The following is a 71,588-nucleotide window of genomic DNA, read 5'->3' as shown; positions in this document are numbered from 1 at the left end:
ACCAGCATGGTTCAGGTGAACAGAGACTGTAGAGCTGCGAGGAATGTGGAGAAATGACTTTGCACAGTGTTTGGAGCTCCGTTCAATTTTTTACACCTGCTCAGTCGGTGTTGACAGCAGGTGTGACTGTCAGATTGTCAGTTTGGAAAGTTACGAAAATTGGGCGACACATCGTCCCCGTCTGAGACACCTGAGATGAGCTTTTCATTGCTTTCAGACAGTCTGAGCAGCACTCCTCAAAGAGCATGTAATCAGTCTCAGACACACATTTACCTTGAGTGATGTTTCATTTACATAAAAGTGTCAGACAAGTCTTTTCACCACTCAAACAAAGCCTCACCTACTGTGATGTAAAGCACTTACTAACAATGTGCTGCAAAGTAAGCTGTACTAAAGTATTATACTGAAGTAGTATTATTCTCATTTTATTCTTCATTTGTTCACCACTTTAGTATATTTTAGAGAGACATACTCCACTACATTTAGTTGACAGCTGCAGAAATGACTTTATATAGTATTTCCTCTCTACATGTTCTTTCTGGTGTGACCTGTGCTTCTGCTGTTCAGCCACGTCAGCACTGACTCTCCTGCATTCTGCCTCACAGGTTATTTGTTTCTCCAAACTTCATATTCAAAATTTGCCCTGAGTTTCAAATCAATTCAACACACACACACACACACACACACACACACACACACACACACACACACACACACTCCAAGACTTTCATAAACACACCAACAATCTTATCACTTGTGCACATACACCCGCTGACAATATACAAATGTAAGTCCCTCCGCCCCATGTATCACTCCATGTAAGCCCTGGAGCTTTGCTACAACTGAATCACTATCCAAACTATCAGGAGGCACTGTGTGTGTGTGTGTGTGTGTGTGTGTGTGTGGGTGTGTTTGTGTGTGTGTGTGTGTGTGTGTGTGTGTGTGCGTGTGTGTGTGTGTGTGTGCGTGTGTGCGTGTGTGTATGTGTGTGCGTGTGTGCGTGTGTGTGTGTGTCTGTGTGTGTGTGTATTTCAGGGCTTGAGGGGGTCATTCAATTTTAATTTGAAATGGGATTTCTCTCTGTCTCTGTCTGCTCAGCAAAACAAAAGCAACAGACGAGAAGAAAAAAAAAGACTTCAACTCAATTATGCTTTTATGGTCTTTACGGGGGGAAGGGTGAAACATTTCTTTGTCTGGATTTCATGTTGTCTTTGACTACAGACTTTATTAATGTCTCACAACAAGGTGAAAGCATTGTTACTGCAGTGTAAATGGTTACTTCAGTGGGAAAAACTGATTTCTTTCATTGAGAATTTGGTACTTTTTACACACCAAAAAACTAGTGGGTTAAATATAGCAGCAACATGATACTGGATTAATGTTACGTGGAAAGCCACTCAAGACAGAGGGTTGTTTTGAGCAAGTTTTATTTTTATTGTGTTATTTTACTGTTGGCTTATTTACCCAGTGAAGTGTAATTTAATAGGTAGATTCTTGATGTGCTGATGAAGAAGGAAACCACCACTGACACGTCTCACTTGTATATTTTAAAGGTTTTATTACAAAGAGATCAGTGTCACATATCCAATCTGAGGGAGTCCTGGCCTGGAACTTCTCTCCCCCTACAATACTTGCAACACTATATATATAGTACCCAAAAAAAAAACTCCACCTTCTAAACAAATGGTCAGTCTGGGAAAACAGCTTCTGACCCCTCATTTATGACTAGTTTTAACAAATGGTCAGTCTGGAGAACTAGCCTCTGGTCCATCTTTTATGGCTAACCCTTTTAACCTTTAACCTAAGTAAACATTTGCTTTTGGAAGATATACAAGACAAAGACATGACGTCTCAAGTTATCACAGGATAAGGGCAATCGAGACACTACACCAGGACACTGGTTAGTCAGTAGATTTTAACATACATGATGTTCACTCAATGTTCAATGGTGTTCACTCAATCAGCATTTCATGTAACATAAGTGGTGTCATGGTCAGCAGATTATGACACACACACACATACACCTAATCATATGACATAGTTATTCATTTGTATCAGAGAAGATGAATAATAAGACTTCCCATTAAACCATTGACATGACATGGAAAATGTCATACCATGTGAAGAATGAATGGTTGCTGGTGTTTAATGTAACATTACCAAAAGTGCATCATATTTCCCTCTTAAGTTGCTACCATTGTTACCATAAAAGTTATCCTAAATTATGATTCAGCTAGTTTGAACCTGTTCAGATGAGATCTTACTGGAGCCTGTGGACTATGTATAAAATATTAGATACATAAATAAGTAACCCACTATGAAATAATCCTATGAATAAGAGTGAATCAGTACATTTCAAAATGATTTCATAAAATGAAAAGTTGTTATTATGAAATTGTATCTCATTATTATTGTTTTATTCATTATGTCTTTTAATTTCATTAGCATATCATAATATTTATCCCAATAACACTGCAGGTAGAGCCCATTATAGTGGACCAGTGACTGCACCCTCATCCTTTAATCATATTCATAACAATATGAAGGATGAACTGCATGAAAAAAAAAAAAAGTTGAAATAATATTCTAATGTTTTATTCATTTTAATTCATTTATGTGACATTTACTTAAGTCTTTTTAAAATGGTACACATAATTGACTTTTTAAATGTATTATCTGCTGTTTATAACCTGAGTCCTTTATTCTGAATCTAGTCTGGTAACTGGACATTATGTGGACTATGAGTTGTCTAGAAGTGAAGCAGGCAACTATATAATGATGGCTGTTACACTCAACAGTAACAGTAATATACACTGACAAAGACTGTGTTGTGTTTTAACTTCCTGAGACCTGACCTTTAGTTTTTTTCTATGTATGCAGGTTTGTATGTATGTATGAAGTTCTCCTTTATATTTGGGATTAGTAGGACCTCATAATACAAAAACTAAGCATTGTCTTTGAACAGGAAATAGTCTTTGAAAATAAAAGACCTCATATGGGGGACAGTGGGTTTATTTTACTGTAAAATAATTAATTAACTAGTGTATAAAGCTATATATTTATTTTACACCTTCTCTTTGCATGAATAATAATAAAGTCCCTATGTCCTCAAACAAGTACTTCCTGATTAGCAGTGTCGTAGCTTGTTGCTATTGCTAAAATTAGTCAAATCTGTATATCATATCAAACTACAAACATTATTAAGCATAAATAAACTTGTTTCAACCATAACATTTGATCAGGTTTTGTACCTGGTCCACTTTTGTCTGAGGATCAGCTGTTGATCGACTTTGCTAAGATGCCTGCTGTCTCGTTTTTACACCGATTAACGTATTGTGCTTTTACTACCACAAAAAATGTCCACATATGAGGATGAAGGGGAAAAGACGCAAATCTATGACTTATTTAAAAAGCATCCACAACATACAATCCCTTCTCCTGCTCCATTGATCTGTGATGGAAGAAATTAGGGATTGGTGTATAAAATGTACATTGAAGTAACTCAAGTCATCAACTGTTTGTTTGTTTGTTTATTTGTTTATTTGGTGTTTTTCTTCTTTCTTTTTTTTACATATATCAAATCATTTCTTACAACAAAATGAGTTTCGGGGATGATTTTACTTCAGCAATGTTTCCAACTTTACCCACAAGGAGATGTTAAGTGATCCCTCCAAATACAACTGATAGCTTTGTGGTGCCACAGCACACATTCATTTCACTATGATCCAATATAAAGCACTATTTCAGTTATTACACCTTACACTATGCCTTTAAGACCATCATGATATATGATGAATACATGACTAGCTGTTAGTACAGTGTGTGACACAGCCCTACATCCTGGCTGTACCTTATGAAGACGTATGACCATCCTGTCACATGGTGACACAAACAGGACACTCTCAGCCATTGTAGGGCTCATAACTTAACAAGCCATCTTATGATACTATCATAACAAGAAAAAGAAAATGGATCTCCCAGTGAACACAATAAATAAAGGTTTATGGGCATATAAAGGGTCAGTTCACCTATTCATCCAAATGGACTGTCACCCTCAGTGGCTTTTGATTTGCCTGTGAGCAGTGTTTTCTGGAGTGTGAGCCACTGTTAGGGCGGCCTCCCTGAGAGTCAATACCAGCAGGGAGAAGATGAAGGGTCTGGTGTGATGTCATGAGGAGCTGGCCTCTGGCACCCCAGTCCTGAGCCTCCCTGTGGAGGTATTCAGGACATGTCCAACTGGGAGGAGAGCAGGAGGAAGACCCAGAGCATGCTGGAGGGATTGAATATCCCATATGGTCTACATGAACTGACACTTTAGCGGGCCTAATATTCCAAAACACTGTTTTCCATGTTTTTTTCTCAGTTTTTCTCTTCCTCCACACTTTCATCCACAGACAGCACAGACTGCAGGGTGGACTAAAATATTTTTAAAATCTGCTTTTATACAATATTCACATAGCAGTTGTTGAAAGTGTTAGAGCTTTAATAGTAATTCTTAACAATACGGACATTGAAATGACAGTTTCCCAACATGATTACACTGTGAAATGGGGGTCAAAATCCAAAGTCCTTATTCTGTGCAAAAATACATTGCGAAGTGGAGCTGAGTTTACTAAGAGGCTTGTAGAACCTGATAATGTAATAATTTCCCAATAATGTAATGACTCCCAATAATGTAATAAAAAAAAACCTCATAACTCAATAAAAAATGTAAGAATGTTATTACAATATTGGGAAATTATTACATTATTAGGTTCTGCAAAAATAAGGTTAACCCAATAATGTAATAACCTCCCATTAATGTAATATTTTATTACATCATCGCTACAGAGTTTGTTACATTATTAGGAAATGCATTTTATTACATTATCAGGTTTTATAACATTTTTTATTGAGTTATGGAGGGGTTTTATTACATTATTGGGAGTTATTACATTATCGGGATATTATTACATTATCAGATTTTACAAAGCTACAGTAGTCTCAGTTAGACAAAGCATGTGACTATCTCCCAGATTTCTAATCCTATTTTTTAAAAATGTGTTTTTACAGACAGTGTTTCCTTTTCAGTGGTAAAGAGAGACATACAAAATACATTTCTTTCAAAACATGGAACTTTGGAGGATGCCGTCTTGATCTGACCAAGTTTGACTGCTGAAACCCTGCTAGTGCAAAAAACTAAGGCAGAAACTGTAAGACTAAAGCTGGACTTACTGGAAGCAAGGGTTTAACAAGAGTCCTGCTTAAGATACCTACTTGAATTTTTATCTAGAAGGGCTTAGTCAATGGCAACTGGAAATATTTTTATGCCAGGTTCAGACTACATAATATCAGCCCAATAATAGACTGACCTGCCTGATATAGACAGTAGGTGATTTTTGAGGGGGGATTAGAGGGGATACCACTGCCCTTGTTATCAAAATGCATCCCCTTTGTTAACCTGTCATCCCCCCCTTTCTCAATGTCCTTGTAGCAGAGACAGTGCAAAGGCAGAGGGGTTGTTTAGTTGAATATGTAAGTCTAGTCTGCCTGACGTATTGATCCTTTATCTGACTGAGGTTTGTGCAAGTTAGAATCTATGGCCCCAACCATGGCTCTGAAATATCAGCACCCTAACTGAGCTGTGTATTGATAAATCCATGACACTGTCCATGGTGCTGAAATAGCAGACAGATTTTTAATTGCACCGTTTTCCATCAGTCCTGCACTTCTGTCAGTCAGTCTTGGATCTATAATATTCACTAAACTATAAATACTCAATTCTGTACTATATTGAAGCCTATATACTTTATAAAGTAGTGTCACCTTCATGGTCAAAGTGACAAGTAGCAATGTGTGGTCGCAGAAGAGACATACTGCTGCCTGTAGTATTCCTATAATATTTATCTAATATTTATATGATCATTCAGTAGCATCTGTGCTGCCTAAAAAATATATTCATCCCCGGACCAAGACCTCTGTAAAAATATTTTAGGGGAGACATGACTACAGATATAGTTTTTACTATATATGTTTAGTGTAACCTGGGAGTGGAGCAGGTAATGTGACTGAAGAAATTAACCTGCCCTGACATCAGCTGCTACAATTACATCATTTGAGGTAAAGTTGATACCATATACCACATCCAGTAAAAGAATAGTCCTGCAAAAAATATGTATTTAACCTCGAAGTGATTCCATTAAATTGAAATTATAATATCAAGAATAGGCTTGTATAATAGTCCTGCAGTCCTATAAGGTATCCCTTCCATTGGTCCATTCCCACTGTTACAAATTAACAAATCACCTACTGGACATATGCTGTCGGGACTGAAAATGGACATTGGGCGCAACAATAGATCATTCTATCCCATGTTTACAGTTCTGCACCGAAGAGTTGTACACATGCCATAGAGAAAGAGGAATGATGTTGTTGGTGCTGTAATGTGTGAACTGTGAAACAGAGGAAAGGTTTGTGGCGCTATGGCAACCAGACAGCCAGTATCATACACACTGCTTCAGATTGCTCCTGATTGTCAGTCACTGGCACTTTCATCTGATAACATCACACAGGTTGTAAAAGACAGCAAGTAATGATTGGTTGCTCACCAACATTTGGTCTGTTGCGTCTCTCGGTCAAGTCATGCAAAGAATTTATGAAGCTATAATCAGCTAATTTGAAAACTAATCATACAAAATATTATGTAGTCTGAACTTGACATTACATTCTGAAAGAAGAGTGAAGGAGTGAAGGTTAAACTCTTTGGTGTCCCCACTAGTCAGTTAGAAATGAAGAAGCCTTTTGGTGAGGTAAAAACAATCAAATAGTATTCATAAAGAAATGCTAAGTAGTGAAGAGAAGAAATAATTCAAAGGTTAAGAAAAGATAGAGAGACACACAGAGACAGAAAGAAAGAAGGAGAGATGAATGCATGTGTTGCAGAGACTCCTCATATTCAAGAAAGAATTAATTTTACTACATTGAGGAGTCAAGAATGAAGCAGAGAGGAGGCGATGCTTCAAGCTACAGAAGTGTGGGAGCTACATACAGTATGTAGAGCTTTGCAGCTTAGCTCATGGCTACAGGCGAGTTGTGGAGGAGGTCTTGGCTTCCACCAATGCAGATTTATCTTTAGACCAATGCTTTAACAGTCGTTGCCCACATTGTTTCTCCACTGATCTGGAGAGCTTTTGCACCGTCAAGGATTTTGCAGCATTCATCTCTGTGAATCAACATTTTCAAATGCTTATGCACCTGACATTAAACTACTATAAGCTACAACCAGAAATGACAGGTGTGGAGCGGTGTGCCTGTATGACACATGTCATTATTGTGGATAGGATTCCAAACAGAGAAGGACCAAGCATGCAAAGGTATTTGTCCAAAACAGTTCCATCTCACAGTATTCCTTATTATACAGTCAAATGTAGGTTTGTATGTAATTGTATACACCATATAATCTCTTGTTTTTTGCAGTTAACATACAAGCTATCAATATACTATATTGTTTATAACAGCAGAAAATGCAAATGTTCTGCCTGAAAAATCTTGCTTCAGTGAAAGTACAGTAAAGTATGTATTATGAGCTTGAAATAGTATGCAGTATTACAGTAAAAGTACTGCAGTATTATGAGTGATGTAGTATGCAGTATTACAGTCAAAGTACTGCAGTATTATTACCAATGGTGTCAAATCTTCATCTGAAAAGTAACTAAAGCTGTCAAATAAATGGAGTGGAGTAGAAAGTACAATATTTCCCTCTGAGATGTAGAAAGTAGCATCACATGGAAATACTATAGTAAAGTACAAGTAGGTCAAACTGTACTTGAGTAAATGTACTTAGTTACTTTCCACCACTAGACATTACTTCTTGTATGTACTGTGAAGCAACATAAAAACCTTGGACATGAGATTCACACATCACTGTGTTTCCAGGTGTTGGGGATTACTATTGCATATGTGAGAAAAGTAGTGTAAAGCCTTTTGTGTCCTTAGAGACAGCTGTGTGAAATCTGATAAAATGCCTCAAGTGGTGTTACTTGAATCAGGGTCAGTTGGGACTGAAGACTACAAGTATGAAAATGAAAAAAAATCTGAAAGAAGTGAGGTTTAAGTTGCATCATGGGTAATGTATTCTTTTTTGTTTTGACAAGGAAGAACAATGCATGGGACAGAATGAACCATATTTCTATTTCTGCTGTATCTAAGTTTTTACATAAATGTAGTTTAGTCTTTAACCAGCCTGCCACTGCAGACAGAACTGCTCATCATTACATTAATTCCACAGGTGAAACACTTGTCAATCATTTTAATGAAACCTGTCAAACAAAGTGTGATTTACACTCAAACCACAGCACAGTGCAGCATTTAAATACTGCATTCATATGTTTTCATTCCAGAAACATGGCTTTCACAGCAAATTCTTCTCTATCCAGAATGATAATTACAAAGTGCAGAAGTAATGGGTAGCTCTAACTTAAGAAAACAATACTGAGTTCAAGTGCTTACATTTCTGCTAAATCTGGGACACTTTGGGCTTACTATAAAGATCTCTCGTGAGTTTGCAGATAAAGAAAAAAGCTGCAAGATGACACGAAAAATACATTCACTGTGGAGTAACTGAGCTAATGCTGATCAGTGCTAGTACATGTGTGTGTTGCTGCTGCCACAGTGTGGATGAAGAAAGAACTGCTGCTGCTCCTGCTGATGACGATGAAGGTCAATGGTGATAATTATTGTGTTTATGCCTCATGATTAAATTGATAGGGATGATAGGGGTCGTTGTTGTTGACTTGATGATGATGATGATGATGATGATGATATTGAAGCTAATGACACTGATCAACAACATCAACACTTCTCTGTGTGTGTTTGCCATCATTCATCACAGGACTGGCCTCCTCCATGTAGAAAGTCCAGACATTCACAGGTTGAGGTGAGTTGGAGAGTTGAAATAGAGCCTGTGAGTGGCATACTGTAACTGTGGTGGTGGTCAGGTCCCTGCTCTTACCCAACATGAGCTGGGAAATGGATTGATGGATTACATGCTAATATAAACCAGAGATGTCACTAAAAGTAAAAGAAAAGATAGAATGTGTCAGATCAAGAGATTTTCTGTTTGGATCTCATGTAGTAAGACATTATACTCTTCTATATTTTTCTCCTCAATGTAGTGATTTTTTTTCTGTGTGGTTTACTCATACGATTGAAGAAGCTCGCTGAAATGCCAAAATGTGTCATCTGTTCATGAGGAGGTACATATTCATAAGATTTGATCATTACTGTAATCTACACCCCTAAAATTGCCTCTGGATTTAGTCCTCCATCACTTCCATTGTAAGTGTATTATGAAGGGATCTTCTAATGGTCAGTATGAACAGGAGGAATAATTACAGTAAGAAAAACACACGCTAAGTTTCTTTTAGGCTCCTGACTGTTGTTTTAAGACAGAACCCATCCTTTAAGATGATATGATTTCATGTTAAACAAGTATTTTCCCTTGTGAAGATTCACATTTCTGGACCTTTTGAGAATATGAATCATACCTCAGAGACAATTCTAAGAAAATGAATAAAAAAATGAATTAAAAAAAGATGTAATTTAAGAACAAATCTTTTTTATATTAATGGTTCTGCATGTATCAGTTCTTCCTGAACTTTGTCATCAAAAGACAAATGAACACATTCATGATAGAATTACTGGTTAATGGGAGATAAACTGACCAGCAGATGTCGCCAGAGAAATCCGAAGCCACTGACATGGTTTTCTCTTCTGTCCTGCAAAGATTTTAAAGACAGATTTTCAAGTCTGATGAAATCTGGGTCAGTTTGAATTATTGAGAAACAAGTAATAGTTTGACAAAAGTGCAGAGGATTGAACTGTAGAAGTAATATGACCCTTTAACATCATGGTGGCACTGTTTATCCGCATCGTAGACAGACTGAAGCAACATGTTTTATTAATTCTCAAATCTGTAATTCTTCACATACACACATTCATATTACAGAAATATTTGTTTGTTTATTCATATGTCCATTTTTTAACATGGAAAGATGTGAATATCACTGCTGGGTGAGAAGGACTTTCATTTACTCCAACCCTGTAGCACTTCAGTGTTGTCAGGTATATATATATATATATATATATATATATATATATATATATATATATATATATATATATATATATATATATATATATATATATATATATATATATATATATATATATATCAGTTATTTGTTTTACAATATTTAACATTTATTTCTTCCTTTCTGAAAATTGCAAAAATGACAAAAAAACAATGAAACTTTCAAAAGTAGAAAAAAAAACCCTCCACATTATATATTTTGAAGCAGGAGTATGTGCAGACCTTGTGAGAGTTCCCAAACAAAGCTGAACACAAAGGGCTTATCAAAAGTAGAACAGACACAACAAGACTGTTTGACTGAAGAGGAAATAACAGAAATAGAAACTAAATGATTAAAATGAAAAGTTCTGGGTCCAGCAGATTGTTGTTCAACTGATTCATCGTATTCTATGAGTGTTATTGTTGTTTAGACTAAGTCACAAAGACATAGGGGGGAAAAATGTAATCATAAATGCATTAAAGTCAAGTTTACTTATTAATGTTGGGGGTTTTTTGTACAATTTACCAGCTGAAATAAATTCCTATATATTAAAGTCAGCTTCATATAGAATCAGTATATTGTGTGAATGTATGAAAAATGCTTTTCATGAGCCTGAACCCTTTTGTCCTGTTGTCAGTGAGTCATGTTGGGTAAGAGGGGGGGGGGCTCCTAGTTTGGGCTTCAGGGTGTCACATTAAACTGAGCTGAGTCTCTGTGTGTTTGGTGCTCTGTGTTCTTAGAGTTGGTACAGTGTGTGGTCCTATTGTGGTACATGGGTCAGTGCTCTGTGTGGCTTCTCCTTAGGTGACTTTGTTTCAGTTCATTTTCCTCTGAGATACTTTTAGTGGGACTGTTAGTGTTCATACTGTGTGTGTGTTTCAGTCATCTTTATGGTTGTTAATAGTAGCTGTTTCATAGCTTGTGGTACACTCATGTTCTTTATTCTATTTGTCATACTACTTGTAGTGATCTTTCATGGTGCTTTTGTTGATGGTGTGTTATTAGTTATGTGGTTTGTGACAGTGTGAGGGCTGTTTGCAGGAGGTGGAGGGAGGTCTGTGTGCCTTGGGAGACTGAAAGTCAGACAAGCTCACCAACATTCCAGACTCCTGTTTTGACTGAAAGGAATGTATCTGGATAACGTGAGCAGCTGGTGTTCTCAGGTGTAAACTGTAAACTGATTTATCTCAATACTACTGCACTATAAAAACTGTGTGGGGGTTTTTTTTCAGCTCGTATTTCCTCATCTTTGTCTTTAGCTTTTCATCTTTCTTTCCTTCATTTTTGTTGCTATGCTGAAGCAGGTTGAAGGTGAGGTGCAGATTATACACATGGGTTTTCAATGTCAGAGGTCAGTTTGCATTTGAAGATTTTAAACATTGGAGTTAACTGTGCCTAACAAAAACAAATAAATAAAAACCAGCACAGGCGTTTCACCTGAAGTCTCGATAGGTTTGTGCTGCTCTCACCATGTGCTCTATATGACATATGTGCTTTTATATTTGATGTTGTTGTTGTCATTTTTTTGTCATCATTCTTATTTCTTTTTTATTGTGTTTTTATTTTGTGTGTTTTTCCTCTGTGTGAAGCACTCTGGATCAACTATGCTGTATTTAAAGTGCTACATAAATAAAGTTGAAGTTGAAGTTAACTGGTCACAATCAAAAAATCAATCGTTCCATTATCTGCTTTCTGTGGTCCAAACACAGGTGAAACAATATGAAGGGAGTAACGCTCATGTAACACTGGCTGAGATTTACATGTTAAAATGAAAAGACAGACAAATAATAGCAGAACATGCAGATTCAATGTGGAAAAAATATGGTTCACAAGGTAATTATAACAGAACAAATGATATGTGGAGTAAACCCAACATCTGTGCTTGAATTGAATTATAACTATTTAACTGAAAGTGATGATTTCTACCAAAATAAGAGCTGGTGTTCTGCCTCCTCATATGAAAACAACTTGCTACACTGTTTGAGAAGACAAGAAATGTGTGTTCATTCTGGGCAAAATACAAAATTAGCATCATAATGGGGTTTTTTTTTGGTCATTTGTTGTTTTATAACATACTGTAAAGGATATATGTAAGCTGATATATTTTAATGACTTACAGTAACAAAGTAAAGGCTTAAAGTCGCTTTGTGTATCTTGTTTTGTGAAGAAGAAAAAAAATCATGAATGTTTGATAAATTGTATAAAAATAATATGTCACACTGATGAAGGGTAGATAGCTGAAAATGTTGGGTGTGCATGATGTCAGCTATTGGAGAAAAGTTACGTGACACGTTACATTTTGATTGACTGAAGCTTAAACTGCTCTGCACCTCAGTGTTTGTCCTCCAGATTAAAAGAGTGCAGATTCTACGCGTGAGTTTAAAATGTATTTTTAGGCTGTCACTGGAGAGACAGTTCCTTTAAACAAGCAATAAAGCAATCATTCAATCATCTATGGTGCAGGCAGACACACTGGTATGCAGATCATGCTGTGACAAGCTGGCAACAGGCCTGATTCACTTGCTATTGTATGTCTGTACGTGTGCGTGTGTGTGTGTGTGTGTCTGTGTGTCTGTGGGCGAGAGAGAGAGATAGAGAGAGATCCACCCTGTATTGTTAAACCGGAGGCCAGCCAGGAATGAATGAAGCCACCTGACACAGATAAAAACCTGTCCTTCAGCATCGACACCTGTCACGCCCCGACATGCAAAACAAACCTACCCACACTGGAGGCTTGGACATACCACACATAACACACATACATGAGCTGGACTGGATTTAACGCACCTTGCAGAGTGAGGCATGTGACTCATAGGACTAAATAAAGTCCTCATTGTCATACTCATAGTCTCACCTCACTCAAGTATGTAAGATAATGTCTTTGGAATAGAATAGTGGTTTTCATGAGCAGTGACTGATATCAGCTTCACAAGACTGGGTTGACTGGAATAACAATAAGACAGGTTAAAGGGAACAAAAACATATCACGGGGGAAAAAACCTAAGTTTCCTTTAAGATGCCTTCAAGACCTCAGAGTCCTACTGAGTTTATATTCTATCAACATGTCATTAACATATTCTGGACCTAAACCATTCAGTGATTTGTAGTATAATTGTCCTCCAGGGTTAACCTAACTGTATCAAATTAATACAGTCTATATACAATTTCCCAATTCAATTCTATTTAAATGTCATTATTTATTGAGAACATTTTGTTGTAACACACCACACAAAATAAAAGGAGAGTTGAATCTCACTCAATTGTCCTTCGAGGCTCCTTTACAGTCAAGATGGTTGTGAAGCCAACAAAACCAGGGATTTATTCATCTTGTCTTGTTCATGGAATTAATCTGTTTATGCTCAAGTTCAAGATGAGACCACATTTTTCTTTGGTTGTCATTTTTTGAGCCACAAAAAAGGTTAAAATGTGACCTGCAACAGATTCATTATTAGCCTAGCCTAGACACTGTGCTAGTTACGCACACGGACGCACAGCAGCACACAAACATGCAAAACATCACAAATAAAACGACTACAATGTGAATTCATATTATGATGTACATCAACATTTTTAAAATACAAGTCATATTAGTTAGTCATAATATTTATCAGATTTAATTAATTGTAAAAAAAAGAAAAAAAGAAAGGAGAGTGCCGCTGCGGTCAGTCCTAACAACCTCTGTAGCCTCTGAGATGCTTCACAGAGCGCAGTGCCATCACGCACAGCCACTCACTGTTTATTAAATCAGCTGATGACACCAGACTGCTACAGTATAACCACACACACCTCTACACTCATCAGACTGCTACAGTATAGCCACACACACCTCTACACTCATCAGACTGGTTGGTTATATCTCCATATTCTTCCTTTTTATGAATTAAATGTGAGGTTAGCAGCTCATCAGTCAAATTTCTTTTCAGCAAAAGTAACTCATGTTTTATTATTGAAACGCAATGCTGGGTAAATGCGCTGTTATAATAGCAAAGTGACAGCGTGCCTGGATATTAAAGGGAATGGGAGATGACACTCTGATTGGTTTACCGCGTGTAACGCCCAAATCCCACCTATGATTAATGAGGGGACTTAAGTCCATCTCTTTTGGACCATGTGACTGGCGCATTGACCAGTTTTTCCGGCGTTAAAATAGCAAAAGTGGATTTGGACACGCCCCAAAGGCACATGCGCCACACGCTTCATGCCATGCGCTATAGATTGTTAAAATGGGACCCCTAGTCATCATATCTTGTTTTATGAAGAAAAAGATAGATAGATAGCTGAAAATGTTTGGTGTGCATGATGTCAGCTATTGGAGAAACGTTACGTGACACGTTACATTTTGATTGACTGAAGAGGAATGAAGAGTCAGCAGTTAATGGTGTTATAGGATAGGGTTTTCAACTATTGTGAATCACTGCAACCACGAGAGGTGTTTGAGCATACAGTCATTAATGTGCACAAAATATTAGGCTGATGGGTACAGTATTACACACACACACACACACACACACACACACACACACACACACACACACACACACACACACACACACACATCTACCAGAGATAATAAGAAAAGGAGAGAAGAAATGAGATATGAAAATAAACGAAGAAATAAGAGACATGAAAAAAGAGAGGAAATGAAAGAGAATCTAATAGATGAAGAAAAAGAATAAGAAATTCGACATGAAAAAGAGATGAAATAAGAAAGATGGAAAAGAGAAGAGAAGAAAAGAGAAGAAAAGAGAAGAGAAGTATTAAATTAAAAGCAGTAAAAGGTCGGCTCAATAACTTGACTAGTTCACATAGCTGACATTCCTGCTCACATACACACTTCTCTCTATCTCTGTCTCACACGCTTGCTCACACGCTCACACGCACACACACACACACACACACACACACACACACTGAGCTGGAAAACAGAGCTGGAAAACAGAGGGATTGAGTTATGAGTCAGGTTTGAATTCATTAAGCTTGAGTTATCTGGTTTCCTGGGTGTGGCTGCAGGTCAGTAGAGTCACACACAGTACCTCTCCATCTCATCATGTGCACGATTTGATGACACTGTGTTGGTGTGGTCCTATGACAGGACCATCATTGCAACTTGGGGAAAAAGACTGGAGAATACATATTATTTTGTCCACCTCCTCAGGGTGAAAATAACAGTCAATACTTTGATGGGATATAAGGCTTAATGTTGTTTCCAAAACTCTGTTTTGTTTTGCATAATCCTGAATGCAATGTCACTCAGTGTGAGTACTTACTGCATACTTACAGGATTACTCATTTAGGTGAAAGGTGTTTGTATTGATAATGTCAGATATGTTATGAAGTGAACTAGTAATACCAGCATTCTTATCCTGATTGTTCAAGATTCATTACAGTAAGATGTTTTGGTAAAAGGTTAAGGCTGACAATATTTCATTTATTGGAAGAAAATGATGTGGCCAAATTCAGACTTGCTTAACCCTATCTGGGCTTCACCAGACTACATATATATAATGTCAAGAGAAACACCCGTTCAGATGAAAGGGGGAACTGGCATTTTCTCCACACCGCCTGATTTGGTCTGAATACAGCCTAACCCTAATCAATCTTAGCCAACCCACGCAACAAAAGCAACAAGTATTAGCCAATCACAGGCAGAGTATAGGGCGGGTCCTGCCGAGAAAAGTCGTGAGATCCATCATAACGCGGCTGTGAGGAATGAATCAGTGACAAACACAGTGGGCTTATTTGGAAGGGGGCCTTAAAGAGCTAAAATGGCCCGTTTCAGACAGGCTGTGTAAAGGGTCAGTATGAGTTAAATGATGAGTTTTTAACTGTAAATCATGCAAAGACATTACAGTAGACCTCCAGTTTAAAAATACAGACCTGGGGGAAAAAAATAATTTTGTCATACAGGACAATTCATGATAATATTTTTTAAACCACTTCTTGTCTCAACCAATATCTTTCTTCGGTGACATTAAAACAACCAACAGCGGTGAGTCTTTCCCTGTTATTGTAGATGATCCACAGAATACACTGAAGATAGTTTTCTGTAGGAAAGTAGTCTCTTTGAAACCTGCTTCCTGTGTGTTATGTGTATATTTCATGGTAACAGGGACACTGTTTCTGGAAAGTGATGTTTTCAAAGGTCATGTATGTTTTAGTGCACAAACACAATCATATTCACCTCCATTGTATTGAAAGGAGGCAGGAATCTCTGAGACAGATGTCAGAAAAATGTATATATATATATACATTTGAAAATGTATATATATATATATATATATATTTCTAAATTATGGCTATATATATATATATATATATATATATATATATATATATATAATTAAGAAATAAGTGTTCCCTAGTTAACCATATAAGTACTAATATATATACATACATACACAATAAATATACATATGTACACCCATACTTACACTTACAAACACACACATTTGTACATACACATGTATACACATACATTCAAATATACATCCAGAATTAAAACTAAAAACATGCAGATAGATTTTTTTTAAATACAGTAATAGGAAGAAAATAAACAATAATTATTATTATTATACTAATAAAATAATAATGATGTATATGTATGTATTTATTTTAACATATAGAGAACATATATAGAACATAATACCATATATTAACATGGTGATGACATCAGTCAGCTGGTCTGTCCATTCAACACTTTGGTCCAAAGCACGACATCATTAAAAACTGTCCTGAATGTGGCTTTAGATATTCACGATCCCCACGAGATGCTTCCTCCTAGTGACCCTCTGACATTTCTTCCAACACCAACAAAATGCACTCTTCTACAAAATGTGCCTGAATGTACTCTTCTACACAAGAAATATTGCCAACATGCAGCTTCCCATGAAATTTACTGAAAACATCTGTGCTGAACATTTTCCATTGTTGTGCCCTCAATGATCTCTCCTCTCTGGCCACCCTTTACATCTCATAATCTAAAGGGCAGACTGATATGAAATTTGTCGAGCACACTCTTGCTCTCAAGAGGATAAACCATACACATCATCATCCTCCGATTATCAAACTTTACAGCCCAACTACTGCTGAGCTTCTATGTGTTCAGTATCACCTTTATTCCATTCAACACTTTAATATTCAATCCATTCGATATTAATGTCAATGTCAAGATGAGTAATGAGCAACCTCTGTACAGTTTATACACATTATGTTCAAAAAGTACAAATGTCCAAACAAGGAGAAACATTTCCTCTAGATGGGTGCTGTCAGATGTGTCTTGAGGCATCACAGCAAAACAGAAATGATTCAATACCCAGGCTGAATCATCACTGTCATGTCTACTTTTACACGTACCCCCCCCATCCACACACACACACACACACACACACACACACACACACACACACACACACACACACACACACACACACACACACACACACACACACACACACACACACACACACACACAAGTCCTCCCCTTTCCAACTCTCCTTGCATTCCTACATTCCATCATCACTGAAGGAGGAGGAGGAAGATGGGAGAGGGGTGGCAGGGACAAAAGAGCAATGGAGGTAGAGAAAGGAAGAGGAGATCGAAGTGGGAAAGATAGGACAGAGTGCCATGGCAAGGAGACAAGAGAGGAAGGAGAGAAGAGGTGAGGACAGACCAAGAAAGACTGATTCTTGATGTAACTCAACAGAAGATGAAGATAACCTGCAAGAAAGTGAAAAACAGAAAGTGTGTCTTGTGTTCTTTCTTCTCTTTGGAATGCGTTCTTATCTGGAAAGGTTATATGTTAGAGCTTCTTACATAAGAAAGTAAGGGTCCTGCCATGCACGCACACACAAACACACACAGACACACACACACACACACACACACACACACACACACACACACACACACACACACACACACACACACTGACCCCAGTACCGGCTGGTACTGAGAGCGATTAGGATGGGTTAGCACACAGTATAAACCTGGAGGAGGAGAAACTGAGCAGGACGAAGCTGCTTTCAGTGTATATGTTCCACATCTTACCCAATCATGCTAACTGTGCTCCAACCTGAATGTCTTTTAAAACTTCACTCAGTAGTCTAGACTGTTATTCTTAATATATATATTTTAAAATGATATTATTTTAGCTTTTAATGTTTTTTTTTACACTCACGTATCTTAGTATGTATTCATTCGCCTGTTATAACTGTTTTGACTATTTACATTGTTTTTTGGCTGCAGCTTCCTTGCTATTTCACACTTTGTGAGGCACATTCTGTTTCCACTTGAATGAAGTTTTGCTTTGCTTTAAAAGAACAAAAACATCACATGAACCAAAGGTCACAGGCAGACGCTTGTACCATAACCCTACATGCATTAGAAAGACCTTCAACTGCCTTGTTATCCCTTGTATCCTTGTTATTAGCATTTATGTGACTAAAGGTTAGTATAAAAGGCTACTTGAGCTGAGCCCTGTTCTCAGTGGAATAGTATTAGCTCAGCTCCTGTGATTTGCAATAAATGAAGAGGTCATCTGAGGTTCTGTGCATGACTGTAATCTTTCAAGCAAAAGCTCTTTGAGAGGACTAAAAATGTCGTCATCATCATTAAAGCGAGGTGGTCAGGTAGGTTGGGGGAGGGGTCATAGGATGGAGGTGACAGCAGGATCTATGTACATAATGGCTACAATGCTTATACCGCCTTTGCACTTGCTTTACTATTATTGTCCTACTCATACTGTCCTACCGTTACAACCACAAACTGCTGCTTTAATGTGCAAGTCTCAGACCGTATCTATTCTCAAATTCAATATTGAAATACAAATTGATTTTTTACCTCAAGGTTGTGTGCAGTTCATCTGTAATTCTTCTCGTGAATTTGAAACTGCACACACTATAGACAGGATCTATGAAACTCCACTTTTTGCTTTTTGCTTGACTGTGCTTTCATTCCATTCTCTTCATAACTGAACTGTGTGTGAACTTTACAGGATTAAGTACTACAATGAGGAGGGACAACCGTATGTAGGTGTAGTGGGTTGCTTAGTCAATGTGACAATGACACACATACACACTCTCACTCTCTCACACACACACACACACACACACACACACAAACACACACACACTGGGGAATTCATGGATTTTGGTTTGTGGGCTAATAAAATGCATGTTTTGTTACATAAAGTCATATATGGATTATGGTGGGTGTTTTTGTTCAGTGATGGTCACTGGTTAATTTCTTGGACCTCAACAGGCAGAGACATCCTGGCTAGAAGCAGCAGCTAGTCGATTAATCAGTTGTCAACAATTAAATTAATCTCCAACTCATTTGATACATGATTCATTCGTCTGGAGTCCTTTTTGAAGATGAAATATCCAAATTCTCTAAATCCATCTTCTCCAATTCAAATGTTTGTTACATGTTTCACCATTTTCGGACACTATAGAACAAACAAGAAGACAATTAATCAAAAGATTGTCAATTGCAGCCTTAGTAAAGACTCTTGGCAGGGGTTAATATGAAGTAGCTATTCAGTTGCTTTTTGAAGCCAGCAGTTGTGGCAGCAGCAAAAACAAGCAGCATATATCAGGAGCGATTCTAGGATCAGACCTTTAGGAGGGCTCAGCTCCTAATGACAATTTAACATACAATGCCCTGCAAGTGTTCAAATGTGGATGACGTAAATTACAAGAAATATTAATACATAGTAGAGTGGTCTACTACAGTGTATAATAATACTGGTTCAGAATAAACATTCATAGATTTCTACAGAGAGGACTCTAAGATAGTTAATGAACCCTGAGGGAAAGACAATATTAATGACAGAACTATCCAAAGTACATTAGACCTGTTAAAATAAAACCATTTGAAGTTTTAGGGGGACAAAACCATGATAATTTATTTATTTCTAGGGGTGCTGAGATCATATTTAGGGGTACTTGAGCACCCCTGAAAAGGGTCTTAAATCGCCCCTGGCATATATTATAGCTGCTGTGCTGCTGATATAAACAGTAGCTCTAATATTAGAGTATTAACCAGGGGCGATTTTAGACCCTTTTTCAGGGGTGCTCAAGTACCCCTAAAAATAAATAAATTATCATTGTATTTTTCCCCAGATGGTTTTATTAACAGGTTTAATTTACTTTAGATAATTATTTCATTAATATTGTCTTTCCCTCAGGGTTTGTTAACTATTTCAGGCTCCTCTCTGTAGAAATCTGTGATTGTTTATTCTAAACCAGTATTATTATACATTATAGTAGACCACTCTACTATGTATTCATATTTATTGTTGTAATTTATGTTATCCAGTAAATTGAGTAATTTAGCAGGGGGTTTGAACACTTGCAGGGCATTGTATGTTAAATTGTCATTAGGAGCTGAGCCCCCCTAAAGGTCTGATCCTAGAGTCGCCCCTGGCATTAACACACGCTACCAGTGGGGACAATATGAGCTATTAGAGAGCATAGTAGTATGGTGGTGTTATTCCTCCAGCGTCATGTCCCGCCCCCCCCTGCAGTGTGAGTAGGCTGGAGCAGGTTTCGGAGGAGGAGGGCGAGTCATACTGGATTCCTCACACCTCTCATCCCACACTGGATTTACCGGACTCCACCTGATACAAGTGCTGTGTGGCGTTTGTGTGCGTGTCGTAAGCGCGCGCTGACACAGGACGGCGCGAGACGAGGCTCGTGTTGTTGTTTTTTTTTTTTTCTCTCCCTCGGCTAGTGTCGTAGTAGTAAACATTAACAAAGACAGGTGAACGCACCGCTCACCGCCTGCTCTCTCTCTCTCTCTCTCTCTCTATTGTTTTTTTTTTATTATTTATTTTCTTCCCGAGGACAGCGGAGGAAACAACCAGCGGTATTGCTGTGGATGGTTTTATCCGCAGTGCCTCAGACAAGCAGCCAACCGGGGAGCAGAATGTCAAGACAGCAGCAGCAGCACCGGACGCCGTTAAAACTCACCGACAACGTGGTTGAGGTCAAGAGCAAAGTAAGTAAGCGTTGTAACGAGCTTCTCTTGACAGGTATTTAAACGGTTACGAGAGGAGACAACGTCTTGCTTTCTGCTGACAACAGCGACATTACCTTCTCCTGTCGTTCAGAGAAGATACGTGATGTGTCTCCATGACGCTTATGTTTTACTGTCCAACGGTGGTCGTGTTGGTACATTCTTCTGTGTGACGGAGGGAAAAAAAAAAGGTTGGAGTGCAGCTCACAGCGGCCTGGGTTACTGTCAGCAGGCAGACCTATCGTACTCTGCTCCGTTTCATTCCGCATTTATTCCGCCGCCGCCGCCGCCGCCTTCCCCCTCTGTGTTCAAACACACATCCTGCTACTCCATCTCCGCAGGATCTCCTCTCCTCTCTGCTAGCGTCTCTGTAGCGTTTCATTCAATGACATGCGTCAGGACTCTACTCTGCGTGCTAGTGGCAGTATAATCAAATATGTAACAGCAGGTGTTAATGCCATATTTACTGTAACTAACCACTCAGTTTTAAAGTGGGCTAATAGCTACTTTATCTGAGTGTTTAGTGTTTTTTTTGTGCCTCTAATAATAATCATAATCATAATCATAGTCATAATAAACTTTATTTCTATAGCACCTTTCAAAACCGAAGTTACCAGGTGCTTCACACAATGCAATGTTAAGAGAATAATATACACAAAACACAATAAAACCAACAATCAAGCATAAATAGATGACATATTACACAATCAATACAATAAATTAGAGCATATTATACAAAATATTATCTGATGGTCGTATATAGTTAGTTTAACAGTTAAAACTCATCAGGTGTGCTACTAATATAAGATAAAATGCATTCTATTGGAAATTTAGCCTTCTGATTGTTTATCATCATGCTCATGATATATGATATATCATGTGCTTATTATTCCTTGGAGTTCACTTTCAAAATATAGGCTACACTAAGTGTTTCATGTGTCCTCCTTACACTAAAACACTTCAGGTCATTGCAGCGGTACAGTATCATTGTGAAACCTCTTCATAGTTAATATTAAAAAAAGAACATTTCAGGCATTTATAAAGTGTGAAGTTTGGTTTATAACAAATTTGCCATTTCTGTGATGTGACAGAGGTTCCTTATTTAAACCCACAATAGTAATCAAACAAACATACACATCATTTGCAGCTTTAGGGCATTCATACAGTACTGCAGCCATATTGTTAGTTATGTAAAGCTGCACTTGCATGTAAGCTTTGTGTAGCTGCTTTATCCTAAATGAGAAACAATAGTGTCCAGAAACAATCTGCATGACAGGCATCATGATTCAAATAGCTGCCACACGTGATGCTGTAATATAGTAAGTCATATACATGCACAGTATGAAATATTACCACTGCCATTACCACTACTGTATGAGTACTTTTTTTTTTTAGAATAAACACATGCAGGGCAAATGGACAGTGAGGAAGAAGAGCCATTCACACTGAAACCGAAAGTGGCAATTGCCCCTCCCCCCTGACCCCTTACCCCCAGCCCCCACCCTCAATTCTCACATGTCCTGTTCTAAACGCAAACCACTGTAGTTGTATTCACTGTCACTGTACAGCTGTTGATGTTGAATCCTTTTTTTTTGTTGACATCATGCAAATGACAGGAAGTATTCAAATGAGATAATGATGACTCAGCGCGTCACCTTTCAGCACTTAGATTGCAATCGAGGGCAAGGTTTTCAGGATTTGGAAGGGATGTTGTGATCAATACTCATCTCACTAAGTTTAGAATAATGAGAACCAGTGGTACCAAGAATTAACAAGCAGATTATTTTTTCAGCCTAATCTGAATTATAAAGATTGCAACTGTTCCAATATAGTATAGATAATGGTTCTATTTACATGCACACTTTCACGCATACCTACACTGTGAGTTCAGCCTGTTAAGCCTTTCACATATTTACAGAAAGCTGCCTTTACTTGTCTATTTAATGGAGCAGTGTGCAGAATTTAGTGGCACGTGGTGCAACAGATTTATCAGATATGGAATATAATGTTCATAAGTATGCTTTAATTAGTGTATGATCACCTGACAGTAAGAATTTTTGTGTTTCTACAGAAGCCCTGTGTGGACAAATTAAACAACAGCTTTTTAGCTTTTTCTGTGTGTTTCGCATCTACTGTTGGTTCCCTTGGGAGGGAGGGTGAGGGTGACGGGTTACAATCTGTAACTTCACTGCTAGATGTCACTAAATCATCTTTTAACTAGATAGACATTTTTTCATGAAGGATTTTAACACCCGCCAAGCACCAAATGCAAGTAGATTTTCAGTTTGGAAGACTATCAGCCACAGTGGTGGGGAAATGTTTTTACCAAAATAGTCATGGAATAAAATATCTGGCATGATATCTAGATGAAATTACTCATGTTTTTCCCTTTACAATGTAGACACATGCACCATGTGTTTTTCAAGCGTGTGTAAACAGTGTTGTGAAACTGTAGGGCTCGAGATGTTCTGAGGGACGGAACGCCAACCACAGACCATCTGTAGTGCTTTCAGTTTCACAGCTCTGTTTGCTGTACAGGACATCAGCTAATCCACATCACAGCTCTACACTAAACTGTCACTTGCTGCCAAGTGTCTGCTGTTAACTACAGTATTCAACTTGATATCTCATTATCTGAAACAAATATATATGTGATTCAATAAAAACATGCTGTGCCAGTGGATATATTCATCTAGCAGTCCTCTTGGCAGGTGAGTCAAGAAATGAATTTCGGACACTGCCAGAAAGCATCTCCCCACCCAAATTAACTTCCTGTTCTGGCTGTAGTAAAGGTCATAAATCTCGCCGGCGGCAGGAATTTTACAAGAACGTCCTCTCACTCGGTCCTCTCAGCTGTTATGTCTCCATTGCAGAGTAGGACCTTGATAGGACCCACCTAAGTCTGGAGGTGACCTAATCATTCTGCTACACTTTCCATCGCCGCGTAATGATTGTGCGACAGTTTTGACCGTGACGTCACCGAGGCGACGCACCAAAAGCATAACAACTCAACAAAGAAAACAACAACGAGGATGTCAACATACGTCTTTTTGTCCATCTCCATCTTCTACTACTACTTTTCTGCTACTGGGTTTTAAAAACGCTTATTTTGGCGCTTTTGTGTTGACGTCACATCCCGCTTTGAATATACCCAATCAGTACCGTGTCAACCTCAAGCCCCACCCAGGAATTTTCCGTACCTACCCCGAGGCAAGGACTTGTTTTTGCCCCCGTAAAAGTTTCAGGAGATTGTCCTTCAGAGGCGGTTCCTGCTATGGAGACAAGAGCCAACGGTCACAACCCCGTAAAATTACCCCAAAGTTCCTGCAGTGGAAACGGCCCTATTGTTAGTGGATGGGACATGAGCCAAACTAAAATATCAAAGTACACTTCAAATAATGTTTTCCCATAGATGGTTTCTGTTATTTTAGGTCATTGTTATCACGCTGCTATTTTTCTTATACGTTTGTTTTTACTTAGTTATTTATAGATATAAAAAGGGAGCGTGACATCATGATTGACAGCTGTGACAGCCACTCTCAAACTTCTATCAGGTGGCAGGACAGCTAAAGTGGTGAGTCCCGCTGCTCAATTCTACTGTGCAGGCTCTGGCTCCAAATGACATCACAGCAAGATGGAAGCTTTTGGAGAGTAGATATTTTGTCTCCACTTCCTACTTAGCGAATTGAATTGAGTTGAAGTCACGTCGTCCATGTTTATATGCAGTCAATGTGCATACTACTCCACTTTGAAGGAGAGCAGTGGAAATGAAATAATTGATGTAACTGATACATTCCCAGCATTCAATCCTCAGAGAGTTCAGTGATGGAGAGTGAATGTAGCTGTGTGGATGAGCATATCCAGTGTATACCTTTGTGTACCTTTAAGAAGGCTATGCAAGAATGAATCAATAAAGAGGTATGTGAAATAGTGACACATGCACACTGTATCCTGTAGCACAAATGCTTTACCTGTCCTGGCAGCTCCAGAGAACAATAGAGACACTGAGCTGTTGATGAGAGAAGCTTTTTTAGATTCCACAAGATGAGTTGAGAACATGCCCAACTTGACCACAGTGGAAAAGAACAAAGGTAGAGATACAGAATGCTTGAGAGTTTTAAGAATTGGAGCATTTTGTTAAATCAGGCAGAGCACATTCTCACCCTTTATATACTCCTGCATTTATCTCTGGAAGAAATATGTTTAAAATCTAAAAAATGTTGGCTGTGGTACAATTATGCTTTAGGCTCTGATGTCATGTGTTCTCAACAAACTGGATGTTGGATCCAGCATAACTGCATTCACATTAGGTATTCAACCATGTAGAAACAAGGGTTCACTGAAACATGTACAATTGAACCGGAAAAGTGAAATGCCTAGGAGCTTACTGCAGTGAGTATGTGATAGCTACACCTACACCTATACCTGGTGCTGATGGAAGACCTCATTGAAAGCTAGCAGGTCTGGTGAGAGTCAGAGTTGAGGGTGAAAAACAAAGTGTTTGCAAATCTCCTCTCATCAGTAGGAATGTGAAGCTTGGTACAAAGTTCTCCTGAGATTACTTGATGTTGTGAGTGAAAGCTTTGTTTGTATTACCACGAGCATGCACACTTTTTTTTTTCCTGCTTGATATCCATGACAATCTGTTTGGTTATGTAGACTGATTGACTAGTCATAATAATCACGTGATGGTTGAAGTGATGCAGGCAGGGTCTACGTGTATCCTTAAAAAAGTCTTAAATGTTTTAAATGTAGGTATCGATACTCAAGGTCTAAAAATGTCTTAAAATGTTTGGAATTGTAGGAGTTAAGGTATTACATTTGATCTGGTTTGGAGCAGAGTGAATAAGCCTAATAATATTTATTCAGTTTATTTTTTTACGTAACCAACAAATCAACTTATCAATAATAATCGTTATAATGAAACTAATCATTAGTTAAAGTCCTATACAAATGACTTCAAAATGAGCTCCATTTCAACCCACTACAACAGTAACATCCTGCTTTTGCATTATTATAAGTCTCAGCAATGGTATTAAGGTTTTAAAAAGGTCTTAAAAGTTATTACATTTGTACTTAAAAATGTGCAGATACCCTGGATGAAGGTGACAGGTACATCTTTCCATTCACATCAATGAGAAAGTGTGTCCACACTTCTGACTGGTGCTGTACATGAGATGGTTTAAGGTTCAGTGTCATGCTCAAGGACATGTAGAGCAGAGGAAAAGAGGATTGAACCAGCATCCCTTCACTCTCATTGTGCGTGCTGTTCTAATTTTCAATCTTGCTTGTACAAAACCACTCAGTGTTGGATGTCTGCTCTGAGAATGCTTCTTAAAACCAGAATACATGATAACATTATCACTTTACACTGATGTATATTTGAATATGTGTATGTTTTTTAAAAGAATAATTCCCCCTTAACACTGACACAAAAATGTATGGTTTTAATTTTAACGTCATTCCAGTGTAACCCCAGTGCACTCTCCCCATTCAGCAGTTATTAATCAGTACTCATACTCACCAGCAGGAGTACCAAAAAGGGCAATTTAGCTCACATATTACCCTGTTTTGTCCACATTCAGACATGTTTGTATTCACACATAGAATTTATATATTATTATTGTTATTAGTGGTTGTAGCCAGATGTTTAAAATAGCTAAAATAGCAATAAAATATTGTATTTAAATGAAATTGTAATCTATAAATACTGATAGTAATCTGAGCTGTAGGTGTATTAAGTCAAGTTGATCCTCAGTCATCCCCCATAGATATATCCAGTGGGAAACACTACTTGATGCATGTGTTTATCGTCCTGTTTGCAGTTTGAAGCAGAATACCGTCGCTTCGCTCTGAAGAGGAACGGCCCGGGTGGCTTCCAGGAGTTCTACCGCCTCCTCCAAACCATCCATCGCATCCCCGGTGTAGATGTGCTGCTGGGATACGCAGACGACCATGGAGACCTCCTCCCAATCAATAACGACGACAACTTCCACAAAGCCGTGTCGTTAGCCAATCCGCTGCTCCGCATCATCATAACCAAGAAAGGTAAGAGAGACAATTTATCAGAAAGAATAAATAGTGCTTCTATTTACCTCCAACTGTCACTGGAACTCATACAACAGCTTGGGATGAGAACAGACATTTCTAAGTGCTCTACCTGTTGGCTGCTCCTCTAGCTTTCAAGTGTTGTGTGCTGGTGTGTGTGTGTGTGTGTGTGTGTGTGTGTGTGTGTGTGTGTGTGTGTGTGTGTGTGTGTGTGTGTAAGTGTGGGTGGCAGAGAGAGAGAGAGAGAGAGACAGGGGCTGTGCACAGCTGCAGGGAAGGTCTTTGTTCTCCACATCAAACATGTTTAATCATCATACACAGCACCACCTGATGATTCTTTGCCCGCCTGCTTTTTTAAACCGTTCTGTCCCCTGAGGTAGGTGTGCTGTGTTTTGAATATTTTCTGGGGCATGTCTGCTTAATTAGACAGTGCAGTGTAGGTAGGCAAAGAGAAGACATCATAAAGCCATCACATCACAGTTTGCTGTATCTAGGGCTGCAGATTACTGTTTGACAGGTCATTTTAGATCCATGGATGCTGCAGTTGATAAAAGAAATTGGCCGTCAGCTTAAAGATAGCGTTTACTAAACAGTATGTCATGAAGACAAGGATGGTCATTTATTAAAAAGCAATATTACATTGTTTTTTGATGAATGTTTCAGTTTTTTTCTTAGCCTTCGATGAACAGCAGAACGAACCAGAGATTACAGCTGAAAAAATGTAACCCAGAAGAACAAAACTACATTTTCATGGGAGTTGTAATTTGTTGGATGCTCATCAAGGTCTCAGTTTCTAATAATAAGTGCTGTCGTGGGTGCTAGATTGTCTATATGGAAAGTTAACCTCAGGAATTCATTTTTTCATAAAGGCAGCTGAAAATGTTCAGCTGTCAGTGTATTGATTTTTTTCCTTCCCGCACAAATGAACAATCCCAAATCATAAATAAAAATATCATTTAAACCTCAGACGTTCTAAAATAATTGATTCCTAAATAACATATTAACCCAAATATAAGGAGACCCTGGTTATAAGGCTTATAAAGGCCAACACCTGTTAATAGAAAAAATGCTCTCTGAATATAACTTACATCATAGTACAGTAACTCAGACACTCTCCTAGCAGGCTCTTGGAAGTGATCCAAAATGATTGATAGCATTTATATGACTGCCTGTTTGTGTTTTGAGCTCCTGATCATGTGACAGAGTAACTGGCAGTTGTAATATTCTGTTTCTGCAGCAGAGATGTCAGAAAACGCTTTGAATTGATTTCCTCCCTGGTAGAAACACACGTTACACAAGCTTTCAGTAAACTGGACTAACCAAACACTTGTATAGTTGACTGACTCTAACACACTCACTATAAATAGACTTTCACTAGCAACATTAATGCCACAAACAACTCCTAATGCAACACTCTGTGTAAAGTTGGTTTCACACCGGTGCTTTATCTTATTATCTTATCCAAAAGAATATCTGATGTTCTGATGTTGTGATCTGATCTGTGTTATCTGAACACATCATTGTCTAGACTGTGAATATCTGATGATGCACTTCCAGGAATAATCAGATTAATATGATACACTTTTTGAATTAATAAATTAATATATCAGGAATTATTTATTCATTTGACAATCAGCATATTTCCCTCTGGTAATTATGGCCGTTTATATTTTCATCTGTTGGTTTTGTTTGACTCGTATCACATCAGAACATAAATGATGAAGTTTTCTTTTGGAATAGTACCATCTGTGGTGAAGCAGGCATGTTGAGAGTTCATTCAATCTAAGGAAATCTTCTTCTTACTTGATTGCTGACTTATTATTTAATAATATTTTTTGCCATTAGTTTTTAATGCAGACATAGAAGAGGACATAAAACATTGAGTCAGTGTGTTGCAGGTATTTGCATATGGATTCAGCCCCTTTCCTAAAATAGTAGCCGAGGCTTTTTCAAAATTTAAATTGTGTATGTATGTAATTCCAATCTTGTAACTTGTAAGAGGAAGTGACAGCATGGCATTTCTGTTGTAGCTGATTAAATGAAGCAAACATTCAATGTAAATATAAATCTGTAGCAACACCTCTAACTAGTCTTGTAACTCATGAAACAATGGAGGAAATGGGCTATGTGTGTCCCGAGCAAACAATCTGTTACAGAGACTAAAAGAAGCTTTCTGAATGTCTCACACTTAGATCCAAACTAACAGATCAGGAACACAGCACACAGATTAAGTACTTAAAAGGCTGATGATGGAGTGATTACAGTGCACGCAGATCACACTGAAGTGATGCTGTTTTGGGTGTGACAGGAAGTGATGAGGAACCATGCAGCACAGATCAACTGAACCAATTTCAGACCCATTTACTAGAGCTCAACTGATATATTGGTCTGCTGATATTACCAGCCGATATTGGCCTATAACAGATGTCGGTATCGACATATATATTGACCGATACGTGCCGTTTTTTTTTTATTCTTTAAAATTATATAGGCAGCATTTTATGTATATTTGATACTTTTCCTTAATCCAAGTTTAAGGTAAGGAAAGATTAACTTTATTGATCCCCCTAGGGGAAATTCAAAATGTACACAACAGTATCCTTGTAATGATAAAAAAATATAATAAAATACAATTCTATATACAATAAACAATGTCTAAATACTATATACAGTAAACAATAAACATGTTCCTGGGATTAAACAGTAGGGACAGTAGAGATGATATGAAAGAGCCCCCCAAGCGTTTTGAGGCATGTGGCTGACATAGATGTAAATATATATGTACGTATGTTTTTGTGTTCTATGTCATTTCTTATTTATAATTATTTATAATTAAATTCACAGTCAAGTTTACTGTTTCAGTGCACTGATGTCTTTTTATACAAATTCATAGTTAAACTGTAAAATAGTATGATGTCACTACATATCTTTGTCACAAGGGTTTGATAAGCACATATCAGAATTGTTCTACTACCTACTACTAATATCTGTATCAGTCAGGCTGTAGTCATTATAAAGTGATGTGATTGCTCAGCTTTTTCTGCTCCAATCATCTAATCTCCTCTCCATCTAGCAGGAAATAGTTAGTGGACTAGAAGATGAACCACTGACTTCATTTACTGTATCAATCAAAGAAGATGAAGTTTAGAAATGAGTTCATGAGTGTAAAAATGGATGTGTGCACTTATAAAATCACTTCACTTATCGGCCCGCCCGCTACTGGATTTTTGGAGCTGATGCCGATACCGATATTAAGGAGTTAAAAAAATTCCAATATTGATATCGGCCGATAATCAGAATACGTACATAGATACATTTTTTGTAATGTGGTTATCAATCACTTGTGACAAACATATGTAATGGAGGCTGTGATTTGTACATGTATAAAATGACTGAAACATTAAACTACACTGGGAATTTAATCATTATAAATGACTATAAATTAAAAAAACATATAACAAACACATACAACAAAAAATATAACCTGCACATTTTAAGAAAGCTGTAAAAGGGTTGTTTTTATTGTTGCAATATTATCCTTATGGCTTATCTTTGTAAACAAACGACTAATCCTAATTTTCTTTCTTTGTGCAACTGTATCTCTCTATCTAATCTCTCTATCTAATCTCTCTTCTTAGTTTTCTCTTTTTCCTTTAATGTAACCCTCACGCTGGAGAGATCCTACAATAAGCCCACCTGAGGGTTTCATGTTGTCTATTAGTGTATAATCTGTATCCTTTGTGTACGTGTAAACTAATAACATTTCATTTTTTTTTTAAACTAAAAAAGACATGCATATAATGCTGCCTATATAACCTTAAAAAAACATCGGTGCATATATGAAGACATATATACCGATACTGATATATCTGATAGGCCAATATCGGCCGATAATATTGGTTAAGTGATATATTGTAATTTAAAGTTGACTCTATTTACTGCATCTGTTGTTTGTGCAACGATTTAATGAAGAGTATATATCTAGCATAATCACTAATGAGTTGTGTGGCACTGAGCTATCTGTTGACTTGGATAAAACAAATGAATTTCTCTTCCTATTCCTTGTTCTGTGTAGTCCATCCATCCATCCATCTTCATTCTTCTGTCACGAATTACGTGACTGATCATTGTGTACTACGCTGCTGCTTTGTTGCGTCTCAGAGCACCTACTCTTGCTGTGTCTCTATGTCTTGCATAATTCATGATGTAATGATGCTAATCTGCTGTTTAGCAGGCTGCTATTGTTGTTGAGAATCACAGACAGCTGCTAGTGTAATCAGATTAACTCAGTGGTCTGGGAGAGAGAAAGAGAGGGAGAGGGCAGTGGATGGAAGATGTGGAAGACAGATAGAGTCCAGAGAGAGGAAACTAGAGGAAATTAGTTTAAACACTTAAGTTCCAACATTCACTTTTCATCTGACTGTCCTCTCTCAAATGTTTCAAAAGTCTATCAAGTCCAACACAATCAAATCTTAAACACACACACACACACACGTTGCAGTAGGAATAATGTCCTAATATAATCTCCATTGTGCTTCAGGAGCTAGCCTGCACCTCATTAGTAAGGATTAGCCTGTGAGTTAAGCAACTAAAAATCTACCCACCACATTACTTTATCTTTCATCCCTGAGCCATAATCCTGTTTATAATATACCACATCCACGTGAATGACGCCATTCTCTCATGCACTTGATGTGGGTTCAGGCAGTATTAACAGATTGAATGAATTGTTCTACAATTTATAGTCATCTTTGCAAAATGATAGCATTCCTGTTATAATATTGCTCTGTATTAGGAAGTGTAGATGAGTGAGGTTGTAAAAGCTTCCTGATTGCTTCCTGAGGTAATGTGTGTGCTCTTTTTCCTTCAACTGTCCCCAATTCTACTTGCAACTGACTAACAACCATTGTCACACATTTTTCTTTCTTTCATTCTACATAATAAATATAGTTTAATAACTTAGTTTCAGTCACTTGCATCACTTCATTGACTCACTCTGGTCCACCACAGAAGTTCTGAACACTTCATTTAAATTTAAACACCACACAGCTTTATAGTTTTAATATACCTCATCATTATCTCCTTACTGCTGGCTCTTATAACCCTCACATACTGTTCATATTCTACACCCTCGCAGTATGTTTTGGCTCAGTTTTGACCCAGTCTAAGAATCCCCTCATAAAAAGCATTTATACCAAATATGAACCACAGATGTTTAGAAAGCATCAATAATCAATCTGACTGATCAATAAATGTGATTAAACCTTGATTCATGTTTCAGAGAGCAGAGAGAGTGTATTTTTTTAGCTTTTACATCACTAAACATCTCCTATCACACAATATCATGTCCTATTTTACCTAAGACATGAACATATAACATAGTAATAATGATGTTAATGTATTTAATGTAAAGTGAAAATAACAAGAACTTTATGGAAGTGTGGGGTTTATTGTAGAACCATTAGAGCCATCAGTCTTCACTGCTACATCATAAAAAGAAATCTTTATAAAAACTATGAACTATTCATTTCACTAAAACACATGTCAATAGATACGGAGATAATTTAACCCAGAGTATTATGTAAGGGTTAAAGGAGAGCTATTTAAACTAGATCAAACGCACAAAATAATTGTAGTGTTTAAAATAAAATGCTCTGTTTTAGGTTTAGGTCTCTTTAGGTCTCCTGGTGTTCTTGCAGCCCCCACTGCCCTCTGCTAAAATGTCAATCAAAGGTGCATTTATAAATATCTAAATTATTCATGTGTGTTGTGAGTGATGCATTTTTATCAGTCTCTTGAGTTGTTATTTCCATGTATAAATAATGTTTTCATTTTATTCTAAAGTGTGAAGCCAGTAGGTAAAGCCTGCTTCAGTATGAGTGTTATTAAATGTCTTTAAATTGGGATATTGTGCTGTTTTCAATGTGCAATGGTCTAATGGTCGCACATAATGTTGATGACAGCTGTTTTTATGCTGTCAAAGAAAATCGGTGAAATAAATACCACATCTATGACGTCTCCTGCTCCCTATATCTTGTGTCATTATTATACGTGATAATAATAATAATAATGATGATATAACACCTTGCATGCCACATTTTAATAACTAAGCTGGCTAATTTGCCGGAAGATATGTGAGGAAGATAACAACACGTCTTAATGGCTTTAGCTGTCACTGTGGCTTTCACTTGTATCCTGATGTAATGAAAAGCCAGAATGCAGAATTCAGCCAACAGGTGATATGCTGCTTGGTGAGCCATTAGATTCTGTAAGGTGTTGCGCTGGTTAGGCTGGTTTAAGCATGAATGAGATTAATATCAGGTCACAGAATGTGATGGGTCACAAAATATGGTGCAACACCTGCAGGGATGGCATCATGGTGGAGATTAAACTACACCATGCTAGGAGCTGTTGTTTTGCTGTTAATATTTCTCCTTATTAACATTTTTTTGGGTGAGAAAGTAACTATTTAGGTTCCCATATGTGGTAAGTTTATGTAAAATAACACAAGTTTAGACATTTGCTTCAGTGTTTTCAGTGGTTTCTCTGCTGTCTCAGAATTGCCCCAGACACTGTATTGTTGTTCCACGGGTGCTATTTTTACTGTCCCCAGGACAACGGGACAACGGGACATCCTTCACTTCGACCGCTGGTGTGTGTGTGTGTGTGTGTGTGAGAGAGAGAGTAGTGAGTCTGAGAGCGAGTGAAAGAGAGAGTGTTAGCAGCCCATCTGGTGTTGCAAACCATTAGCCACTGAGTGGGATTATCTTTCTCTAAAAGACTTCATCAATCATATCAGCTCACAGCTACCACAGTGTGTGTGTGTGTGTGTGTGTGTGTGTGTGCGTGCGTGCGTGCGTGCGTGCGTGCGCGCGTGCATGCGCGTGTTTGTGTGTGTGTGTGTGTGTGCGTGCGCGCGCGTGTGTGTGTGTGTTAGTGTATTTGATGTGCACAATGTGAAAGGTCTGAAAGGATTATGTAGAGGAAGTCGATGTGTAATATGTGAATTATGTCTATCTGCATTAGTACTGCAGTGGTAGCTGTGGCAACAACCTCTTCCTGTATAAGTAGCACTGTGGTAGCCATGGTAACAATTCTACAGGAGTATTACAGTTGTAGTCCTGGTAACAGTCACATATTGGTATCACAGTGGCACGGTAACAGCTCTGTATGAACAATGGTTGTTGTGGTGTCATTCACATATTAGTAATACAGTGGTCGTCATGGTAACAGTTTAACAGAGGAACTACAGTGGTCGTTGTAGTGTCAGTCACATATTAGTAATACAGTGGTCGTCATGGTAACAGTTTAGCAGAGGAACAGTAATACAGTGGTCGTCATGGTAACAGTTTAGCAGAGGAACAGTAATACAGTGGTCGTCATGGTAACAGTTTAGCAAAGGAACAGTAATACTGTGGTAGTCATGATAACAGTTTAGCAGAGGAACAGTAATACAGTGGTCGTCATGGTAACAGTTTAGCAGAGGAACAGTAATACAGTGGTCGTCATGGTAACAGTTTAGCAGAGGAACAGTAATACAGTGGTCGTCATGGTAACAGTTTAGCAAAGGAACAGTAATACTGTGGTAGTCATGATAACAGTTTAGCAGAGGAACAGTAATACAGTGGTCGTCATGGTAACAGTTTAGCAGAGGAACAGTAATACAGAGGTCGTCATTGTAACAGTTTAGCAGATGAACAGTAATACAGTGGTTGTCATGGTAACAGTTTAGCAGTGGAACAGTAATACAGAGGTCGTCATGGTAACAGTTTAGCAGATGAACAGTAATATAGTGGTTGTCATGGTAACAGTTTAGCAGAGGAACAGTAACAGTGGTTGTTATCATGCTGTTGTCATTTTATGTTGATTTTTGTATGACAGCTGTCCTGGATCACCTCTGGTAGTAGTAGTAGTTCTGGTAAGGTGTAGGTAAGGCTAAAGATGAATTTGCATACTTAATCAATCAATCTATCTTTATTTATACAGCGCCAAATCACAACAAAGTCATCTCAAGGCACTTTACACATAGAGCAGGTCTAACCGTACACTTCAGGTTTAATTTGAAAGAGACCCAACATTCCCACATGAGCTACTAAAGATAAATGTTTTTAATCTCTTAGTTCATGTGCCGCCAGCAGGTGAGCCTATGGCAGGTTCATTTTGCATCCTATTGGTGAAAGGTATTGACTATAGACTTTGTGATAACAGAAAATGTGGCATACTCATATAAATGAGAAAGAAACACTAGGACAGACCTCCAAACTGACTTTTTAAAATTGCTACGTAAATATGTCACTTCAGCGTGTTAACTGGCCATTTCACAATCAATAGACACATGTGGAGTTAATTATACATGTCACTCGTGGACTTTCAGGTGTATCCCTGCTGGGGCAGCTACAATCATATGATGTAGATTACAAACATAAAACAAGAAAAAAGGAAGACCTCTTCTCATCATATCTAGGTAGAGTTTGAACATTTACAATTTGAGTGCCTTTCTACAATATGTGTGTGTGTACGTGCTTGTGTGGAGGGACAATGATAGACACGCTAAGGGAAAAAGAGTGAGAGAAGGAAATGAAAGATTGAGGAAGAGAGATTGGGAGAGAGCAGGCAGAGGGAGAGAAGGAAAAATAGAGGTTGGATGAAGGGGGGGGGGGGGGGGGTTATCTTCTTTCTGCCAGAGGGTGCCACAGAAATGACTTTCCAGAAATAACAGCAACACACAGACATACACAAATAAACACACAGAATAGTGTCACAGTTGCTGGCATGCTTGTGTCTGTAAATGTGTACAGGAATGTATTTATATAGTGTTCCAGCTGTCAGTGGCAAAGCTCCACGAGCCCTCCGACTGAAATCACTGAGTTAAGGATGGAGAGTTGCCTATAGACGGTCTGAAAATATCTGTACAACACGATGAGAGGAGGAGGAGATCAAATATTTATATGCAAGCAGCAAGATGCACTGATGGTGGAAGGAGAGAGTAAGACAGAGAGAGTTAGAGAGCTGGAGAGGAAGAGGGGTTTCTATCTGCAGCTCATTTAGCTAGCCGTCTGTCTTGAATCCCTGCCACGGCAGCAAATCATCAAATGAGCTGAAATGAGTCAAGTTGGAATGAACTGATACAGTCAGACTTGTAACAGAAGGAAGACAGTAAATGTTTGTGGTGCTTTGGCACTGCTGGCACAGAAAATGCACCCTGGCTGACCGGCAAGCTGGAAAGAGGAGGAAATGTAGAGGAACTGATAGAAAGATTACAGAAATTATTTTACAGTTACTTAGTAACTTTCAATGTTGGTTAAAGGTGCAATGTGTAGAATTTAGTGACATCTAGTGGAACAGACTTGGCAGAAACACAATATAATATTTATGTTATGTTTTAATTAGTGCATAATCTAATTGTTACTTTAAAATGAGTCCTTTATATCTACATAGAGAGCAGCTCCCCTTCCACAGAGTCTGCCATGTTTCTACAGTAGCCCTGAATGGACAATATACACTGGCTCCAGAGAGGGCCCTTCATGTTTTTTTTTGCATTTCACAGCCACTGTATGTTCTCCATCATGCTTGGAGGGGAGGTGTGTGTGTGTATAACCTCACCACTAGATGCCACTTCATTTTACACACTGGCCCTATAAAGGTTTTAGTTTTAAGAATTGGAAATGTATTCCATTCCTGTTGAGCTGTGGCCACTGGCTGATGAGAACCACTCTGCACCACATAACTCATAGAAATATGTGCGAACCTGACTGGACCAACAAACCACCAACTCATTTACCAACCGTGTTTACTAAGCAGCAGTAGGCTCAGTGAGCTTGGCAATGAGTGATCTATGTGGATAGGTAGGTAGTACTCTGAAAGTGACATAAATTAATTCTTAATGACAACAATGCAGATCTTCTGATTAACATAAATGATCATGTTCTATGGCTACACAGACTATACTTATAGTAATATGAATTACTGCTTTTGTTATTTTATTGTTCATAATAATTAAAAAATAATATAATGCAGAGGTGGGCAAAGAGTGGACCGTGGGCCAAATCTGGCCCTGCAGCAAAACTATTTGGCTCCCTGATGAAAGTTTTGACTTCATAGTTTATATCCAAACTTTCACATAAACTTTCTCTACTGTAGATAAAAATAAACACATGATTCCTGTAAATCCCAAGTATGGTAATATAACCTTGTTACATACTGCCTCCCAGGAGGAGTGGCATTAAAACTGTTGCAGCATACTATTTGAACAGTGACTGGTGCTGAAATGACGTCTAATAAATCTAAGTTTAATGTGTGAATTCCACAACTTTGGCCTATGCAACCTTAACAGATCTGCTCTTCACTGGTTGGCAGTTGAAAAGAAATGGTGGATTGATGCCATTTCCCCCCTCAGATAAAGTTGTTAACAGTCTTATAAATTTATTGTATTCTTAAATTATTTAAAAGGTATATGCCCGCATTTCCAATGTTCCAGTTAATAGCCCTAACCCTAACTCTGTGAAAATAGATCAACAAAGTTGAAGTGAAATGAAGTGAAGTCTACAAGCTAGTTCAGGCAGTACACCTGGAGCTGCAGCTGGGTCAGAAAGGCCACACTGTACTGTTCATGCTGTACATTCTATAGTTATATAATAGTCTGTTCCACATGAGTTGGCTGACTTCATTGTTAAGACTTCCAACAATCCAACGATTTAGTGCAAAATCCTATACATGCTTATATTGTCCCCTCAAATGATGTAACAGAAGTCAAAAAGTGTTTCTTGAATTGGACATAGAATAAATACTGGTCAGTTTCAGATATGTTTGTAGGGAGTGTCTGCATCTGTGAGGAATGAACTCTCCCACTGACTAATAATTCAAATAATAATACTGTTGATCATCTGTGTTGAAATCTGCAGTTTGATTAAGCAGCAGCAGTACCTCTACCTTTGTTGTTCATTGTACTGAGTTCTGTTGGTCATGTGTGAGGGTGAGGGGTTCCTGCCACAGTACTAGCAATAATAATACATGTTTGTGTTTCAGTAATGTCAAGTCCAAACACAGAGACTAAAGTGATCAAGAGACAGAATAAACTCCAAAGGGAGTTATTCCCAAAGCCCAGAAGGAAGTTAGTGAAGGGTCAAATGACCATAGCTTCTCTCCTGCTGCAGTTAGTGAGGCAAGCTGGCAGCTTTATCAGTGCTTCACACAGACTGAGGTGACTAAGAGAATCTAAAACCTCTCTGTTCTGATGAGAGGGTGAATGCTAAAGATGCATCAAGTTTTTGTTTGAGTACCTGTTTCATCGACAGGTTGGTCCTGGTGATCACCTCCCAGTTTAGAATGAAAGGGAAACTGGGATTTTTCAACCTGGATTTTTATCATCATTTTGTGTCAAAGTGACCAATGGGGGCAACATTTTTTTGAAATTGGTTCAGTATTGAGTGAAAGCACTTCAGCCAGCAGCTGTGAAATGAGCTGCAATAGTACACTGTCAATGTATGTCCACTAAAGTGCTTGTTTTTGTCACTGAAAGGCTCTGATTGCTATTATAGTGTCTGGCAACATTATAGAAAAGAACCATAAAGAGAAATAAAGTCTTTTTCTTTATCTTTCACTTGATCCAGTCTTTTTGTTATTGTGTTTAACCAAGTCTGGATCAACAAGAAGTCTCATTCAGATGTCTCAAGAGTTGAGTTGTTGCATGAAGACAGTTAAATAATCTGCAAAATATTCAGCCATGACTTTGAAAATCTTCTAGATAACACAAAGTGATGCTTTCTTTACTCCAACACAACAAACAGCTCTCACTCATGTTTCCACTGTTGTCTTCCTGCAACAACTCAACTCTTGCGACATCTTTGAGCCAGACTTGGTTAAACACAATAACAAACAGACTGGATTAAGCAAAAGGTAAATAAAATGTTTTATTTCTCTCTATGATTCTTTCCATATTGTTGTCAGACACTTACAAACACTTTAGTGGAAGTACAGCGCACAATGGTCTCAGAGGATTACTTTGCAGCCTGTCTCTGCTGCTGGCTGAAGTACTTTCGCTCAATACTGGACCAATTTCAAGAATTGTTGTCCCCATTAGTCACATAGACATAAAATGGTGAGAAAACAGGGTCCAGGTTGAAAAATCCCAAAGTTTCCCTTTAAAGACCAATTTTAGACAGATTGTAATGTATCCACATTTCACCATAACAGCTCTACTTTAACTTCTGTTTACAGTTTTCTTGAAGCTTGTTATTACTGTATTTCTATAGTTCAGTGAACATTTTTAACAGGGCTCCCTTGGCCAAGATCCACACTACATACATGACGTGCAATGTTTAAATCCAACCAGACTGCTTTCTGATTCAAATCATGAATGTTAGAAGAATGATGATAATGTGAACAGTTTGAAGGATAAATGTAAGCTCATGTTTAGGCTGAAGTGTTTCCTTCACTGGCCTCTTGAAGGAAAATTTGACTTTGACATTTTAGTCCTATGAATTTCATCTTTGATTGCAAAAACCGAAGCACAATAAACAACAGAGTCTTTATTAAAATAGAGGCCTCTGATTGTATGTTTGAGCTGAGGTAAGTAGGTGTTCAGCCTCTCAGCAGGCACTGTGCTCTTTGTTTCATGTCATGCCCTGTCTGTGTCTCTACACTCTACACAAGCCCAATGTAGACCTGCACCACATTCAGCCATATGGCAGCCCCTTGGGCTCCAGATGGTGGGCACTACAGAGTGAGGTCATTGTTACACATGCACGTATGCACGCGCCACACACACACACACACACACACACACACACACACACACACACACACACAAGCTTATGACAGCTGCAGATCACAGACACATAATGCTTTTGGGACAAATATAGGACAGATACACTGCTACACACAAACACACACACACACACACACACACACACACACACACACACACACACACATAGGCTAATGAACATGTAATATTATATTTCCAGATTGATTACCTGTTTGTGTGTCATCATTGTTTCAATCGCTCACATTCAGCTGCTGCTGGTTAGTAAGTCATATTGTAGTCATGTGATCAAGTAAAATGATGCATTTGATCTTGTGGTGCCAGGAACTGAAAAAAGAACAAATTGTGTCTTTTGAAAAATTCTGTGTAAGCTTATCACTATTTTTAGAATTTGTATTTATTTATAACCCTTCAATTTAGTTTGATTTTATTGATTATAATAATAATAGGTGTTGTAGGTATAACCAGTATAATGAATGGATGGATGTGTAATGTAGATATTTTTAAAGGAGTAATGATGTTGCCTAGCAATCTGGACTCTTGATTTTCTTTGGGTTTTTTTTAGTATTTTTCCCTAAATATATTGGGTATACTAAATGAACAGAAAAGGAGAATTAGAGTAGGGTTTATACTGTATGCCTCAAAGCTGTGATGACATAATATACCTCCTCACCACCAGGCCACCAGCACTGTTTACCTGATGGCATCTTTAATATTTACATCCAAGACAAGAATAGGAATATTGTACACTTTCTATCTCATAATGTCAAATAAAGTAAACAAAATTAGAAACCTAAATAACTAATAATAACCTGTAGTGCCTGGTTAGTTGATAACAGACATATATACATATATTTATATGCAGTCAGTGAGTCAGCCCAGCAGTCAACTTACAGCAGAGCTGTTCACAAGTCATTTTTTACAAGTCCAAGTCAAGTCTCAAGTCTTTGAGCTAGAGTCCAAGTCAAGTCTCAAGTCTTTGAGGGTCAAGTCCAAGTCAAGTCTCAAGTCTCTGGTCAAGAGTCCGAGTCAAGTCTCAAGTCTCTCGCCAACACTAAATCAAATTCAAATTCTGACCTTAGAGCTGTACAATCCTTCATCCTGATCAGTTAGCCTTGCGAGCACCTGCCCATGTCTGTTTTTGTGGTGTGCTGTCACTGAAGTTTGTATGTATGTATCTGTTTGTATGTTGAGATGCCCTCTCCTGAAACTGTTACCAAATCTACCTTCGGCTATTACCTTGACCTAGACCTTGATATAGGACAGTATGAAAATTGAACAATTGTAGGTTCACTATAGAGAATCTACTGCAATGTGCTGTGAAGAAACATACACTAAGAATTATTTCAATTCCATAACTGTACTTTCTTCAACAAAAAAATAATTATTTTAACAATGTTGTAAAATATAACAAAATGAACAAAACATGAACATCACAGAAACACTGCACTGCAGTTTAACACTGTGGTACAAACACATGTTCATTATTTTTTTCTCCAAGCTGCCTTTTATCTGCTGCTTAATACAACACACAGCAGGGAATGTGTGGGGATATTATAAAATATATATATATAAAATGACCATAGTTAACGTAAAGTTGTGTTTTTTAATAATTAGTAGCGGAGCCACTAAGTTAGTGGCACTAAATAACGGAGTTGAGGTGGTTTCCTGTCTGAGCTTTCAAAATAAAACCTTTGCTATTGTGCGCTTCTTATTATTATTAACAAAAAAATTTGGGGCTTGTCAATTACGGGAGAAATGACGGGAGGGCGGCGGGAGATGGTTTCGAAATATGGGAGAACCAGGGAAAAACGGGAGTGTGAAGGCATTGTATCCAAACGTAATGATCTGAGGCTCCTGCTGAACTTGTCGCACTCGCCATTGTCAATGTCTGATACTGAAGATGCGCGCTTCACACATGGCGCATGCGCGTGGCATGACGTTGGTGTTTACATCTAGCTCAGAGCCAGAGATCATACAAAAAGATGAATGACAGATAAATAATGAGAATAATAATAATAACATGAAATAAAGGTGGTTCGCGAGTCTCGAGCCTCGAGTCGAAGTCAAGTCTGAAGTCTTTTGAGGTCGAGTCCAAGTCGAGTCTGAAGTCACAGTTTAGTGAGACTTAAGTGCAACTCGAGTCCGAGTCGCGAGTCCGAGTCCCCAGCTCTGACTTACAGCAGCAGTTACTGCCTTTATTCTTCTTCACAATATGTGCATTTATGAGTTTTTGTTCATAGTAATACAGTGTAGACAGTTCATTAAACAGGCTGCTGTTACGGTCCAATAGCCTGATATATGAATTACTATAATGTTAATATGTCATTGTTTGCTAACCCTTTGCAGGACAAGCACATAAGTTACAGTCATTTTCCTTCCTGGTCAGTCTTAAGTCATCAACTGGCAAACTAGTCAGTGAACCAGTCAGTCAATTTATTATCCAGGCAGCAGTTTGTATGTATAATTCCCAGTGTGTGTGCCAGGGAGTCAATGAATAGAGCCCCTACAGTTATAACATACAGTGTAATGTTTCTCATATTCTTTGACAGTGTTTGTTTCAGTTGATGAAATTCTGATCTTTATTGACATGAACATGAAATATTATCAGACTGTTGTTAGAGGTTTCACTGTGTAAATATACAACACATACATGCACAAACACACAGCTCCTCATGATTTGTGTCTTTATGAGGATCATTGACTGTTAGTATTCCTCCCCCCCTATCCCCTAACCTCCAGCTCTACCTTTATAACTTCAACCTTTACCATAACCTCACTCTAAACTCAACCTCTACTAAAACACTTCCCGCAAGAACGACTGCACTTGAAAAACACGCCTGAAACTGCAACGTGTGAATCCAATTGGTTCCCACAAAGGTGGAATTACACAGATACACAAACACGTGTCAAAATATGACCTAATTGCATTTTTTCTCTATAAACATACAGTGTCATACAGGGTTTACACAAAAAATACATAGTCCAGTATGTGTTGGCAGACTGCAGTCAAACATATCCTCAACCTTAGAGCCATGATACACCTCATTATACTCATTTTACTGTCTGAATTCTGCACGGTTTAACATATATTATACAATTCTGCAATCCCATTTATTCATTTTATTAAATTAACTACTGAAGTACTTAAAATAATACTCCCTGCAACACAAAATATAATGTTTAATAACTCTTCAAGTATAAAGGCATAGTTTACACAGTCTTTGTCTTCACAATCAGAGGAGACATTTAGGAACATGACAGGTTAACAATACTGTAGGATTTACATGAGATTATAATGTTAATCAGACTTTGGGTGTATCACTGCATTAAAGGAAAGGATTGGCCTCATATTTTGGGAAAGGAGAAAGCCTACAATATCGTTCTATTAACCTACTCTGTCTGTGTGTGTGTGTGTGTGTGTGTGTGTGTGTGTGTGTGTGTGTGTGTGTGTGTGTGTGTGAGTGTTTAAAGGGGGCTTAGCAGTGTGTGCCTCCAGGCTTTCGTCTGGCCCTTTCTGCTGAGGTCTGTCTGCCCTGTCAGGAAATACACACACACACACACACACACGCACACACAATAAATATGCCCGTGCATATGTGTGTGTGTGTGTGTGTGTGTTGTATTGTTGTGCGTAGTCTTACCATTAAAGTTGCTCTCCGTTGGTCGATACTGCTTCTCATTGAGTGACATCATGCATACACACATGCGGTGAAGGAAGCAGTGTGTGTGTGTGACAGAGGGAGGAATGCGGAGGGAGGAATGCAGCAGGTCAGGTATTTGTCTCCAGCAGAGAGGCTGCCTTTAATTTGTTTGCTGTTTTTGTGTCCCAACTAAAAAGAAGCACAGTATGAGACATGGTCGTTATTGTGTGTGTCAAAGTGTCTCTCTGTGTCATCAGTTCATCAGTGTGTTTGTGTTTTGTAATGTCAGTAATGCAGGAACATTGAAGACTGAATGTACTTTAATTGTTTTTTTTTTTAAAAGCCATTTGATTGGCTACAACCATGTATCACTAGTATGATGCACTGAAGCAACACTGCCTATCTTAATACTGTTAAAGCAATAACACCAATCAGTGAATTTGAATCCTGTGTGGGTTTATTATCAACAATATTAAAATATGAACACCATCAAACCCTCACAGAGCAATGTTTAAATATAAAGCAAACACATGACACATATTACAATAAGACACATTTAGTTAGTTAGTTTTACAGGTAGTGGAAAAAGTAGTATTCAACATTCAGAAACAAAACAAAACCAGTCTGACAGAGAGCTTCAGGAAGTTCCTTTCAAACTACGAGAATTGATGATTGAAGACCTGCTTTCCAGTCATGTGATGAGCATGGCACATGGCGTCCAGAGTAACGGAAATATGTTTATGTTATGCATTTTACACCAGACATTATCACTGTGTCTATGATGGTGCTTTCATACTGCCTAAGGCCTGAATAAAGCCTGGACTTCCTTTAGATTTGTGATTATAGTGATTTAGTAGCTTTGTCCAGTCCAGATGAACCTAATGTCTTCAGAAGTTAATCCTGATTGTCTGTTAAAATCTGATGTTTAACCCCATGTGAGTCAACCAGATATCAGTGGATGAATGGATCACATCTGTGTCACATCTGGAAAGGAGTTACCCTTTAACCCTTTTAATCTGACCTCTGTCATCTCTGTCATGTCAGCTCACTGAGGTGTTTAAATATGTTCCAACAATACAATAACTGCTTTCACTGGTCCTGTGTCCACACACTCATAGAGGTAGATGATACCTCAAAGAAGGAGACAAAAGAGAATCATCTGGTGCAGAACAACAACGATGGGATTAGACTGAGATTAAATCTGTCAGTGTTTAATCTGATTCAGTGTCTCAGCCCTCCATCCTGACCCTCCACAGCATTGTTGAAACCCAGAGATTTCTAGAAATGTATAATCCTGTGATATTCATCTTTAATCAATCAGGCAAGTTAGTGAGGGCAGCAGACTTTGAAGAGGGAGGAGTGGCAGTTTCAGTGAAGTTAGAGAGCAATACTTAATACCTATTTAAAGCAGGCTTATCAGCAGTACACTAATAGTCATGTCATAACCACACATAATCTGCTGCTCTGACTCTTTTTTAACAAAAATACATTTATTACTATTTCACCATTCCAGTTTTTCAGTTGTTAATTATTATTGATAGTAGCAACATCATTATACTTGAAAATAGTTCTATATGTAGTTTCTCTTGTTACAATTGTAGTTAAAAAATCACGTCGTCAGAGTTCTAGAAGTAATTGTACTTAAAGATGCAATGTGCTAGATTTAGTGGCATCTAGTGGTGAGGTTCCAGATTGCAACAAACTGAATAACCCCTTACACACACACACACACACACACACACACACACCCTTTCCATGTGTGAAGGGAGTCAGTGTTTGTTTTGTCCTCTCTGGGCTACTGTAGAAACATGGCGGTGCAACATGGTGGGCTTCATGGAAGAGGACCCGCTTCCTCTGTGCCGTTAGATGCTACTAAATTCTACACACTGTAGCTTTAATAGTACTAATAGTAACTGTAGTTTTGGAAGTTTTGGAAGTAGGAAAGTAGTTTCTAAGACTTGAAGTAGTTGAGTCAGTAATCGTAGGATGTCCCTGCTCTCTGATCATCTTTCCCTTTTTTTAACCGAATGTTCTACAGAGATGCCTTCCAAAATGTCACAATAAAGACTATTCTGTTCTATTCTATTCTATTCTATATTTTGTTGAAGTGGAGCTACTTGTTGATGAAATATAAAGACATCTGTGCCAAAGTGAACAAAAAAGGTGAAGAGTGGAATTGGAAAATGATGTGAATAGTGTAATCCAAACATTGATAAAGACCCTCTTGCACATACAGTCAGAAGAATGGATCCAAACATGAAATATGAAACAGAGAATAATATTTTTTTGAATGAAGTGTGTTAATGTCACTTCAACAAAAGAAGAAGAAAAATATTCTGATGTGCTGTTTCACTTGATTAGATTATGTATATAAACCTGTGATGGTCCTCTACATTACATGAATAATCCTCTCTTTCCCTTCAGCAACTTTCCTTTCCATCTAACTTTCCTCTTCTGTCCACTTCTCCCACACTTCTATGTGAATGCATGCCAGGAGGTTGTTCCCACAACACACACCCGCCAAACACAATGTTGATTTTCATCTATTCTCCAAAATCTGCGTTACAGTCATGTTTCCAAAAGTTGTCTAATTATATAATAACATCCTCTTATGTATTGTATGTTTAGGCATATGTAACACTTGGTCATTATCATTGGTAAATATGAGCCATCAATAACTGTTATGAGGTGAGACTGGGCTGGACTTTTAGTAAACATTCCCCTTGGTTTTCTAACTTTGCATTCTTCTTCTCATCAGCCTTTGAATGTGCTATACAGCCACCTGTAGATCAGCAGTATCTAGTGAAATGGTTGGTAGGATGTTGTGTTGTGTCTCCCATGTGTGTGTAACCTACTCATAGATAAACTCCTCCATAGCGCTAGAAGTCACATAGAAATACTCTTTTACTTTAAATGATGGAACACATGTAGTGTAATTGTAAATGTACAAAAGAATAACAGTTCTTTCTATCTCTGTCTGTGTTTCTTTCTTTCAGAGGATGAGCCGTTAGTTTTTGCCACCAACTCCCTCCAGAGGCGTAAAAAGGGTCTGGGTCTAAGTGGACTCCGCACCACTGGATCAGGCTCCTCCCACTCAAAGAGAGGACCAGGCCTCATGATTGGTGTACCGCAGGACTTCAGGCAGATCTCTTCCATCATTGATGTGGACATCTTACCTGAGACACACCGACGTGTGCGTCTCCACAAGCACGGTACCCACAAACCACTGGGTTTCTACATCCGTGACGGGGTTAGCGTCCGAGTGACACCGCAGGGTGTCGAGAAGGTGAGGTGAATCATTTCATGTCAACCTACTTCACTGTGTCAGATAACTTTGCACTCTACAAGGTTCAAAATATCTCTTCTATCTCTTAAATAATTACCAGTGATCTTTAAAACACTCCTTTAGATATCCAGAATGCATAACATAGAAAAGAGTGAGCCATCTTGACATTCTTGAAATTATTATATAGCAGTTTATTGTGGAAGATTAACATTTGAAGGGCTTTTCGTTTTATGGATCTAACTACAGGTACTGTTACACATTCTTTGGTTGTCTGTCATCAGTCATGCAGCTGACCCTCCTCCTTCACAATCCTCTCAATTTAGATGAAAAAATGATATTAGATGGGACACCACAGCAGCAGTCACTTTGTTTTAATACCGTTCCTCCTGCTCTCTGCATGGACTGTACTTATATAGCATATGCTGCATAATCAAAGTTTCACCTGTCATCCTTTCAAAAGTAATAATCTTATGTCTTCTGTTAAAGAAGAGGGCAGACTGCTTTACAGATGCAGGGATAAATAACTGCAGGGTTTACTCTGTCTGTACAAACTGTTGCTCATGCTGAACATTTACTTGTTCATTCAGACCTGACTCACACTTCTCACTGAGTGCTACTCTGCTATTTCCCACTGTATGTGTCTTTGTTTTCTCTTGTATCATACTGACTGAAGCCACAGTGTGCCCATATGACCAGCAAACCATATTTTTGATCTCATTTCATCTGCCCCCAGCTGCAGTCATATGTGTATGAAGGCAGCCTGCATGCAGGAATGAATTAATCATTCACTAATGAACATATGACTCAAATTTGGTCTTTTGTTATTTTACAATGAATTGGCCAGCCTCATAGTTAATTCAATCATGCCACAAGCATACAATATACAGCATTCAAAGCAATGATGTTAATATACATATGTAGTAATCAAAGCAAGATTGCGCTGCATATGAGGCACTAATTGAAAAATACAATAGGATGCATACAGTAGGACACAGACAGATAAACACTACCCATACATAACAAACATAACTCACTGTGGCATAAAGAAAGACATATTTATTATTCTATGTAATTATTAACATTCTAATGTGAGGGTGATGAAGGAAAGACATGTTTCTGCTGCTGTACACTAAACCAATAGCATATATATATCTATAAAAAGAAAGTTAATGATATATGTTGTCTGCTGCATGTGTTTGTATTTTTGATGATATGAAATGTAGATTATCTCACTGTGTAATGTGTTACAGAGAGATATAACATCCTTCTCATTGCTCCTGTAGGTTCCAGGGGTGTTTATATCCCGTCTGGTACGTGGTGGGCTGGCAGAGAGCACAGGGCTGCTGGGAGTTAATGATGAGATCCTCGAGGTCAACGGCATCGATGTAGCAGGAAAATCTTTGGATCAGGTAAGTGCACTACCCCAAAAGTGACCTACTTACTGGCCTTTTAATACTAAATACTTATACTAGAGCTTACATTAAAATACAAAATTACAACATTAAAAAAATATAAGAGCACAATCAGGGAAGATAAATTAATCTAGTAAAACGACAGGAAGTTTTGAGACATATTTATGAATATCTTGACAGCAGTGTAGGAGGGTGTTAATGTCCCTAAAGGCATTAACAGGATCACAGCTGAGATGTTCAATCATCTGTTTATAAGGGAAAACTAACATGAACACAGTTGAATCTTTTGGAGGCTTCACCTCTGAGGAAATATGTTTTTGTGTGGAACATAAAATATAAATAAAACAGATAATGTCTCTTTTTAAAGGACAGCTTTTCCAGGTCTTTCTTAAAACTAAAGTTAGGAGCCCAGATCAACTCCGAAATATATTTTCTAGCCACAATCATTCCAAAGTATTTATTTGAATTCTAATTATAACTATTCTAATTAGCTATCTGTTAACTCCCACAGTTCTTTCATGTTTCTCACTCTGTGGATGTCTCAGCTCTGAGTGTTTTGTCAGAGTGATGGTTATGTGGGCTGCTTTAACTGTGCACTCTCATTCATGCCTCTATGAGCCTTTTTTCTGCATCTTTTCCTAAAGTTCCAAACTACCTAAATTTTAGTTTCACTGACTTTGAGTGTAGATTTGAGTGTGTTTCTCCATGAAATGCACATTTATATTTAGCAATGAGACAGTAAACTGGACAAATGGATCATTGACCAACACAACTATACCTTTTGCACATGTCTTGAAACAAGTGGAAAATCTAAATCAGCGTACAGTGATGCTGTTAAACACATTTTGATCTTAAGAATAGCTGGATATTAGGAATGCATTGATGTTGATGTAGTATCAAAAAAAGAACAGAGCGGCAGGGTGTAAAGGATGTCTTCTAAAGCGGTCCAACACATACCACATAACTGCAAAGTACACTGCTCAACTACCCGCTCCTACTCTCTCTCTCTCTCTCTCTCTCTCTCTCTCTCTCTCTCTCTCTCTCTCTCTCTCTCTCTCTCTCTCTCTCTCTCTCTCTCTCTCTCTCTCTCTCTCTCTCTCTCTCTCTCTCTCTATCTCTCTGTCTGTAATTCGTCTGTCAAAAAAAGAAAAAATTCCTGAGAAAAAAAAGGTCTTCCAAATGTCCATCTTACATATGTTTGACTTAAGTCTGTATTTCTCTTCCTCCGGAGCTTATAGTGTCTTTCTGTCCGTCCCATTTCAGGTGACAGACATGATGGTGGCCAACAGCCACAACCTCATTGTAACAGTGAAACCAGCTAACCAGAGGAACAACGTGGTGCATCGTGGGAGTAAAACTTCAGTGGGCAACTCTAGTTCGGTGGGCTCAGCTGGATCTACAGGCTCCGCTCCGTCACATGACTCACCAAGCCCCGCCTCTCAGAGCAACCCCATCACTGCAAGGTTTGTACTGGTTTATGTACTGAAGCTGCTCGTTATGTGCTAACAAAATCAACTACACATGGGCTGAAAAGTAGTTAATGTTTCCTCAGAATAGTTTATGTGCCAGGGTGTAAAAGCCTTTAAAACATCACTGTAACCATTCTGACCAAGGATTAAAAAAGACTAAAATAGACACAAGCAGCAGGAAAAGAGAGAGCAGATTAGATGAGTGGTACAATGTTTAAAAAATGGAATTAGTGAGCAGCAGCAAAAGTAGACCAAACAGTTTGTATTTATTTAGAATAACACAGCAGATCATGGATCAATATATGGGTCAGTGAAAAATAAGGGTTGTCAATTCAAAAATATCTAAAAAAAAAAAAAAATTCAAAAAAAAGTTTTAAGGTTTGTTAAAATGTACATTTAGTATTTGTGTTGGTTTTATGTCATTTGAAATGACATTTGCACCATTTTTTTTACCAAAAGTAAGACTGAATGCTCCTGAAAATGTCAAATGGTGTAACCACAAAACAATGATAAATATTACATATTTTATCCAACTACAGTGTATTTAAGTGGACTTATAAAAATAATTACTTCATTTAAAAAATATTTAGAATATTTATTTAGAACAATTGTATTCCATTACCTTTATTTAATATAAAAGTTATAATGTAAGATCATGCCAAACTAGTTGATATGGTGTTTTATTGACAATTTACTGTTTTTAAGCAAGTTGAATTATTTGGTACAAAGTTTTTATGGTTACACCACTTAGACATTTTTGCCATAATCCTCTAATATATTCTCTCAAAATGGATTAAAAGCAGAAATTTGATGCTGGGTCCACAAAAAAAGAATGTGTGCAAGTTATTCATACGTTTATTTTCACATTGTAACCCTTTAAATTTGATTAAACCACACGGACACAAAAAAAACCCATCATTGACCCATATACATCTTCACTGATGACCAGTCAACAGGGATTCTAAAGGCTGGCACTAAGCAGTAACATGTACAGGAAGTGCTTTCCATGTCACAATACTGTTTAGAGGCTGCTGGGATTTGTAGTTCTTTTATATGGCTGCCTGCCTTATCATTTGCATAGTGTTAGTAAACATTATTAGGCAATCAGTGTAGTCATTATCCCAATTAGTCTGTTGAATAGCTGTGAAAAGCATTCATTAGTAACTGTTCTTTCTTCTAATCAGCCATTCACTACAGATGTCATTTAAAGCAGCACTAATCAATATTAATTCAGTGAGACTGAATGTCAGTTTTGTGAGTTGGATTATTTTGGCGGCACATCACACTTGTTACACACCTGCATCAGACTGATTAAATGTTTCTATCTTAATAATTTGTTACCGTAGCAACAGCATTGCAGAGGGTGACAGTGATGATGAAGATGACGACGGCGACCTCATCCTGGAGAACGACTGCCTGACACCCTACGAATCTCACCGGGTATCAAACAGCAACAACACTAACCTCAACAGAGACTCACCTAGCAACAGGCTGCACAACTCCACTGTGGTTAGGCACCTCCCACAGAGTGTCTCATTGCCCAATAGCATGGGGGCATCCCTGAGTGACAGCTCCATGTTGATGTCCAATCACAACGGAAACCCCGCCCACTCAGCCAGTAGCAGTCAAGAGAGTATGAGAGAGGACGGCAACATAATAACACTGTAACCATGACAACCTAGAAAGCGACAATGTAACAGTCAGGACTATGGAATGTTATAACCATGGTAACCCATGACAACTACAGGCGACTATGCTCCCGGCAACCAGATAGCAGACTCTAAAGCACCTTGATCTTTTAACTGATAGTTTCTCTTTTGGTTAAAGATGAACTTGAAGTTTGTGACTTCCTCGACACGTTACGACCCTGACAGGACTGCAGACACACAGCTTCATGTCCCGCGTTGGCCAGGGTGCATCAATGGCTTTCATCATGTATGGGCAACGCTACCTTTTTACATCTGCCGAATATGATTGAGATCATGTACAGAGCTGAATTTCTGAGGTTCTGGAAGCAAAAAACATCATTTATTGTCAACGAAGGAGAGTTATTTAAATGCCATAATGTATTAACTGATCAGTGTGGACTTACTGAGAGCAAATTGAATGAGAAATAATATAAATGCTTCTGTAAAAGCCATAAGTCAGTTTGATGTCAATGCAAGAAAATTGCATTTCTAGATGAAGTTACACCAGTCAGAGACGCTATCAGCTTCAAGAAAGTTTGAGAGGTGAGAGCCCCATTCAAATGAGGCAGTGCAAAGCCAGTTGTTAGTATTTTGGTGGAAACTGGGTCTTACGTGTTGTGCGAGACCAAAATAGACATCTTAAACTCACACTCATCTGTTTCTGGGCCAAAGTCTTCCTTGTTGGTTTTAGCAACAAGAACAAACTAAATCCTTGCTGGAAACATGCAGCAATAGTGGAATAATGCTTAAAGTGTAAATAAACTCTTTTAATCAAACACTCTTCAAACAGTAGATGTGTTTAAATCGACATGCAAAAAATAAAAATGATAGTAAAATGTCTTCATTGATCCATACATGAATTTGTCTGTTTTTCATGCTTCACTGTGATTGGCTCAACTGTTTCAGAGCCATGAGAATCAGTGATTCGATTGGCTGAGAGTGTATTTATCAATCACCACACCCTCTCATCTATAGTCCATCTCACCTTTTGCACATACATGACCTGTGTGCTCTAGAACTACTGCTTTGCACTGGCTCTTGCACTTGCAACATGAAAAAAAGGCCCTGAAGCTATGATAAGTCATGATGCCCAAATATATACAAGACAAGAACAGAAAAAAGTGTTGGACTCTAAAGGGATTCAGTGATGTTTGCAATACTTCTTGTAATTATTTTGATTTTTTTTTTCTTCTCTTAATCAGTTGCCATACAGTTATCATGATTCATCTTATTGATTTGATTACAGGCTTAACATCTATGTAGGGATTATTTGAAAAAGTGTATAAATAACATGACTGGGGCATTTGGTTCCATAGCACACATTACTGAAACTACTATACTGTTAGTCCAAGATCTACCTTTTTACAATCTGCGAATATGGAAACATGATTGCTGTCAACCACATGTAGCCTATCATTATTATGATTTTTAAATCATTTAAGCCGCAGTTACTCAGGAAAAAAGGATGAGAAGCAGATGGAAAGGTGTTAAATGGGCAATGCAGATATACAGTGATTCTCTTTGAAGATTTTTCCACTAAATTTTAAGAGTCAGAGTCATCAGCTCAGCAAACTATTCACACGCAAACATGGACAAACTGAAAAACGAGTGACCAGTTTACTTTGTGACGTTCTGCGTCACAAAGGCAATAACAGCAAAACACTGCCTGTCAAACAGCAGACAGAAATCACATGTGTAACACATCCCTCATGCATTCATTATAGTCTACAGACATCGTCACTTCAATACTGGTCAGAAAAAACGACATCCTTACACTCTATTCTCAAATCATGAAAACCGTCCAAACCACTGTGATAAGAAGCACCTTGATTCTCCGTTCTTGACTGTGGAGGGAAAAATCTATACAAATGTAGATGTGAATGTAGCCGCAAGCACATGGATATCATGCTTCTTCTTCTTCTTCTTGGTACTCGTTGCGTTTTTTGGCAGATATTACATCATACAAATCTGGAAGTTGTATTTACATCCTTAGCTCCTCTGGTGTGCCCTCTACTGGAAATTTCTAGTAACATGTAAAGTAGATAGGCAAGTATGTGAACAGTTACCTTCACATACAGGACCAGCTCACACTTGACAGAAAAAAAATAGTATTACAATAAAACGAATGGGCTTCTAAACTGCCAGACCCCTGCTTCCCATGGCTATGTTTACTGGTAGAAAGCGTTATACTGTCAGGCTAACCCTCTGTGACCTTTTGAGTCTGGTGCAGTGACTTGATGGAGGCGATGGTGTTTACTCTTCCTCAACTTTTTTCAAATAACATTCAAAACTGAGTTTAGCCGTTGTTGTAGCATTAACACTACATCGCCTGAGAAGCCAGCTGGTTGGCTAAAGACAGCTCAGGAAGATCCAGACCAGAGCAACCAATCACATTTCAGAGGACAAATTCAACACATACATCATACATTTTTATATATTTATTTCCCTCGTATATATTTATTGTTACAATATGTCATTTGATCAGAATTGGCTGGTGTGTGTGTAATGTGTGTGGGCGCGTTACTGTGCGCCTCATGTGCAAAAACACACTGAACCAGCGGGGAGCGCCGTTCAAAATAAGGAAATTCCTGCCATGTCCAACAGTCTAAGAGCAGTGCAGTATGGGACACAGAGCGCTCTTATAGTCTTATCTGGGTCATATAAACCTGTGTGTGAGTGTGTGTGTGTGAGGCCGGGTCTTTGTTGTTGGAGCAGTGGGGGTATAGACTTACAGTCAGAAATGTTAGCTGGCTCAGTCACACACTGCACTCTTTCTTTACTGTCCTCTTCCATCTAGCATCAAGCTTTCAATCAATTCTAAATGATGAACAACAATCACACAATCCACTCTTCTTATTTTTTAAATTTTGGCCTGATTGTCAAACATAGTCATAGCGTCGGTACTGTTTACAAAATGTTAGCTTACGATGGAATGGGCACCATGCTGCTTCAATTAAAAAGTCTTATAATAATATTATATAATGTACACCAGAAGATGTACACATGCTCATAATGCTCATAACCACGTTAGAGCATATTCATGTATCAGACAACAGAAGTAGTCATAACACCCTGATAGTAATGTTACACACAACTCCAAAGTCATGTTGATCTAATTCTGCTCATAACAGCCCTGGAGGAGAAGGTGGAGGAATATCCTGTTTATGTTAGCTCGACCCTGACTGAAGACATAGAAGCCATTTAACACCCCGAAAGAAATGTGACTTTATTATAGTAAGTAGCTTTTTTTTTTAACTTTCAAGTGCATACTAGCTGACCAGTGACTCAAACAGGTCAGAAACAGAGTAGAGGTTTGGAGGTGCATGGAGAAGCAAAAAAAAAGTCTGAAGAAAGTCAAATCTCCAGCAACACTTGTAGTATAGGAGAACTTTATTAACAGACCAACGCGGCACACTGTTGTTTTAATAAAGTTCTAAAAGTTCTCCTCGAGGAGTACGGAGAAAAAGTTGGCTGCCAAAATGGTAAAAAGTTGTACAGAAGTTGTTTTAGGTAAAAAACAACAACTCTTACATCAACGTAAATCAACGTGTTCCCAAGTAGTAGTTACACAAGTATACAGCTTGATTATTGGCTTAAATCCTTCGTCCAGATGTTAAATAACTACAGTATATTAAGAAAATGTAATTTGGTCAAGGTCACAAATGTAAACAAGGACATGGTTTGCATGTTGAGTCTGCAGGTGTTTGAATGTTATGAGCATTTACTGTGTTTCACTCATTTCACACACATCACACCATTCTTACCTAGCAGTCTACAATAGAGACGTTAAAACATCACTGTATACGAATTGTAAACGCCCTCAGACTTTTCTTCTTTCTCATCCTTTTTCCAAAAGGCTTCATTAACATGTTAGGTGATGACTAAAAACTGGTGTTTTGAGGTGTATGATGTTGTAAGATGCTTAACAGTGGCTTTGAGCTGCTGTGTTCCTGCTGTGTGGGGAGGTTTCAGAGTTTGATGCTGTCTGTCAAAATTCTACGAAGTCCACTGTTGCTGTTCAGAAGCCAGAAAAGATAAGAATGTGCTCCTGACCTGATTATATTCTATCAAAGTTTGATGTCAATACATACTCACAAAGATACACACACACACACACATACATGCACATACACACACACACACGTTTCTTTTTAATATATCATGTAAAAATATAAATGTAAGATTATAAAACAAGGGAGATTTTCATTACCTGGGATAAGTTTTTATGTAAGATAACATTTTATATGTGTAAAATATGGAGAGTATTTTTCTTATTCTTGTACTATAAAATTGTATATGAGAGGAGATTGGGAGCTGAGACGAGCAGTGTGTGTGTGTGTGTGTGTGTGTGCGCGCGCGCAAGATTGCCGAATGTGTTCACATGCACGCAGTGTTCGGTTTATGTTATGAACATTAATGGAAAAATGAAGGAGGTCTTTTTCAGAAATTTCCATTTCCAGGTTGAGATAAAACATTGATTCTTGCTTTAATCTGTGATGTATGCATGCCAATAGATGCTGTGGAAATACTGGAATATTCACTAAAAGTGATCATCGATGTGCACGTCAGCACAGTCAATTACAGTATCATGTTTAGGTGCTAATCATGGCTTCTACACATCATTTATCCTTGCTTTTATGTAATGGTCCGTGTGTCCCTCCCAACATGCATATGTGTTTAAATACAGTAAGACACATTCCAAGTTACTGTCATGTTCATATGAAGGCAAACAATGGCTGAATAACCAGCTGGAGCCTATTACCCCCCTGGATCCCCTTACCATGTTAATCTGACCTTTAGTATCGTCAGCATTTAAAGAACAAGTCAGTGTTCTTACTCAAAGTGAGATGAGAAAAGTGATATGCAACACAGACAGATGTGGTTAGCGTAGCTTAGCACAAAGATAGGAAGCAGGGGGTAAGTGATAGCTTAGCTCTGTCAAAATGGAAATAAAATACACCTCTCAGCAAAGCTGTCTAATTTAATACCAGTAAAATAGAAATTTAAAAAAAAATAGTAAAACAACACATTGTGAGTGCCACTGACTTCACCTGAGTGATGCTATGCACAATTAGCATATTTGTACTAAATACGCTAAATGTACGATCATTTCAACAGTTTCCATGTTACTCAACCTTTTGTTTAGTATGACTTATAGTACAAAAATGCTATACTTCAAAGGTAACTAGATAGCGTACAGGCTAATTGAGCTTCAGAGTTGTTGGAAGGTGTGTTTAATAAGCTGTCTGATTTAATATGAGTGATGTAGAAGTGTTAACACATTGTGAGTGCAGGAGCAGTTAGAACAGGAGCTACGTCTAAAACAGTAACTTCACCTGAGTGATGCTATGCACGATAATTAGCATATTTGTAGGAAAAGCCCTAAATGTACAGTCATTTAAACAGTTTCCATGTAACTCAACCAGTCTGATTATCTTATTATAGTAAACTTGGGTTTAAGTGTCAAGACATTTTGTTGGTATATTTTGTTTAGTATGGTTTATTGAACAAAAATGCTATACTTCAGAGCTAAGTAGATAGCGTACAGGCTAATTCAGCTTCAGAGTTGTTGGAAGGTGTGTTTTTTTATTTCCAGTCTTTTTGCTAAGCTAACAATGTCCTGTATGTGTCTCTGTACTGGACACAGATGAAATCCATATTTTGGTCTGTGGATAACAGCACAATAATAGCAGTCCCTTTAAAGTAACTCAGTAGTAGTTACTGTGATTAAGAAGATGTAAAACAGATCACACATTGGTTTTCCCTCCACTGCAGACCTGCTTTGGATACAAACTGGCCCAAGTGGACGATGTGTTCATTAATGCTGACGGATATGATATGTGACTACTTGCTGACATGTGACATTTGGTGCTTGTGGTGGTCATGTTGCCAAACCCCCTCATTGTTTTATCTCTCTGTATGTACTGTAGCCTGTTTACGTCTGACAGCAGGACAGCTCGCAGACATTTTGGATGGTCGTGCAAACAAAAAAAAGAAAAAGAAAAAAAAAAAAAACAGAAGAAATGATGTCCTCCCCTGACTGTACAAGTTTTTAGAAAACAAAGGAAGTGCCTTTTTGAATTAAGGATACACGTGTTTCATTGGATGTCATGTTGGGCCTCGGTACAGCAGGTGATGTGATGGAGGAGGACAGCAGGACTGTAGTTGCTGCCTGATAATAAAAAGCTTCTGTCCAGATGTGTGTAACCTGCACTGAACACACAGCTGCTTTCTATAGGAGTCTATGGGCCTGGATGTAACTAAACTGTGAATGTCATTTGGAAATAAAAAATATGATGATTATCAAATTATAATATTACGGTAATAAAGAATAATTAAAAGGCATACAGATTTGTAATATTGATGTTTTTGTGTTTATGTTTCGTGCTGTTTTTCATGCCATCTTTATGATTATTTATAACTTCTCTTTTCTTTCTTTTCTACCTCCTTTGTTCGTCTCTTGTTCCCCTTATCTTTATCATCAGTCTCTCAGTTCATTCCTCCCTTCTCTATTTCTCATTATGACTGTATGTCCTTCCGTATTTTGTGCACTTCCTTCCCTTCCATTCTTTCAATGGCAATTCTGTTCTTTCTGTTTTTGTTACGTACCTTCAATACTTCTTTTTCTTTTCTCTATTGTTTCCATCCCATCTTTTTTACTTACCTGCAATGAACTCGTCTCTTTCCTTTTAGCTTTTAGAGAGGATGTGCACAAAGTTCTGCTGTGACCAAATAAGTGACAGTGACAAAGGTGCATGGTGGTGAATACTTCATGTTTTCACCAGCAGGGGGCATTAGAAGCAGCAGGCCCACTGTTGATCTCTCATACCTTAGAAGGTCACTGTAGGGTTAAATGCACACCTGGCTCTCGCCCAGCCTCCTTGCTAATGATAAAAGGAAGAAATGTGATGTGATGAAACCTTCCTGAGTTAGACCGGCCAGAAATGTGATCAGTTTAAACAGAGGTGATATCCATTACAGGATTAGCTAAACCAAGCAGTGCTGCTGTTTGTTTAACTGAGGCTGTTTATATGGCTGGAGGAAGTGCAGCTTTGAGTGGTGGAGGTTGTAAAGAGGACAGAGAGAGGAACAGAGAGGTCACAGTGTTCAGATGGAGGTTCTCTTTGGCTAATGTAAGCTGCAACTGTGCTAAATGGGCTTTTATTTAGAGCTACAACATTTAATCACTTAGTAAAATTGATCATCTAGCTTTTTTTAGGCCTTTCTTCAAGAAAAAAAAAGTTATCTGATTCTCTCAAATGCAAATGCTGAATCTTTGAGTTGTGGCCAAAATATTTGAGGATGTTATCTTGAGTTTTGGGAAACATTCATCAGCATGTTTCACAATTTTTTTGGCATTTCCTGGTTTAAACAACAAAATAATCAACACATTATTCAATAATGAAAAGAAGCATTAGTGTGGTCCATGTGGTCTGTTACTGGTGGACATACAACCAGCATAGGTTTTATTTCTAGCCATGTTAACGGCTCTATGGATGGTAATATACAGTCCACCACTCTGATCCAGACTGAAATATCTACTTGATAATGCCATGACATTTTGTACAGACATTCATATTCCCCTCAGGATGAATTATGATATCCAACACATCCTCATAATTAAACAACACATAGGTTGATTGTACCATGCATTCTGACCTATAGGAGAGTTTTCTCATTTCCCAAAACAGCTTTTGGGGCTTCAGCTTTGAATGTTTTCTCAAAAACTCTGAAGAAAGAGAAGATAATCTGGTTAAAGTGACTTTTACTGAACAGTGACTTCCACCAGCTGCTGACTGAATCTGAGTGAGTTTATAACAATTATGATTAAGAGTCAAACTTCTGAGTGAAATAAAATTAAAAATCTAATAATAATATAATACATATAATATAAATGTAATATGTTTTGTTGTTTATTGTTATTTATTTATGTTTTGTTTTTGGAAATTTGTTGATAAGGACCAAAGTAAATCACTCATTGTTTGCAGTAGTCATGCAATCCAGTAATTAAATTAAATTAAATTAATTAAATTCTGCGCATGTTAAAAATTGTCACAGGCTCTGTGTGGTCTGGGCTTATACTGATACTGAGCACTGTAAACTCATATATATGGTGAACACAGAAACTAAATGTGAGAACATACTCTGCACAGATAAGAGAAGAATCCAACTGAAGGACATCGAAGAAAAACATGTTTGAATTGGAGGGGGGCTTGAGAGATGTTCAGTGAGCAGTCATATGGTATGACTCAGTGAATAAGGACAGGTTGGTAGTAGTACAGATGATCATGATGCTTCAGCTTCACATCAGTGTTTTTTTTCTCACAAATGTCCTTCAACACCTGTAGAGGAAAACAGAAGTACAGGGTGTCCACAAAGTCTCTTTACAATTCATTACAAAAGCAATTGATGAGATATGTGAATCATATTTGTATGATTCACATATCTCATGTATGTATGTATTTGTATGGAACAAAGATACGAGACATCAACGACCTGAAGCTAAACATCACTGATGCCATTGATGAGGCTCTGCTACAGCCAACATGGCAAGAAATCCAGTACCGTCTTAATGTGCTTCCTGTAACTAATGATGCCCATATATAGGTTTATTAAATGATTACATTTCCACAGATTTGTCTATTCATTTGCTTTTGTAATAAATGTGTTAAATTGTAAAGAGACTTTATGGACACCCTGTATATCTACTGTGTGACCCTCTGCTCTCTCCAGTCTACTGCTGCCCTCATGTGGTCCACATGACACACTGCAGCCAGATCAATGGGGAAGAAAAAAAGATGTAAAGACCATTTTCCATCATTTATTCAGAGCAGTTGCTTTATATACAGCCAGCTAAAATATGTACAAAGACCAGAACATATATTTTATTCATGCATGGAAAAATACAAAGAGACCAACAGAATAATTGAGGAACACTGAGGAAACTGTGAAATGGAGTGAAATATCTCCAGTGAAGATTGATTTACTGTTACAGCAGCTGGTTGGGTTTCAGCAGCACTAACATCTCATCCTGTTACATTCAGTAGAAGCTGGACTCTGACTGTGTTATTCTGGACATGTATTCAGTCATTTGTTTAGTTTAGCTCTCATGTGCTGACAGTCTGCAATGTGTCTCATCTCTCCTGCTGGTAGTGGATGAGGACTTCCTCTGATCTCACGATGCGACTGGGTCTGCTGGTCTCCAGTGACTGCTGCCTTTGGATGCCTGCACACGCACACACACACACACACACACACACGCACACACACACACACACACACACACACACACACACACACACACACACACACACACACACACACACACACACACACACACACAAATGCACATCTTATGTCTTACATTATATGATGCATTAGAATGGTGTCAGATGGATGCCTTGTGATATATAATATTGAAGCTACATTACACTAAACTAAATTTTAAAAAAAATTACAATAAATACAATAAATTGTTGAAAATGAAGTTATGTTGTTTTTTTATTGCTAACAATTATGAATCAGAATTTACAGATGTATCTGTAATGGTGTCAAATATAAACAGTATATAGTATATGTGTACATATACTATATACTGTATATATTTATATGTGTGCTGATCCTGATCAAATCCTGTAAAGGGAATCCTCTGATGTCACTAATATCTGCTGATGTATTAATAACACACAGACATAATGTAGAGAGGGACAGGTCCTCTACACATTCCACTCTACTTTCTACTCCACTACATTTGACAGCTTTAGTTACTTTTCAGATGCAGATTTGACACAATGGATAATATAACAAGCTTTATAAATACAACACATTGTTAAAGATGAAACCAAAAAGCAGTGTGTAGTCAGGCTCACATTTCAGATGTCTATGAGTTGTTAACAGCTCCACCAAATAGTGATTTTTCCCTCTAAACTTCTCACATGCTTTCATTTCAATAAATGTTCAAATGATCCAATATTTCAGCAAAAATCAAAGATTAGAGAAAAAGTCCAAAAACTGAAAAACACATTTATGTATCATAACTTAGTTTTTTCTTCTTTCCTCTCCCATTAATCATCTCACCACCCCTCACATTTATCTGCTGACCCTTTGGAGGGGCCCCACCCCTAGGTTGGGAACCACTGGACTAAACTAGCTAACTGTATATAAAGTAGTGTAAACTAGCTCCACCTCCAGTAGCTACAACAGTAACATGCTGCTCTAACACTGATGCTTCACTATTAATAATCTAATGATGTCATAATAATAATATATCAGTCAGAGGACCAAACCACTACTTTTACTGTAATACTGCATACTACATCACTCATAATACTGCAGTACTTTTACTGTAATACTGCATACTACATCACTATAATACTGCAGTACTTTTACTGTAATACTGCATACTACATCACTCATAATACTGCAGTACTTTTACTGTAATACTGCATACTACATCACTATAATACTGCAGTACTTTTACTGTAATACTACATACTACATCACTCATAATACTGCAGTACTTTTACTGTAATACTGCATACTACATCACTCATAATACTGCAGTACTTTTACTGTAATACTACATACTACATCAAGCTCATAATATATAATAATGTACTTTTACTGAAGGAGGGGTTTTCATGCAGGACTTTTACTTATAATAAAGTAGTTTTACATTGCTTCATCAGTATGAATAATTGTTTTACGGCTGTGTAGATCTTCATTAAGTAAGAGTTCTCTGTGGGTTTGTCACCTCAAGCATCACAACACTCATTCATGTAGAACAAATATGCAGGAAACAAATTCTAAGCAAACAATCTTTCTGTCTTCAGTGTGAAGGGAAGTGGATATGATGAGCACATATGTACAATAATGAAATGAACTGACCTCTGAGCACTGCGTACAAGCCCTGCAACACACTGTTGTCATCCTCTGACACAAACCTCCTGCCATCTGAACACAAGAACACAAGGGTTGTGTGATATTGGGCCTACATGAAAAGTTAAATCAACTCTACTGGTGACTGATTGATCATAACATCACAGCAGCTTCTATCAATATTGAATGTATTAGATGGTTGATCATACAGTAAATGAAAGATAGCAGATGTGAGAGACTGAAGCTGGTGTGATATTCTAATAAATATAATATTGTCTGTGTGAATCAGTGTTTTCATTTCTAACTGCTTTTTCATTATGTGTTATACTAGCTATTTACATCACATGATGATGACTCCAGTAAGCTCCAGGAAACATGTTGACATGGTCGGTTGATTTACATGATTCAGTTCAGGTTATAGTTGTGTGTTTGTTCACAGTGACAGCAGACAGTCTGCCTCACTGCTTTAACTCACGTTTGCCCTTCAGATACATCATGGACTGAGGACCCCAGTGGACGTTCAGCTGAGTGGAAGACACACACACACACACACACACACACACACACACACACACACACACACACACACACACACACACACACACACACACACACACACACACACACACACACACACAAATGAAAGGTACTAATATTACCATAGTATGGCTATGGCTCCATAGTAAATGTCTTCAGTCTTTAAATATATTCCACTTACAATAATTAGTATCCACATGTAATGCTGTAAGATTCATTGTAACACATCTATGGTCATTATAATAACCCAAATGCACATCATATGTCTTACATTATATGATGCATTATAATGGTGTCAGATGGATCTGGATGCCTTGTGATATATAATATTGGCTGTGATGCTACATTAAGCTACACTAATAAATAAGTATTAGAATAAATACAATAAATTGTTGATTTTGTCACCAAAATGAAGTTAGGTTGTTTTTTATTACTACACATTATGAATCAGAATTTACAGATGTATCTGTAATGGTGTCAAATATATACAGTATATAGTATATGTGTACATATACTATATACTGTATATATGTATATGTGTGCTGATCCTGATCAAATCCTGTAAAGGGAATCCTCTAATGTCACTAATATCTGCTGATGTATTAATAACACACAGACATAATGTAGAGAGGGACAGGTCCTCTACACATTCCACTCTACTTTCTACTCCACTACATTTATTTGACAGCTTTAGTTACTTTTCAGATGCAGATTTGACACAATGGATAATATAACAAGCTTTATAAATACAACACATTGTTAAAGATGAAACCTTTTTGTCTTTGATGTCTTACAAAAAGCAGTGTGTTTTAGTTTGAGGTGGTGTAACAGGAAATGAAAGCTGAAGACAAGGAGCTGCTGACTTTTACCTTCTGTGTGTGACAGGACTCAACAAGCAGGGAGACGACCAGCGTGCACGTCCACACAACTGTGGCTTTAATCTTCTGGAACAACATTAAGCAAATAATACTGTCATCCAGCCTGACATACACTGCAGAAAATATGAGTATGTACAATGTGTATGTGTACAAATACAGATGTGATGAGGTGACAGAGGTGCAAAACTCTACATTAGTAGCCTTGTAATGTAGAATAAAACATTTATTTCTAGAAGCTGTCGGTTCACTTTCACTCTGAGCTTCACTACAGCCACACACTCTTTATTACATCAATACTACAATAGAGAAGTATGTATTTAATCACATATTCAAATCTCTTCTTAACATCTTCATGCAATTGAACCAGCTATCTTACGCTATCATGTTGTCACCAATGATGGAAAGTAACTAAGTACATTTACTCAAGTACTCAACTCATGTACTCAAGTACTGTTTGGCTTCTAACTTGTGTGTGTAAGTTGTGGTTCCTCATCATGATACAGATGTTTAAATTGTTATTAGTTCCACCAAATAAATAAGTGTTCATAGTCTAAAGAGGAACACTTTACAGTATTTAACAAAACAACAAAGTTTAAAGAAAAAGTCTGAAGAATGAATTCAACTTTGTGACAGAATTCTGTTTTTTCTCCTTTCCTGTAAATCTGCTTTTAATGTGTAGAAAGATCACATTTCTTTCTACTGTCAGAAAACACTATAACACTCATATATTCCTATTGAAATAAACAAATACAATGATATACCAAAAGAAAGATGAACACTCCATAGTAATGTTTTTTTTGTTGTTTTTCAGGAAAAGAAGTGATTTTAAGATGTCATATAGACTCTGGTCATATGATATGCTTTTTCTCAACTTTATATAATAATACATAAAAATGAACATTTTTAGATGAATCACTAAATAACTAAAGAAAATCTCACTGAAAATCATTTCTGGTTGAAGCCCTGTTGGGCTAGTAAAAGTAGAGTAAAGTATACAGTATGTCATTATTATTAGTATTAGCATTATTAGACAGCATTAGCACCACAAACACTGATACACTGATAGTGTGAATTGCCTAGTAAAATGAATTGTATCCACAGGAAATATAAATACATTAGTTGAATATAAATTACAGATAGTTACTGTATATAAGTTAATGAACTTATGAACTTAAAAAAGACTTTTAAAAAATCAGCAAATCAGCACTGACACAGTGTTGTAGGAACTCAGAAGTTAAAAAACATGCACTTGATTGTACTCACCATGTCTGCTGCAGTGTGTGGAGTGCCAGTCGCAGCATGAGTGAGTGGATGTTCCAGGCTGCTTTTATTCCCCCCCCCCCCCAGCAGTAACAGCAGCAGTAGTAACAGCAGTAAGAGGGTCGATCCTGACTTCCTGTGAGGCCTGGCAGGACTCCTGTTTACTAGAAGCTCAAAAACAGCACAAAAACACTGGCTGACGTCACAGCCGGGATCTGTACTCAACAACATTAATAGTATGGACCTGCTGTGTGATTCCTACAAGTGGGGGGTGTGTGTGTGTGTGTGTGTGTGTGTGTGTGTGTGTGTGTGTGTGACAGACAGGTACAGTATTTTATAGCGCTGTTGTTTTTATTAATATTAGATGTTTCTCAGTATCAGGATGTAACTTTATTAATGAAAGCTCTTCCAGCTGAGCATCACTGATTATCCTCACACAGCAATCATCTTCCGTTCTATATGGTACATGAAGCAAAACAAACATATTTTCAATCCACACGTCCTCTTTACCAGCCGCGTCATTCTCCACTGTTGATGGAGAATCCTGTTTTTGTCTCCTCCCAGGTTGGTTTCTCACTCTTATCTCTCTAAAAAGCATCCTCTGAGTGTTCAGCTACATTTTTCTCATCTGCCATCAAATATGTCTGTCCACTCACAGCAGATTCAACAGCAGTGAGTTTGCCCTGGATTCTGTCTTTCAGGCTCTGTATAAGTACCGGAGTTCACAGAATCTGATACAGTGTATCAGCAGGAAGTGAACGATGCATTTTCAGTGTTTTTTGTTCATTCTCCCACATACCATGCAAGGTGCTGGCTTGACCACTGGGAGTAATTTGGGGTTCATTGTGTTGCTCATGAACACAGGAGGAGGCGGGGATCCAACCACCGACCTCATGATTAGTGGACGACCAGATATACTGTACATCCTGAGCCACAGCAGTGTCCATGGGAAGCATTAGACCTCTGAATATATCAAACTTTACAAGTATTCTGGGTATTAGATGCTTTAACGCCACAAGAGTGGAAGTAAAATAATATGTTTCCTAAAATATATATAATAGACAGTAGGGTAAATACAGCTGATCACTTATTAAATCACTGTCACTTTTAGGATCTTAGTCTCTTTAAGTTGCCAGTGTGTCATCTATGATCATGTGTGTGTGAGTGTGAGTGCTGGGTGGTTGTAAGGCGAAGGGGCAGTCTTCCTGTACAGGTAGAGGAAACCATTGGGGTCTTAATTTATATGATTTTTATTTTGCTTATTTAACTTTTATGTGCATGTTTTTTCTGTGATTCTACTGTAGCAACTTCCAAATTGTTCTGATACGTTTGTGAGTGGAAAATAAGACTAAGTGAAAAGTTGGTGCACTTTGTGTTGCAGTCCATTCATCTCAGCGTCCCAGGCTCACCTCTTTATCAGTTTGTTGTGACAGCATTTCATATGATGAATCATACAGCAGTGTGTGCTGAGTACAACCAGTGTCTCATGTTCACACTCAGTGATGAACAGGATTTATTGGCATTTATGGCTTCTGTTGAATATGTCTATTCATTTACATTTGTATTCATCAAAAAATGAAGTTCATGTTTGAGTGGAACTAATGTGAGCTAATGTCTTACCTTGTTGCTGATGTCAGAATGATAAATGTGAATTCTCTCTGGGCTGAACTGGGTTTTAAACATATTTTCCACCAGTGGTTTAAAGTTCAGGAGTTTTCTGTTAGCTCATACACCTGATCACTAAACACATCATGATGGAATCTATAGATGGACCCCTGATTTTTGCTAATATGGTTATCTTTGAGAGAAAAGGAGGGATGGCGTACATAACAAGCAACATGTCTCTCTACATAAGAGCTTTACTCACTTTCCAGGGAAACTCCTGCATACAGTACATGTTGCTTCACATAAGCTCAGTGATCTGAATACTGTTAGTCTCTTGCTGTATTTTCTGTTTGAGCTTCATATCAGATGTGTAGGGTTTTTCTAGCACATGCTGCTGGTTAGATTAGGGATGGTGGATTGAGGTGGCACTGCTGTTTTAGGAGTTTGAATGTTGTTTATACTCATTACACAGAGAACTAGCTTTGTGTTGTGCGTGATTAGCTCTCTCTCTCTCTCTCTCTCTCTGAGCATTTTTTCTTACTGTATATGTTAGCTTTAAATGGTCAATTCCTTCACATAAATGTCTCTGACTGTTACATAAGAGTTCTTCTAGTGATTTAATAGTGCACTTTTTTTAATATAAAAAAAGAGCTTAAAACATACATTTATATTAGTTAATGTGTTTTATCTTGTGTTTTAGAATTTGTATTTAGTTTCATTTTTTAAATCTGTGACTTTTTTCTCGTTTAATTTTTTTACCCTCTGCTGTTGAATTTAACTTGTTGTACTTGTTTTATTGCTTCAAACGCTTCACTTCAAGCTGTTTTTTTTATATATGATGGTGCTATATGAATAAAATAATAATTATTATTATTACTTTAATATACGGGGACTCACAAGAGACAGAAACTGGTTAAAACTGGTGAGCTCCCAATACACAGGATGACTACACTGTCCATGATGCAGCTTGATGTCATCGTCCTCACACTCTTCTCCTGCTCCTCATCACCAGTTAACTCATTTTGATGTGTAAAATTGGTGGAACTCCTCTTTAAGTTTCAGTTGCTGTAGCTGAACTCAATACTTCCTTTTTGCACTCTGAGTTGAGAGCTGACACATGACTTGGTAAAACACCTGGTTCACTTCCACACTGTGTGACCGCAGCTTAGATTTTCAGGCAATTTGGGACTTCTAGGTAGATTCAAGTATATTCCAGACTCAGACTTTAATTCCAGGCAAGTGGAGAAACCTTTGAAACAGCACTAGACCATCATGTTGGGAAAGTCATCAAATATAGTTGGATAGTTGACTAAGTGTGTGAATGTGTATGAATAGTTAGTTTCCTAGTGATGAGCAGTTTGGCACCCTGCATGGTAGCCCATGTCATCAGTGTATGAATGTGTGTGAATGTGACATAGTGTAAAAGTGCTTAACTCCTAGAAAAGCACTATATAAGTAGTCTATTCACCATTTATCATTTACCATTTAAGTAAATAAAGCATGAAACATACAAATAATAGAACAACTGTCATGTCTTGGCACATGGCAGGAACACACATCAGCAGTGTGGTAGATGGAGTGTCATTGTGGTGGTTATAGCAAGTCAGTCTCATCTTTGCTCTATAAAATAAACAGTTAACAGTATTTTCTACCTTCAATGTCCTCAAAGACAGTGGCATGTAAAGCCGATATATCGGTCAGTAGATATGATCAGTCGATATCGACCTATCACAGATATATCAGTATCGGTGTTTATGCTGTCCAATATGTGACGATATTTTTAAAAACATATATAGACCATATTTTATGTATATTTAATAATTGTTCCTAATTCAAGTGTAATATATACATATTAAATTCACAGTGCAGTTAACAGTTCCAGAGCACTGATGCCAGTTTATTCTTAAACTATAAAATATCACAACCTCCATTACATGTCTTTGTCATAAGTGTTTGATAACCACATTAGAGAAAAAGAAAGTGTGTTTCTGTGTATATTTTTATCACTAATATTATCAGCCGATATATAAATATCAGAATTTTTTTATTTCTTAATATCGGTACCGGCATCGGCCCCAAAAATCCAGTATGAGTCGAGTTACAGTGGCAAGTCTCAACTCAATGTATCAAACCAATGAGCTACAGACATTTCCTATTCTCAATGTCATTTCATCAGTATGTTGATATCACCCCAAACAGCTTCTGTATTCATAGTTCACTGGTAGTTTGTCAAACTAATTCAGAACTGTATCAGCTGACTCCGCATTTATGATCAGTAGTGTAGAGCAGGTCTAACAATGGAAAAAAACAACACATGCAAGTGAAGAGTAGTTAATGTGTTTATGCCATAAACATTACAAAATATTCTATGTTCAGCTTATCAACTAAATTATTCTCATGGCTCACCAAAAAAAAAAATCAATAAATATATTGTAAACAACAACAAGAATAAATAAGTTAAATAACTTCCAGTTTTAAAATGTTATTACATTTAAAAATTAATTTACATGTACAGATTGTTTTTGTTATAATAAGTATAAGTAAAGCCATAGAGTACAAAACCACTGTAACTGAGTCTGAAAGCTGAATGTCTGTGTATCAATCACAACCAGAACTGCAACACTGCTTTAAAGAAACCAGGAACTAAAATGTAACAGAACAAATAATTGTATGAACTGTTTATATATCTGAACACTCAGAGTGAGCTGTGTAATACAATACAAGCTCTTCAACAACAGAATACTGATCTATAACACTGTACTGTAGTTAAATACATAAGTCAATTCTAAACTAATGTATGTGAGTCTGGATTGGTGTTCTTATATTTTGAAGTACAACCTTGTAATGTAACTTTACTGTAACGGTGAGGTGTCAGTATGTGTTGTACTTGGACATGGCTTTGACAATCTGCGTGAGACAGTGTCCAAACTCGTCCAAGATCATGTGCTCCGCCCAGACGAGGCTCTGGGCCTCCATCTCAGCCTCCTCAGCCTGGGCCAGCAGACTGGAGCACACAGCCTCCACCACAGCGGGGGTTATCACCGACACATCCCACCTGGACACAGAAACATGAGTCATAAACCCGATCCTCTGAACTAACATCACTCTGACATGCATTAATGAAGCGCTGCAGCGGGGACATGACCCCTGAACATCAGGAAACAGAGACGTGGTCATTCACAGTCTGATTCATGCAAGAACAGTTTTTATTTCTTCCTCTACATCCCTCTTCATTTTGTTTCTGTGAGTTTTCCCTGTAAAGATTTTTGCTTTTAAAAATGTGTGTTTATGTACATATTATGAAAATTAGATTATTAATATTGGAATATTTTTGCACTGTAATGCTGTTATTGGCATCGGCTCCAAATCTCCAGCCCTACTTGATATTCAAAACTTCAAGTTAATATGATACATAGAGACTTGTTGGTGAATATTGAGTATTGCTTTCTGTCTAATAGAGGGCAAAACACAGCTTTTACTGTATTACTTAAAACACTTAGATGTAAATGACTGTCCTCTAATTTTCACTTTTACCAAATGCAGTATTATGATACAACTAAAAAAATAAGACCCAGTTCATATGGACAGTTTGATGGTACATTGCAGATATATCTATCTATAAATGACAGAAACGTCTGTCTGTTATTCGCATTTGTCTCGAACCGTTCATACGATTGATTTAAACGTGAAAAGTGTCTTGCTACAGACACGAGTAAGTGCAGTGCCAAGTTTGATGTTGTTTGGATAAGGAATGTAAAAGATATAGATAAATATATGAGTAAAAGAAGCACACATTTGCTGCTGCCGCTCTAGCTGCTGGCCACTCCCCCTCTCACACAGCACACTGAGCACAGCACAGGACCAGAGATAGAGAGACTATAAGGACCAGAGTTAGAGAGACTATAAGGACCAGAGTTAGAGAGGCTATAAGGACCAGAGTTAAAGAGACTATAAGGACCAGAGTTAAAGAGACTATAAGGACCAGAGTTAGAGACTATAAGGACCAGAGTTAGAGAGACTATAAGGACCAGAGTTAGAGACTATAAGGACCAGAGATAGAGAGACTATAAGGACCAGAGTTAGAGACTATAAGGACCAGAGTTAGAGACTATAAGGACCAGAGTTAAAGAGACTATTAGGACCAGAGTTAAAGAGACTATAAGGACCAGAGTTAGAGACTATAAGGACCAGAGTTAGAGAGACTATAAGGACCAGAGTTAGAGACTATAAGGACCAGAGATAGAGAGACTATAAGGACCAGAGTTAGAGAGACTATAAGGACCAGAGTTAGAGAGGCTATAAGGACCAGAGTTAAAGAGACTATAAGGACCAGAGTTAAAGAGACTATAAGGACCAGAGTTAGAGACTATAAGGACCAGAGTTAGAGAGACTATAAGGACCAGAGTTAGAGACTATAAGGACCAGAGATAGAGAGACTATAAGGACCAGAGTTAGAGACTATAAGGACCAGAGTTAGAGACTATAAGGACCAGAGTTAAAGAGACTATTAGGACCAGAGTTAAAGAGACTATAAGGACCAGAGTTAGAGACTATAAGGACCAGAGTTAGAGAGACTATAAGGACCAGAGTTAGAGACTATAAGGACCAGAGATAGAGAGACTATAAGGACCAGAGTTAGAGACTATAAGGACCAGAGTTAGAGACTATAAGGACCAGAGTTAGAGAGACTATAAGGACCAGAGTTAGAGACTATAAGGACCAGAGTTAGAGACTATAAGGACCAGAGTTAAAGAGACTATTAGGACCAGAGTTAAGGAGACTATAAGGACCAGAGTTAGAGACTATAAGGACCAGAGTTAGAGAGACTATAAGGACCAGAGTTAGAGAGACTATAAGGACCAGAGTTAGAGAGACTATAAGGACCAGAGATAGAGAGACTATAAGGACCAGAGTTAGAGACTATAAGGACCAGAGTTAGAGACTATAAGGACCAGAGTTAGAGAGACTATAAGGACCAGAGTTAGAGAGACTATA

The 71,588-nt window shown here is 37.8% G+C and overlaps 1 protein-coding gene across 1 annotated transcript; it reads left to right on the top strand.

Moving 5' to 3' along the window:
- The first annotated feature begins 21,020 nt into the window (after positions 1–21,020).
- On the top strand, positions 21,021–51,415 carry pard6a (par-6 family cell polarity regulator alpha). Its single transcript, XM_062421147.1, has 6 exons — positions 21,021–21,107; positions 26,951–27,173; positions 46,577–46,866; positions 48,150–48,275; positions 49,542–49,741; positions 51,094–51,415. Exons 1-6 carry the CDS (start codon positions 21,036–21,038, stop codon positions 51,413–51,415), a joined length of 1,233 nt encoding a protein of 410 aa, XP_062277131.1. The 5' UTR covers positions 21,021–21,035.
- Positions 51,416–71,588: the final 20,173 nt, after the last annotated feature.

This window comes from Scomber scombrus, chromosome 6, assembly GCF_963691925.1.
Source record: "Scomber scombrus chromosome 6, fScoSco1.1, whole genome shotgun sequence".
NCBI classification, from domain to species: Eukaryota; Metazoa; Chordata; class Actinopteri; order Scombriformes; family Scombridae; genus Scomber; species Scomber scombrus.
Note: the sequence above shows the minus strand (reverse complement) of the source record. Positions and strands in the feature narration are given on the sequence as shown.

Coding starts and splice junctions, on each gene's coding strand:
- pard6a (XM_062421147.1), top strand. CDS start 21,036: ATGTCAAGACAGCAGCAGCAGCACCGGACGCCGTTAAAACTCACCGAC. Junction 21,108..26,950: donor TGGTTGAGGTCAAGAGCAAA/GTAAGTAAGCGT, acceptor TCCTGTTTGCAG/TTTGAAGCAGAATACCGTCG. Junction 46,867..48,149: donor CACCGCAGGGTGTCGAGAAG/GTGAGGTGAATC, acceptor TTGCTCCTGTAG/GTTCCAGGGGTGTTTATATC.